Genomic DNA, 72,089 nt, shown 5'->3' with positions numbered 1-72,089 from the left:
GGTTAAATTAAGATTAGATTCCAGAGTTTAAGAAGATACTTTTGAGAGATCATGGTGAATGGTTGAGGAGAGTTGCAGTCTTCTTGGAATGCTAAGATTTATGCAAAATGCAGTAAGTAAGTGAAGGACAAAGACAGAGTGAAGTGTGAACTCATGTCAGAGAATAGAGTATGCCCTGCTAGATGCGTGGGTGAGAGAGTAGATTGGGCAAAATTGCGACCAGAAGTCAGCATGCCAAGATCTTCAGAACAAAATTGATGCTGGATCATCAAAATGTATATTAAAGTCACCTAGTATAATCAAACTGAGATTGTGAAGGCAATGATTAATGAGGGTATTGTGTAAAAGATGGAAAAAGAAAGTTGAAGGGGGCGAAGGATGATAAAGTAAAAGAAAATTAAGTGCTGGAGAGCCCATAAGACAGAAGGAAAGTGATTCTAAGGAAGGATGGGTAATAGATGTTAGTATTTTAAGCCTAAAATGAGTAGAGTAGGTAACAGCTAATCTCCCACCCTTATCATCTTTACCATTATGAATGAAGTAATGACAGGTTAAATAAAAGGTATCAGCTGCAGTGAGCCAAGTTTCAACCAGAAAAAAGAATATCTAATTTATTCTTAGTAAAGAAATCTTTAATTAATGGATGTTTTGATCTTAGAGAGTAGGCACTGAGAAGGCCTAGCTTTAATTTGTCTGTGAACTGAAGAACTTGAGGGATGTAAAGTCCCCCACAGTAGGGATAGGGCAGAGACAATGGGGTGGTGAGAGAAGTGAGATAGGGTGAAAGCCTGAAAAGAAAAGCCTTGAAAGCAAGCAAAAGAATCTTAAAAGGACCCTAGAAGTGACTGGTACTCAATGATGTTCCTTAAGAAGGGGGGAGGCATGGTCGTACTTACTAGCATGACAAAGGACTCTTATGGCAATGTTCAGGAGGGATTGTTGTTTTTTAGTAACTGTCAGTGCGGCACCAGTATAAAGGATATTGCAGTAGTCAAATTTTGATATGACAAGTGGCAAAATAAAGATATGAAAAGAGTCAGTGAAATATTTGCAAACAGAACGGAGGTGCTTGACAGTAAAGAAGCAGGGGTGGGTAACAGTGGTTTTTTTTTCAGTATTATTAATTTAAATTTATTAAATACTACCTGCTACACAGAAAGCCATAAAAGTGGTAGATATTCAGGTACAATGTTACATGTATTTTTATTATCCATGGAGACCTGACAATCTGGGTTTGTACCTGAGGCAATGGAAGGTTAAGGGGCCCTTTTACAAAGGGCTTGCCATGGGCCATGGGGCTTACCACGTGCCAGTTCAGAACTATTACCGGGCTACTGCAGTACTGTGATAAGTGTAGGTCCATTTCCTTTTAAAAAAACCAGCCTTTTACCCACTGTAGTAAAAGGAGGCCTCGGCGCGTGTCAAAAACACACACCGACACTACTGCAGGACCCCTTTCACTGCAGTTTGGTAAAAGGGGTCTTCAGTGACTTGCTCACTGCCTCCTCATCCCGGCACAGAATTTCATGAAGGAAGTGAGAATTTTGCACAAATTCTGCAATGTGCATGGTACAGAGAATTCCTACTGCAGTAAATAATCGTATGTGATTTGAATTTTTAAACCTGATCATTTTAACGTGCCCACATACATTTAGTTAAGAAAGAAAAAAGACAAATAATTTGCCTAATTTTTTGCATTCTGCCAGTTTCTTGTGACCTGGATTAACCACTGTTAGAAACAGGATACTGGGCTAGATGGACCTTTGGTCTGACACACTATGGGAATTCAAATATTCCTGAACTGATAGGCAAGAATCTATAATATATTTGGTGTAAACCTTTAATTCTAAAGAACATAATTTCCCTGTGGTCAGAGAAAAGAAAGCAGAAGTTTCAGTGAACAGGATAAGTATGAGAAGAAGCAGTACCCAAAGAGTTAAATTGTGGGGCCTTAGTGGGTGACTGGATTCAGAAATTAACCTTTATAAAAAAAGTTAACTGGTATTATCGCTATCATTGTTTTGCCATAGGGGCTGTTTATAACAGCTTGTGAAGAGTCTATATCCTATTTCAATTCTGCAAAAAGAAATGTTTCTAGTTTGCCCTTCTTTATGACTTTTACCACTGTTAATTTTCTTTTATTGCTTTTTAATTATTTCATTAATTTTAGCTATCAACATGAAGGATGATTCTAGTTCAAAGCAAAACACTCCTCTCCAGGAACTACATTTTTTGATTAAACCTTCTTCCATATATTAAGTCAAAAGATTAGGCAATTCTGGCCTTTTCTTTAATGAACTTTCTAATTAATGTAAAATTGAATTAAAGGTTTTTTAATATAAGATCTGTATACATAAATATGGATTTAACGTCAACTAACAGTGACAGAAGTAAGTGCAGGGAGGGGATAAAAATGACAGAAATCCAAAATATGGCAGGGTAGTTTTTATATGGTATTAATCTTTTGTCTTGAACAGACAGAAATTCGATGAACTATGTAAGGTATATGTAGAATGACAATATGCAATCCCACTTTCAAATATTCATAGTTCATAAGGAACTGATGATCTGGATTCTTCTATTTTTAAATTGTTGACAGACATATTCTCAATCAGAAAAGGGTCATAGACTTAATATACTGCCTTTCTGTGGTACAACCAAAGCGGTTTACATATACTATGCAGGTATTTTACTTGGGCTCACAGTCTGTTTTTGTACCTAGGGCAATGGAGGATTAAGTGCCTTTATATGTGTGCCATGTTATGAATATTTTTTTATATATTTGTTATATACAATGTGTGTTTACTAGTAAACATTTGTTTATTATGCCTAAATTTTTTTTTTTTGGCATGCTCAAAAGTCAGCACTCAAGGCTATGCTATAATTCCCAGCACTCAATTTGGGCACACATCCCCTGTATTCTATAACACTGCAAACACATTCTAGGAATGACCCTGACCTGCCCATACATCTCTCATGGTCATGCATCCCTTTGGTTTGCACACTAAGGGGTCCTTTTACTAAGCTGCTGCAAAAGGGGGCCTGCATGCTGAGGCCCACTTTTACCGCAGTGGGTAAAAGGCTGTTTTTTGGGGTTTTTTTTTTAAAGAAATGGCCATACAGCAAGTGAAGCACTTGCCATGTGACCATTTTAAGGGGGAGCACTGACCGCTACCCATTGAGGTGGCGGAAAGGGCTCCCAAGCTAACCCGGCGGTAATCAAGCAGCGTGAGGCACTGCCTGATTACCGCCGGGTAAACACCGGCAGTACAAAAATAAAAATATGTTTGTAGTGCCGGAAATGGCATGCACTGGGGGTTGGAACTACCTCCAGGTTGCTGCAGTAGCCCAACGATACTTCTGGTTTAGCGAGTGGTAAGCCCACATTGGGCTTACCACTGCTTAGTAAAGATCCTTTATGAGATTTTGAGCACACATTGTTATAAAATAGCGTCTAGCAAAATGTGCACCCAATTCCAAATTGGTGCCAATTAGTACCCAATTATCAACACTAATTGGCTCAACTGGATAACTTCTGGCCTGATATTTCTGTGCTTCTTTCTTTCTTTATCTATTTATATTCTGCACTATCTTGGAATTCTTGGTGGAGAGCAACAAAATATACAAAATAAAAGAAGGCAGCATTCATCATACACATAAAACAAGCAGACAAAATGCTCCATCATGCATAAAACTATGCTAATACCATTTACCCTCTGCTCTCTCATTAATAAATACATGAAGCCTGATTATACATATCAGTTCCATTATCATGTTTAAACTATTTCTTTTCAGTTCACTCCACAAGCTTGTTGGAATTACTAGGGAGTCCTTTTACTAAGGCATGCTGAAAAATGGCTTGTGGTAGTATAGGCACAGGTTTTGGGTGTGCGCCGATCTATTTTTCAGCACGCCTCGTAATGAGAAAGATCAACCTAGGCTGACAGACAGCCCGGATGGTATAGAACTACCCTACCCACAAGGCCTTAGGAGAAAAGGGAAGGACAGTCCACTTAAAACACAGACATGGAGTTTACCTAAGAGAAGGGAGGGAAGGGTTTGGGTAGGGAAGAAGCAATACCCAAGAATGGCCAGTAGAGGGAGTGACAATGTTAAAACTTCATTTCCATGGCTACAGAATCAGTATAGGATTCCACCCACCTGTGGGGAGGGGGAGGATAAGGGTAACCCAGCTGTGAGGAGTGAGGAATTTAGGGAGCAGGGTGGAGAGGGAGTTGATTGGATGGAAGTCCTAGAAGAAGGGCTTGGTAACCCAGGGGGAGGAGGAGGAGGTGGAGAGAGAGCAAGTACCCATGGACTGTGAGGAGCCAAGAGACCAGAGTCTGCAAGTTTAAGAGGGCAGCGCGGGCGGACACAGGAGTGAAGTATCTGTGAAGACGGAGGTGAGCTGCCCAGCCTGCATTTTTTCTGATTAGAGTGAGGATCAAGAGTGGGCTACCTTTTTGTTTTTCTGACGTTTTTGTGAATCAGTTTTGTTTCTTTCCTTTATGTACTGTGGATTGCTGAAACTGAAAACTGACAGCCTTGTTAGATAAGGATTATAAAGTGGACTGTGCATTTTGGTTCTGAATTCAAAGAGACCAGTTGATTAGGTCTTTGGATTAAAAACTGTGATTCATAAGAGGAGTTTATTTTTGACTTTGCTGCCGGTTGTACTGAAAGACCAGGGCTACTATTGGAGAGCAATAGCCAGGGATTCGTCTCCACATACCCCAGAACAACAGGGAAGATTACAGCCTGTAAAAAAGGCCTTTTTAAAAATTTTTGATGAAAATGGATGTGCAGCAAAATCAAAATTGCTGTGGGTCCTTTTTGAGTCTGTGACCTTAGCACCAGCCATTGACCTAGCAGTAAAGTCTCACACAGTAACTGGGCGGTAATGACCTAAGCGCGTCAAATGCCACGGCGTGCATACAATACGTGCGTATGAAAATAAAAATTATTTTTTGGCTATGCGCATCAGACCTGCACCAAAAATGAAATTACCGCAAAAGCCACATGGTAGCTAGGTGGTAACTCCATTTTGGCATGCGTTGGGTACGCAAAGATGCTTATGCAGCTTAATAAAAGAGCCCCAAAGTTTTTAGTTTTTTTTTAACTGCCCTCAGTTCTGCAATGATCTTAACTGATATAGAAAAGAGTTCCATAATTTAGGACTGACAATTTAAAAGATTGAAGAACGATACTCTTCCTTCCAATCTCCCTATATGTACCAACATGAAAAGTTGGTACATCAAGCAACATTTTATTAGTAGATCCAAGCGCTCTTAAAGGTTGATGTAATTGAAGATTTGTTGAAACTACCACAGAGACAAGATTATATATCACTTTAAAAACCAATAACAGAATTTTTAATGTAACACACAGTTCAATAGGTAACCAGTGTAATTTAACTAAAATAGGCATAATATGCTCAAACCAATGATTTGGTCATCCAAATGTATTAGTATTTGCCCCTCTTGGGAAGATACATTGGATTTAAACAAAAAAAATATTTTGGAGATGATTAAGAATCGTACTAATTCCTGGCATCCTCTTCATCTTTCATGGTGGGGCCGCCTAGACACAATCAAAACGATGCTGATACCCAAAATTAACTTCACTTTCAGTATGTTACCGGTTCTTTTTCCCAAGACTTTTTATTCAGAAATTGATAATATTTTATCAAAATTTTTATGGAATAATAAACCTCCAAAGATTGCTCTGAAAACTCTTAAGAACACTAAAGAAAAGGCTGGTGTCCTGTTTCCTGATTTCTATATTTATCATAAAGCATTTATTCTACAACAGGCAGTGTATTGGTTAATCAAGCCTTTATATTATTCTCCAACTTGGTTAGCAATAGAGCAATTTTTGTGGGGTTTTTCCTTGAGTCCTAATCTTTTACCAATGTTTCTACTGAAACAACTTAGAACTAACAATATAATTTCTTCTTCGTTTTCTTGTCTACATGAACTAGATAGTTATATGGAAATTCCAAGCAATATTTCATTACATTCCACATTATAGGACAAACCATTGATTAAAATGAATAAGCTATCCATATTTTGGGAGGTATGGCCAAAGTGTGGAATAGACACAATTGCTCATGTTTTCTCTGATAACAATGTCATTTCCTTTGAAGATCTATGTTCTAATTTGTCTTTACCTTCCAGCCAATATTTTAAAATTACTGCTTTTCTCTTTAATAAATCCCATAAGGGCCATGTGGTATCACAAATATACAAATTCTTTTTACAAAACAAATTCCTCAGCAAGCTTAGCTTATGTTCAGTTTGGGAAAACGACCTCCAAATTCAAGTTACCCCTCAACAGTGGATTTATCTTTGGTCTAAATCAAACAAGCCTATAGTGTCAGCCAGTTATATGCAATCCTTATATTTCTTTCGTCATAGGGCAATCTGGACTCCGCATAAGATGGCTATAGCTGGGCTTGTTACTAATAACAAATATTGGTCTTGCCACTTGTATCCTGGTACACTAATACATATGATTTTTGAATGTAGATTAAGGAATTTTGGGAGCAAATATGGACTTTTATAACTAATATTCTCTCTATACAGGGTCCAATCACGTTTCCCATTATCTTTCTTGGTTCAGGACCAATTGGATAGCTCTCAACAAATATTACTGAACATTTTGCTTACTGCTGCACTTAAAATGGTTCTTTTGCATTGGAAAGATAATTCTAATCTCAACTCTATTTTTTGGTGGCACCTAATTTTACAAATCCATAAATTTGAAATATTCTTAGCAGGAAAATTGGGCAAGACATGTTGGACTGCTAAAATTTGGTCTCCTGTTGATAAATATTTAGAGTCTTGTTATTCTTTGCAGTTACCGTCAGGTTACAGCACTCTGTTATACTAATCTTCTTTTCATAATAAGTTGTATGAACGAGGCATTTAATCTTAGTGTTATTATTTTATTGTAACTTATGCTACATTTGTTGTTGTTATTTTTGACAATTGGTTTGTCTTCTTTCAAAATTGCAAAATTTCAATAAAAATTCATGGACTCTCTCTCAAACCAATAAATACTTGTCACCACTCTTGCTGTGGCATTCTGAGCCACTTGCAAAGCTTTTCAAAACAAGAAGTGATGGAGTGGTTTACCAGATTTCCAGCCCACCACTATCCACATATAGGCTGAAAATCTATGAATGGTGGATATATACAGATATCGGCCATTGGTATCTTTATAAATCCTTTGGAAAACTGACACCATAGATTACAGTAAATAGATTAACAGGCAAATTAAACACCTTAATATTGGCTTCCTTTAGCATCATTCACTCTTCCCACATACTATTTTATACTTCAGAGTCTTCCATTTAGTTGCTTTTATCATTAGTTGCCGATGAGAAAAAAAATCGCTGTGGGCTAAAGTAGTGATTACACAGTTAGAAAGTAATACAGTGTTTGATTCCACAGGCAGAATTAAATGTCCTTTTGGTTACCTCATGAGTAGATGTCTACATATATGAACAAGATCATTCGAAAATTCTGTTTATTGCCACTGTTAAATCCAATTATTGTGTCTCTCCTCCCCAGGGTTTTTTTCCCCTACCCATATAAAAATGATTTTTAGAGACTATGGTATTTTACAATTAATAACACAAGCAGGGCGTGATTATCTCACTGATTCACTTCTATAATGATATTGTTTCCTGAAGCGTTTTAGGGCTGTTCTAGTATGTACTGGTCAAAGCACCTTTGTCAATATTTAATCTGTATTGATCCATGGCTTGATTTCAGTTCACTATGCTTATTACATCTATCTTTCCACACAGCCTGGTTGCTCTTTGTGACAAACCTCTATTGATACATTTCATTTGTCCTGACAGTGCAAAACTGGAAAGTGCTGAGATTTCGGCTTTTCTTTGAACTCTTTGTACTTAAGAGACTTGAAGCTCAGACAGTGTCATATAGCTTAGCATGTACTTTATTCATAGTTTTCAAGGGATAATGTTTACAGACAGCTATATTTTTTTAATAAAATATTGTTCAAGGCTTTATGTATGCTGAAAATATGGAAGACAAACAGGAGATGCTCTAATAAATATCACTCATCAGCTAGGTATGTCCTCCTTAATCTGTCATTACACAATTTCTTCTCTTTGTAAGCAATAGTTCAGTTTTATAGTGGGGTAATTCTATAAGGAGCTGTCTACTTATAGGCAACAGGAACTTTATAAATGATGGTATTCTAGTCATGTAGGTGTATAAATGACCTTTTATAGAATATCAGTTTGCAGAAAAGTATGCACCTTGTTTTGATGGTGCACAATCTGATCGTAGACCTGCGGATGGGTAGAGTGTGCAAATATTATTCATGGGTCCTTTTACCAAGTTGTGGGAAAAAAGGTGCTACGGTAGCAGTGAGGGCCATTTTTCCCACACACCAGGGCCCTTTTTACCGCAGCAGGTAAAAAGCCCCAAAAACTTAATGGCCATGTGGTAAGAAAACTCTTACTATCTGACCATGCCCTTTCCGCCACCCACTGAGGTGGTGATAAGGGCTCCCACAGTAACCCGGCAGTAACCAGACAGCGCTCGGCATGCACGATTACTGCCGGGTTACCACTGGGCTGACCATTTCAGCACTTTCCTACCTATACTAATTGACTACGCTCAGATGTCAACATGGCCAAATCTGTCTCCTCCTAAAACCTGATTGAGATTCATGTAAGATATCTTGAAGACACAGGTAGCTTACCAATTGTTGTGCTACCAGTCCCTCCATTACCTTCACCAAAAGTGGTGAAGAAGCCACTGGCATATATGCTGGCAAATTACACTCAGAACATCAACAAGGAAATCCAAGTGAGCCTTTTATGCTTATAATCGAAAGTAATCGCCGGCTATTTCCCGACACAAATCGGGATATGGCCGGCGATTTCGCAAAAGCGGCGAAAAGCGTATAATCGAAAACTACATTTGTGATAGCTTTGCCGCTTTCCCTTCGCCTCGCCGGCGAAAGTTCAAAGGGGCGTGTTGGCGGCGAAGCGAAGGCGGGACATGGGCAGGCTTGGGCGTGGCTACCAGATGGCCAGCTTTCGCGGATAATGGAAAAATAAAACCCGGCGATAAGCAGTATTTCGCCGGGTTTACTTGGTCTTTTTATTTTCACGACCAAACCTCAAAAAGGTGCCCCAACTGACCAGATGACCACCGGAGGGAATGGGGGATGACCTCCCCTTACTCCCCCAGTGGTTGCCAACCCCCTCCCACACTAAAATTATTAAAATACAAACCTTTTTTGCCAGCCTGTATGCCAGCCTCAAATGTCATACCCAGCACCCAGACAGCAGTATGCAGGTTCCTGGAACAGTTGTTGTTGGTTGCAGTGGACTGCAGAAAGGCAGAGCCAGGCCCATCCCCCCCCCTACCTGTTCCACTTGTGGTGGGTAATGTTGAGCCCTCCCAAACCCCCCAAAACCCACTGTACCCACATGTAGGTGCCCCCCTTCAGCCCCTTACGGCTAGGGTAATGGTGCACACTTGTGGGCAGTGGGTTTTGGGGGGGATTTGGGGAACTCAGCACACAAGGGAAGGGTGCTATGCACCTGGAAGCTAATTTGGCTGTTTATAAAAGATGTTTGAAGTGCCCCCTAGGGTGCCTGGTTGGTGTCCTGGCATGTGAGGGGGACCATTGCACTACAAATGCTGGCTCCCCCCAAGGCCAAATGCCTTAGATTTTGCCGGGTTTGAGATCGCCGGCAGTTTTTTCCATTATCGTGGAAAAACAAAACTGGTGATCTCAAACCCGGCAAAATCCAAGGCATTTCACTGGCCCACACCGTATTATCGACAAAAAAGATGGCCGGCCATCTTTTTTGAAAATACGGTTCCGGCCAGCTGTTGCGCCGCCACCAAAATAGATCGCTGGCGACCTATTTCGCCGGCGACGTTTGATTATTCCCCTCTTTGAGGACAGACTTTTGCCAAAGAGACAAATACTAGTAATGAAACATTTTCAAATTTATATATAAAAAAAGAATCCTATGAGGGATTCAGTTGGGAATTAGACATTCAGGGGTGTGCTGAAAAATGGCCTGCGCTGCTGTAGCCACATGTATTCAGCACACCTGCAAACAAGGCCTTTTGGGGGGACGAAAATGGACATGCAGCAAAATTAAAATTGTTGCGCGTCCATTTTGGGCCTGAGATCTTACTGCCACCCATTGACTTAGCAGTAAGGTCTCATGCATTAACCGGGTGGTAACTGTCAGCACACATACACTGCCTATTACCGCCTGGTTAGCACCACACGGAAGAAAAAAAATATATGTTCTGCCACGTGTATCAGAGCCTATGTAGCAAGCTTAACAGCACCAAGTCTGAACATACAAATATCAGTAACTGTAACTTTAAAAAGGTAGCAGTGAATATACAGAGCCACAATATACTTCCTATTGGAAAAGCCAGACAAGTCAGACTTCTATGGAGCCACGTATAAATTAAATGCCAGCAGAATCTCTCACCTTGGTCACTCACAGAATACAGACAATTCCTCACCAATTACAGAATAAAGGACCAAAATCAGAAAAGGAAACACTGAGAAATCACATTCTCTGTAAGCAATATAGCACAGGAAAAATAAAAAGGGATTATCTACTGTAGGGAGCAAAATACAAGATCACTTTCTACCCCAAAATAAAACCCACAAATACATTATCTGGATAGTCAAGTTAAAAACTTGTGGGACAACAGCGAGCTGTATTTTCAAAGCATTTAGACTAACAAAGTTACATATATGGAGGGGCATAATTGAACGAAAACGTCTATCTCCATGGGCATTTATCTCCGAGAACGGGTCCGTGAAGGGGCGGACCAAACCGAATTTTTTGAAAAAAATAGACGTCCATGTTTTATTCGACAATTTGTGAGCTGGGCGTTTTTGTTTTTCAGCGATAATGGAAAATGAAAGCGCCCAGCTCAAAAACGAATAAATCCAAGGCATTTGTTTGTGGGAGGGGCCAGGATTCGTAGTGCACTGGCCCCCCTCACATGCCAGGACACCAACCGGGCACCCTAGGGGGCACTTTTACAAAAACGAAAAAACAGGTAAAAGAGCTCCCAGGTGCATAGCACCCTTCCCTTGTGTGTTGAGCCCCCCAAATCCCCCTCAAAACCCACTGCCCACAAGTCTACACCATTACTATAGCCCTAAGGGGTGAAGGGGGGGCACCTACATGTGGGTACAGTGGGTTTGGGGGGGGTTGGACGACTAAGCATTAAGCTGCACAATTGTAACAGGTGGGGGGGGATGGGCCTGGGTCCACCTGCCTGAAGTCCACTGCACCCCCTAACAACTGCTCCAGGGACCTGCATACTGCTGGGTATGACATTTGAGGGTGAAAATAAAAAGTTGTGAAACATCATTTTTTGTGGTGGGAGGGGGTTAGTGACCACTGGGGGAGTCAGGGGAGGTCATCCCCGATTCCCTCTGGTGGTAATCTGGTCATTTAGGGCACTTTTTGGAGCCTTATTCGTGAAAAAACAGGGTCCAGGAAAAGTGCCCTAAATTCTAGCTACAAATGCATACTTTTTTTCCATTATCAGCGAAAGGCGCCCATCTCTCCTCGGCCGATAACCCCAGTTCCACCTTCGCCACGCCTCCGACACGCCCCCGTCAACTTTGAACGCTTCTGCGATGGAGTGCAGTTGAAAACGTCCAAAATGGGCTTTCCATTATACCGATTTATTCGTTTTTGTGAGATAAACGTCTATCTCCCGATTTGGGTCGAAATCTAGGCGTTTTTCTCTTTCAATTATAAGGTGGATGGTAACCTACAGAACTTTAACTGCCCTGTTTACTAAGCCATGCTGTAGGCACGCTAACGTTTTAGTGCACGCTAAAAATTAGCATACGCTAGCAATAGAGACACCTATTATATTCCTATGGGTGTCTCTAGCATTACCGCGCACTAATTTTTAGCATGCACTAAAAGGTTTGCACACCTATAGCGTCACTTAGTAAACAGGGCACTAAGTGCTTTGAAAATGAGCCCCCGTGACTCCAACCAACTTATTAGTGGAACATAACAACAGAGACATGGTATGGTCGCATTTTCAATATGGTAATACTAGAGCCCAGCTAAGGAACAGGTTACTTTAAGTTAGTCTTCACTGGACCAAACTTTCTTTCCTTGTGCCATCACCATTCAGCTGGATAGGCAGTGTTTCAAAAGGTGGAGGATAAAGGATTTTTTATTTTATTTTTTTACATTTATGTCCCACATTATCCCAAGCAAACTTGGGTTCAATATGACTTACATTTGAAAATACAACAAGACAGAATAATAGAATTCAGTTATATCATGGGAGCAAATAGATGGATATGTCTGAAACATTTAACAAAGTTGAGCTTAGCATATATACCCAATTGGGCATTTAAAAGTCTGTCCTATGATGATGCTGCATGTTGAAGAATCATAGCCATATGTATAAATATGCACATACCAGAACAGGCATCTATACACACATTGCAAAAGTAAACAACAACTTCTACAGAGTACATCCAAAGCTTAATTTCTATTTTCTCATTTCCATCTTCCAAAATTCTAGACTGCAGATATACAGATCAGCAGGACCCAAAGCAGTCCAAAACAAGTAGTCAGAAACAACACAGTTTATACCTAATTGTTCAACCACACTTATGATTCACCTTTGGGTTTAAAAAGCAAAACCACATGCATGTAAGGACTGGATAAACAAATCAAAATAAATGTTAAAGCAAATGCCCTTAATATGTAATATTTGGTAGCAATAATGAAACAGTGATAGAATATTCACATAGCAAGCAGCCTGAGCCAACAGATTTATTTTCCACTGAACATAATTAACTTTGTTTGAACTTGGTGGTTAACAGTATAATGAATTGGGCGATGTTGCCACATTCAGACTGACTCTGGACTGAACTTCTGCATGAAGGAAGTCCTTCCCTCATTATTCAATATGTCTCTATGAAACAGTAGTAATAAAAAAGGCAAGTGCATTTTTATAATATATCACTGTAATACACAAAACAAAAGGAGAAAGTTCCCACATACCATCTTTTTCTTTTGATGTAGGCACAAGAAAAAAAGATGTTAAATGCTCCCAGGTCTCAACCTAATTATTTTTGGGGATTTTTAAATTATTTATTTATTCATTTGGCTTTTTACTCACATTGTACTTATAAATAGTAAATCTGATTGTTAAGCACCTGATTCTCATAACATGATGTCTGTTTTGGTGGCTCTTTACTAGGTAAAAACATCTCTGCATGAATACAAGCCGTCCCTATAGCCAGCTCTTCCAAATGACACAATGGTTTACAATTTAGAATTAATTACTTCCCCTGTGTACATCTGGATGCTGCAAAGCTGACACGTTTGAAAATATAAGCAAGATCAAATAAAAATGTTACCAACAATAAAGGATGACAACATGGATAGAGCAGCTCATAGATTTGCTTGCTTTGTTTTGAGTGAACGAGGATGACCAACAGCTGTGTAGAGGAGATGTCTCCTGTTCCGCTTTCCTGCACCTCAGCCCTTCTTCAATTTTTTAGGCTGCCGGCAGCATCAGTGATGTAAACACACTGTCCTCTGCGGCCCTGGAAGCTCTCTCTCTTTTGCAGCATCCTGCCCAATCTCCTTGGTCCTGCCGAGGCAGGACAGGAATTTGTAGCAGAATGAAATTTCCAGGCCACCAAAGGCAGTGTGTTTGCCTCACTGGTGCTGCCAGCAGTCCATAAAATTGAAGGACAGTGGTGCAGGGAGCGGGAGAGCAGCCAGTAGTGCCTAAAGCACAGGCATATGACTGGACATCAGGGTTGGGGGGCCTGAGGCTGGAATGGGGGGACCTGTGCCCCCAAGGTCTCCGTAGCTATGCCGCTGGTATGTGTAGTGATTTATGAGAGGAAACTGATAATTTATAAAGTCAGAAGGTTGGTGATTTCTGGAGTAAAGATAGTAAAACTTTAGTGAATATGTGAAGAGTTGAGTGACTTTAGACTGAGAGAGACTTTCAAGGACTGTGAGGGTGAGAGAAAAAATGTTAAGGACAGAGAATTTCTCAGAGTTGGGTTAACAGATGTCTTGCTGTTCAGCTGAGAGTTGTGAGTGTGGTACAGAATTCAATAAGATTGTATTTTTAAAATATAAATAAATATATACATATATATGTATATATGTCACTTTTGCAAGAGCGCCAGAGAGTCTCAACACCGTGCGGGCCTATCTGGAGGCCACTGGATGTCAGTTCTATGACAGTTTTTACCGCCTGGCAGGCGTATTTTCAAAGCACTTAGACTTACAAAGTTACATAGGAACTTATGGAGCTTTGTAAGTCTAAGTGCTTTGAAAATGAGCATGCTAGTCTATGGAACTCACAAACACAAGAGTATACAGAGGACTATGACTGATTACTTCAAGTAAGCCTAACGTCCCTAAAGTGCCCCCCCTCAGGCCTATCTTACAATCCCTGGTGGTCTAGAGGTATAGTCAGGGCAAGAGTGAGCTGACTGGGGATCAATCCTACACTTACTAGACTACAAGGGATTGTAAGGTAGTCTGAGGGGAGGAAGAAAATACTCTTTGCATTCTTTTTTTTTTTTTTTTTTTTTTGTAATATGATTGCAAGTAATGACGTTATGATCTGGCATAGTAGTTTATATAGTAAATGCTTTTGATATAGAAGTTAGCAGGAATGTAAATTTGGGATGATAAGCTCTTTAAGAATTAGCCTGTCTGTGGAGATATGACATTAGCAGTCACTCCAAATGTGGTACAAAGACAGTCATTGTAAAAGCACTATGGCTTTTGGTTTCAGTTTTCATTAGCTGAAGTCCATGTGTGCAAAGGCTATTTTGCCTGAAGGGAAAATATGGTCTTTCATTATTTAAATTATTATATATATTCTGGCTTGGATACTATTTGGGTGATTCTAAAGAATTTCCAGACACTGTTAGGTATGATGAGGATGCAACATTTTAATCAAACTTGTGATGTGCACAAGCCAGATTATATGAGAATGGAACCTATGGTGATTGTTTTCACTCTCTATCCAGTGCGGATCTCCTGATATTGGTCGCCCATTTGACACACACCTGGTTTGCCACTGAACCATTTCCATAACTGCTTGGACTAGCGTCCCTTGTGTCTACTCATTATCTTTAGTGCATTTTGCACATGAACCCCCTCAAGTTCTTGGCTGGCCATCTGTAAGGCACATGCTCTTCATGATTTCTGATTCTTCCTCCAATTGCCTCTCTGTCTTCCATTTGGAGAGACATCTCTCTGGTGTGAGTCGAGGCTTTAGCCCTTTGTATCCACTGCTTTTCTTTTGCTCTTCTAACTTTTTTCAGTTGGTTATCCAATCCAGCTTTCTTGAGTTGGGTAGACATATACTGCAACTCCTTCAAGGTCTCCTCCCTGGAGACTTTCATTTGGGTCAGCTAGGCTTGTCTCTAGGCCAGCTGGCCTTGCACTGTCTGGATTCTACTCGCCAACATTGCCATCTTTTCTCTGTGCTCCCATGCACTGACATGCTCCATGCACATCTTCTCTTGTATTTCTATCAGCTGCCAGGTCAACAACCCATTCACTTCTGCCAGTGGTTTACAGCGTACTCATATACAAGGAGGAAAGGAAATCCAAATGACGTATAGAAAAGATGCATAGGCATTCTGAACAGTCATTCTAGAGAAATAATAGACAACCTAATTTAAATAAGGCATCATCAAACTATGTGAACTCTAAACCAGATTCTCCAAGCACCTGCTGGAATAAATGCATCTTCAAAAAAGATATAGTGGAACTAGAAAAGGTGCAGATTAGGGCGACAAAAATGATAAAGGGGATGGGATGACTTCCCTATGAGGAAAGGCTAAAGCGGATGGGACTCTTCCGCTTGGAGAAAAGACAGCTGAGGGGAGATATGATAGAGGTCTATAAAATAATGAGTGGAATGGAATTGGTAGACGTGAAGCGTCTGTTTACGTTTTCCAAAAATACTAAGAGTAGGGAGCATGCAATGAAGCTACAAAGTAGTAAATTTAAAATGAATCCGAGAAAATATTTCTTCACTCAGCGTGTAATTCAACTCTGGAATTTGTTGCCGGTAAAGGTGGTTAGCTTTGTAGAGTTTAAAAAAGGTTTGTACTGCTTCCTAAAGGAAAAGTCTATAGACCATTATTAAATTGGACTTGGGGAAAATCCACTCTTTCTGGGATAAGAAGCATAAAATGTTTTGTACTTTTTTGGGGATCTTGCCAGGTATTTGTGACCTGGATTGGACACTGTTGGAAAAAGGATTCCCAGTATGGCAATACTTATGTACTTAAAGAAGCCCCCTGTCCATAAAAAAAGAGGGAGCAAATTCCAAAAGGCTGGTGCTAAGCAGAAAAATGCACAATGCTTGGTCGATTCAAGATAGGCCCATGAGGCTTTAGGAAAAAACAAATGAATATTAAGAGGCCCTTTTACTAAAAGCTATTAAGTCCTTAACAGCAGTTTGCACACAAAAAACAGGATACCACCACAAAAACACGTTAAAGTTGTTTAAGGTATTTTTATACATTATTTAAGAATTTTTCTCTATTAACTAGCTACCATGGCAGGGAAAATGCCCTTAGTGCATGCCCCGGGTAAACTACTTGCGTTTTAAACTGGCTGGAACCAGGTGTGTTTTCAAATTACTTAGATTTACAAAGTTCCATAAGAACCTATAGGACTTTGTAAGTCTAAGTGCTTTGAAAATGAGCCACAGTGTGCAGTAAAGTCCCACGTTATAATGGGTTAAGCCCAGATTTTACTGCTCTTTAGTATAAGGGCCTCTAAATGAGCAGAGAGATTGTGTGGAGGGGCATAATTGAACGGTGCCAGCCATCTCTAAGGGCGGCCATCTCCGGAGCCGGCGCCGCAAGTGGGCGGAGCCAACCATATTTTCGAAAAAGATGGCCGGCCATCTTTTTCTTCGCTAAAACGGTTGGGCCCGGCCAAACGTCAGAGATGGCCGGCATCGGTTTTCGGCCATAATGGAAAATAATGCCGGCGATCTCAAACCCGGACAAATCCAAGGCATTTGGTCGTGGGAGGAGCCAGCATTTGTAGTGGGCTCGTTAGGTTTTGTACATCTGGCCCAGGTACATAGCTCCCTTACCTTGGGTGCTGAGCCCCCCAAATCCCACTCCCCACCATTACCATAGCCCTTATAGGTGAAGGGGGGCACCTACATGTGGGTACAGTGGGTTTTGGAGGGCTCCCATTTACCACCACAAGTGTAACAGGTAGGGGGGATGGGCCTGGGTCCACCTGTCTGAAGTGCACTGCACCCACTAAAAACTGTTCCAGGGACCTGCATTCTGCTGTCATTGAGCTGTGTATGACATTTCAGGCTGGCATAGAGGCTGGCAAAAAATTGTTTTTTAATTTTTTTTTTTTTGGGTGGGAGGAGGTTGGTGACCACTGGGGGAGGAGTAAGGGGAGGTCATCCCCGATTCCCTCCGGTGGTCATTTGGTGAGTTGAGGCTTCTTTTTGAAGCTTGGTCATGAAACAAAAGGGACCAAGTACAGCTGGCAAAATGCTCTACAAGCCTGGCTTTTTTTTTTTCATTATTGGGCAAAGCTGGCCATCTCATGAACACACCCCAGTCCCGCCCCCATCCCGCCTTCACTACCCTACTGACACACCCCCTTGATGTTTCGCCAGCTCCGCGACAGAAAGCAATTGAACCCAGCCAAAATCAGCTTTCGATTATACCGATTTGGCCGGGTTCAGGAGATCTCCGGCCATCTCCCGATTTGTGTCAGAAGATGGCTGGTGATCACTTTCGAAAATGAGCTGAATAGGCATGTAAGGCAAGATACAATGGACTGTCATTGCAAAGAGCTCTAAAAATGAGAATCATGATCTTAAACTGGGAGCCAATGTTTTCATTTGAGAAGCGGTGCCACATGGTCAAAATTTTTAGAGTGACAGAGGTAATCAATAGAAATAAAATAAAGCATAGAAAAGCAAATAAGATGATACCTTTTTTATTGGACTAACAATATATTTTTGATTAGCTTTCGAAGGTAACCCTTCTTCATTGGATCAGAAATAAGCAAATGTTGATAAATAACAGTAAATATAAATGAAACATCAAAGTATTCCACTGGAAGAGGGTGTTGTAGATTAGGAGACAGACAGGGAGATATGCTTGGTGATCAAATGATGACAGAGCAGTGGAATTTTATGGTTTATAATGGGCTAGAAAACCCAGATCTTTATTAAGTCCTGTCTGGTGGGTGTCAAAATATTTGATCATTCTGACTTCAAAGGTCTTGCGTTCCTGGATTATCTTAAAGTTTCCTTTTAGTATTCTCACCATAAAATCATTGATACAGTGTTCTGGTTTTGTAAAGTGCTACCTCACAGAGGTGATATCCTGGTTGGCACTGGCATTTTTCATATGATGTCTATATAAATTAAATCTCTTCTTTAGCATCTGGCTCGTTTCTCCAATATAGCACCCTTCATCACACTTTTTTACATTGAATGATATATACCAGATTGGAAGATGAGCATGTGAAGGATTCCTTTATGTTGAATATTTTTCCTTTATGAATGACTGTGGGATCCTGTGAAATGTTTTGGCATAGTATGCAGCTGGATATATTTATTTATTTATTACATTTATACCCCACACTTTCCCACAAAAGTAGGTACAATGCGGCTTCCATTTGCACCAATGAAAACATGGTGCAAATGTCTGCGCCTAAGTTTACATGTGGAGCTCCCATATTCTATAATTTTGAGTGAAACTCAATACCACACCCCCAATTTACCCCCAAGCAACCATGACCCTCCCATTTCTACACCCTCTTATTTGGGCCGTGTGTAAATTTAATTTATGCATGTAAGTCCCAATTAAATTTAATTGGTGTCAGTAATTGCTTGTTAAACAGCCACTATTTTGGCTCATTATTCTATTAAATTGCATGCAGAAATCAGGGAATCAGGGACACACCTAAATTTCCATACGCAATTTTTGGCGACTTTTATAGAATCAGGGGACTGATGTTTTAGCACAGACCGAGGTGAGTAATAATGAGATGCAAAACATGCATATGCATGCAAAGCAGCTCTTTTTTAAGTAAAACGAATAACTCAGCTTTCATTTGACTTTGTATGCTACATTATTCATCAAAATAGTATACTATACTAGCGTTATGCTGGAGTTATCTTTCCTCCATGGATGCTCCTGTGAACCTTCTTAAAAGAGCTATTGCAGGTTCAAAGTGCCAGAATTTCCACCCTGAAAATCTTTTTAGCATGCCCTCAACTGCCTCCTCCTCCCCCACCCCACAAACAAAGCCCCTGCTAAAATCTTCCTGTCTCCTGATTCCTTTAGCATGTACTAGTGGTCTCCCTGGTGGCTAGTAGGAACATCAACAGAAGCAATCCCCATTTGCTCACACTCCGTTGGCACCCAAGTTCAAAACCCCGAGCAGCACACTCAGGGTACTAAATCTAGTGGTCAATTTGTGTTGCTGCAGCGAGGAATGTGAGATTTTCCTGGCTATAGTAATGTGAAATTAAATTTACCATGCCACTCATTAATATTCAGTACTGAGGTGTCTCAGGTTAGTGGTATTTTTGCTGTGGTAAAATAACACATGTGTTAGCAGCTCAGTAACTGCCTCTCCAGATGTAGTGTTGTTTGAATGGGCTTCTTCGTCATTTCTGTGGAGGATCGCTAGCTCGGTTTGGTAAAAGTGTAACATGGGGTTAGGGAAAGAAGAAAAAACAAAGTTGAAAAATGGGGATTTACTTGTGCTGGCGAACATTCCACCGGTCAGCAATGTAGCTTGGAATTTTGAGAAGGGTTTGGAATGGGAAGCTAAGGAGGGGTTTCCTGGGAGATGGGGCTGGTTGGCAGTTGCAGGGAGGATCTGACAGCTGAAGAGAGTGGGTGTGCTGTTCGGTGTGGGAGAGGCAGTGTGGGACTGAATGAAATTAAAAGTTTTTGAAGTGAGATTGGCTGGCAGTGAAAGCATTGAGGTGAGAGTGGTAGTAAAGGTGAGATTGGGAAGGGAGTAGATTAAGGTTTCACAATTTTTGGGGAATTTTGTGTAAATGTGGAGTGAATTGTGAAGGGAGAAAATGCTTAAGAGACAAGATAACTGTGGCAGGGGAATATTTAAAGTAACAGAAAACGGGAAGCTGTGAAAGCAGGTTGATTGGTTAGGAAAACGTTTGGAAAGTAATGGAAAAGAAGGTGATAAGTTAAAATAGGGAGCTGTGCATGGAATGTTGAGAGTGTTGTGCATATGACTGAAGGGTTGTCAGTCACTCTCAGCTTAGGGAACTAAAAAATATCAGTACAGGCCTGGAAAGAAAAGGGAATTTTGCTTACTTTTATTTTAATAGATTAATTTGGCCACAGTTTTTGTAATATTTCCCAGTAGCAGGGAAAGGTGTAAATCCTACCTATAGGAAAGATAGGGTTTTGCATTCTTTAAGTTCTTTAAGCGTGAAGTTTAGGAAGAAGCTTTGACTGGATAAGACTGCCAGACTTACAGAAAGCAACAAGGGCCCCTCCGCAAGAAAGTCTACGCTGCCAACGAGTGGAGACCGGTATCAGCTAAGTGACTTTGGAGAACGCAGGGAAAACTTAAGTAAAGAAAAACATTTAGGAAAAAGGAAAAAACATACTTACCTTGTTCCTTAGGAATAGTGAACAGAGTACCTGTGAAAACAATGAAAAGGGAAACACAAAGAATCAATTCTTAAAGGTTATTAAAAAAATAAATATATTTTATATCTAATTTGAGGAATTGATTATTGCTAAAGGGAGATACTTATCTGAAAAGTGCTCTGTAAAGACGAAGGTGGTTTCTGTGAAAAGAATACAAGTAAAATAAGGTTATTATTGGGAGACCAGGTTGAAAGGATACAAAGTTAATATTTAAGGGGGAAGGGGAAATTCTGGTGTGCCGTGTAATTGATTTGTTGCTCTTTCCATAAGTAAAAGAATGTTTTAATAAAATTGTTATATTGTTTCTGAAGATCTAATCCCTCCTTATTGCCACCCAAGAAGTTAAAGGAAATCCTGAATTTAGTTTATTTTCCTCCTTGGTTTGTAGGGAGCGAAGGACGTGGTTAGTTTTTGCTACTCCCTCCTCCTTCCTGAGAACTGAATTCCGGAAAGGTTGCCACGACTACCTAAATCCAACCAACCAGAACCCGGGTCATCATACTCAGGCAGGAGGGGCAGAGTCACCAAAGAGGCCTGTGAGACCCTGAGTAGGTGTTGGATGTGGCCGGAGGAAATACTACAGATGGACAAAAAGGTAAAATGCAAAAATAAATATTTATTCACAAGAACCAAAATTTCCAGGTCTTCTTCTTCACAGAGCCGAGTAGTAGTAAAGAGGGTAAACTCCTGTGATTCAAGAACACAGTTAGTAGTATTTATTGTCATGTAATCTCAGGCCTGTTTCTTCACAGAGCCTGAGGCATAGAATGGGGAAAACCCCAGCGATTCAGCAAACAGCAGTAAGCCAGCCTCTAGCAGCAGGCTCAAACACAGTCCGTGGCTATGGGGTTGCCACGCCCCAAACTCAGCCTTGCAGTTCTGCACTATGTATCAGGTCTAGCTCCAGTCAGACCTTCAGCAAGCTTGCAAAAGTTCTACTCAGCCCGATCACAGCACTGGGATGTCTCCAGTCAAGGCATAAGCTGGGGCTTCTCCTCATTCTCCCATGGGTCTCTCTCTGTTCTGCTCTGTCTCAGGCTTTTAGCTTCCAGTCTACTGTGAAGCCACTCCTTCCTGTCATAATGCATTAATCCTGCCATAGCAACTCTGCAGTTCAGCCTCTGACCAGCAGGATTAACACCACCTGCTGACAACGTGGCTGAACTGCAACTTCCCACAGGGAATATCTCTAGGGATGTTCATACTATCGGACTCATTTTCGAAAGAGAAGGACGGCCATCTTTCGACACAAATCAGAAGATGGACGTCCTTCTCACAGGGTCATCCAAATAGGTATAATCGAAAGCTGATTTTGGACGTCCCCAACTGCTTTCCATCGCAGGGACAGCCAAATTCAAGGGAGCGTATCGGAGGCGTAGCGAAGGCGGGACTTGGGCGTGCCTAACACATGGACGTCCTCGACCCATAATGGAAAAAAAAGGGTGTCGCTGACGAGCACTTGGACAACTTTACCTGGTCGTGTTTTTCTTACGACCAAGGCACAAAAAGGTGCCAAAAATGACCAGATGACCACCGTAGAGAATCGGGGATGACCTCCCCTTACTCCCCCAGTGGTCACCAACCCCCTCCCACCCTCAAACATCTTTCAAAATATTTTTGCCAGCCTCAGATGTCATACTCAGGTCCATGACAGCAGTATGCAGGTCCCTGGAGCAGTTTTAGTGGGTGCAGTGCACTTCAGACAGGTGGACCCAGGCCCACCCCCCTACCTGTTACGTTTGTGGAGGAAACAGCGAGCCCTCCAACACCCACCAGAAACCCACTGTACCCACATCTAGGTGCCTCCCTTCACCCATAAGGGCTATGGTAGTGGTGTACAGTTGTGGGTAGTGGGTTTTGGGGGGCACACAAGGAGCTCACAAGGTAAGGCAGCTATGTACCTTGGAGCAATTTCTGAAGTCCACTGCAGGGCCCCCTAGGGTGCCCTGTTGGTGTCCTGGCATGTCAGAGGGACCAGTGCACTACAAATGCTGGCTTCTCCCACGACCAAAGGGCTTGCATTTGGTTGTTTCTGAGATGGACATCCTTGGTTTCCATTCTCGCCGAAAATCAGAAACAACCAAGTCTAGGGACGACCATCTCTAGGGATGACCTAAATTTCAAGATTTGGACATCCCTGACTGTATTATCGAAACGAAAGACGGACGTCCATCTTGTTTCAATAATATGGGTTTCCTCACCCCTCCATCAGAACGTCTTGCAAGGACGTCCTCAACAAAACTTGGACGTCCCTTTTGATTATGCCCCTCCAAGTCCCTCACTGCCTCACAAGGGACTTAGATTCATAGCTTTGTTGGTAACAGAAATCTTGGGAAAGTTTTCAGATCTCTTTCCCGTATTCCTGCTGAGATCTTAATTCTGAAGTTACAGGTGTTTTAGATCTTTGTCAGTGTAATCCTAATTATTGAAGTATGATTTTTGTCTATTTTCCATTTGACAAAAGTTGCATATTTGCATATTAGTTTAGTTTGTAGTTTCTTCATTTAATTCTCTTTGTGAACTTAACCATGAAAGATTTGATGTATAACTTCTTTGACTTTGTATGTAATGCCTTGGCCAAAGGAAGTTAGCTGTCATGATTTTTGCCCTAATTAAAACTTTGAAAGAGAAGAGAGAGCCCAAAAAAGAGAGGTGTCTATAAATTATTTGCCTGGCTACATAGAAAATTTTGTTTTCCATAATGCTGCTTACATTTTCACAAATGAAATTTAAAGTTGAAAGTCAGAGATTTTGTAAAAATTGTAGCTATTATTCAAATTACTTATTAATAAGCTGCATAACAATTTGAGCAAGAGGAGATAAACCTGATGTATGATGGTTTGACAATAATAGTTCAAATAATGACTCCAGTAGACCTATCACACATCCATTAATTAAGTTGAAAACGGAAGAGATCCCTGTGGTACAAGGACAGAAAACAGCATGCAGAGTGTTACTTGACCCTCAGATCTATTCAGAGATTCGTTAGTGGTTAGCCTTTTTATGCCATATTCATTCAATTATAAAATGTTTGACATACAGAGGGAATAAATTATTACAATTAGAACTGTGCATTCAGTTGTCAGAATTGCTACAGCGGTTTTTTTACACAACATTTGTGGCATTAATGCTTATCTAGGAGAATGAACTTTATGAAGACATGTGGAGTGAAAGTCTATAATGGTACCTATAATTAGGTCCCCAGAAGGTGCCCAATAGGATCCTATTCTATAAAGGAATCTAGGCACCTACTTTTGTTTATAGAATATTATCATAATTTCATAAATATGACCTTAAAAGTTAGGCATCGCACTTACAGCAAACATAGAGTTGGTGTGTTAGTGCCTAAATGCTGTTGGTATGCATGTAACTTGCAGTATTCTATAAGTTAACCCCCCCCCCCCCCGATTCTGTAAAGGTCACCCAAATTTGCCCGCCAAAATTTGAGCGTGATCCTGAGATGTGCATGCAACTTACTTGGTTAACGAGTCAATTAATGCCAATAACTGGCTGGGTGCTAAAAATCATTGATGTTAATTGGGACCAATTAAGATTTGCACACACATCTGGGTGCGTTTGGGTTATGCTCCTAAATTTACACTGCTAAATTTATGCTTCTAAAATGTATGCCCCTAAATTAGAAATTAGATTATGCTCCTAATCTAGGAGCATAAATTTAGGAGCGTAACTTATGCTCATAAGTTAGGAGCATAAATTTTAGGAACGTAAATTTAGGCGCATAAATTTTAGGAGTGTAAATTTAGCACTATAACCTTTATAGAATGAGGCCCTGGGTGCCCAAATCCCATAGCAGGGGAGTGACTATGGAAGGGGCATAAGAAAAGTAATGAGATTTGAGTAGGGATTTAAATTTCTTAAATAAAAACTCAGACCGGATAAAAAAGGGGTAGATCATTCCAGAGTTTTAGGCCACAAAAATAAAAAGTGATATGCTATATAGATTCAAGGTCAGCCAATATGGGAGCAGGAAGGTGAGAGTCCAAGGAACGCAAGTGTCTAGGGGGAGTGTATGGGATAATCATGGAGGAGAAAAACAATGGAAGACCAGTGTGAGAGGTTTTGTGAACCAGAGAATCTTAAAAAAAAACAAAAAACCTATACGGAAAAGGCAACCAGTGAAGACTAGAAACAATGGGTTGAAATGAACAAAGCTCTTAGCTGCACAGAGAAAATGGGCAGCAGAGTTATGAAGCACCCTACGTCTTTTTAGCTGAGAGTTAGGAAGACCTGTGAAGATAGAGTTACAGTAATCTAGCTTGGAAATTATAAAAGTGTGCACCAAAGGAGGTAAGGAGGTGAAGTCAAAGTAGAAACCAGTGGCGTATCCACAGGTGGGCCTGGGTGGGCTAGGGTTCAGGCCCACCCAACAGTAGCATACGTTTAGTGGCAGCTGGTGGAGATCCCAAGCTCTATCTGCTGAAGACTTCCCTTTGACGGTAAGCCAAGGTGGAAAGAAGTGTTTTCTCGCCAGCTGAGATTATTTTGGTGGTGGTGAAGAACACTTGGAGCCCACCTACTTCTTGCCTAGGCCCACCCAGAATCTGTTGTCTGGCTACGCCCCTGGTAGAAACAGATAGAACTAAGCTTATGAAGAAGACAAAAACCTGATTGAACAACTGAAAAATATGTTGAACAAAGGATAGTTCCGAATCCAGGGTGATAAGCCAGATACTGAAAAGACTGAACAGGTTGAAGAACCTAATCAAAAGGGAAAAGATGGATTGTGGGAATCGGAAGGGGTCCGGTAACCCAACAAGCGATGGTCTTATCAGGGTTTTGAATAAGTCTGTAAGCAGTAAGCCAAGACTGAATTGAACGGAGGCAATATTAGACATAAGTAAGACCAATTTGGTAAGGAGAAAAAGGGAAAACCGGAAGGATGTCTTCTGTGTAGATGTAAAAGTTGACGCTGAGGCCTTGGATAAGGGAGGCAAGTGGATTAAGAAAGATGTTAAAAAGGAGAAGAGAACAGAACTCCATAGAAAAGGGGCAGAGGTGCAGAAGCCGTGTATCCCATAGATGATTGAAAAGGTATATCCTGAAAGAAAAGAAGAAACCCAAGCCAGAGCAGTGTCTGAGATATCAATATTAGAAAGACGCCTAAGGAGAAGAAAGTGATCTATAACATTATAAGCCGCTGAGAGATCTAAGGAAATAAGAAGAGAAATTATTTTTATCTAAGGTGGAGTGGAGACCACTCTCTAGAGAGGTCAGAAATAATTTGGTGTCATGATGGTGACGGAAACCTACTTGGTGGGGATGAAGAATTAGGGTATCTTCAGAAAAAGAATTAAGACGAGAATAGACACCCCTTTAAACAAGTTTGAAGAGAAAACATAGGTTTGAAATAAAACAATAGCAGGGTTACTGTGGTTAAGATTGGATTTTTTCAGGATAGGGTGTACTAGGTCATGCTTCCAACAAGATGGAACTGTTGTTCACCAGGGCAAGAACTGAAGGCAGAATATCATAATGAGGAATAGAGTACCGGCTAGGGGGAATGGGATCAAAGGAACAGAAAGTGGACCTGGTTTAAGAAAGATATATTTTAAGAGAGGACAGTGAGAGTGGTGGGAAAGAAGAAATGCAGGAAAGTAAGATAGAGCCAGACTGAATGCGGGCCCAAAAGAGAGATGAGATATGGGATAGGGGATTGAGGATGAGAAATGGAAATGGTGGGTACACACTGAGAAGGTAGGGCAACCAGGGAAGGCAAAGCAGCATTTCATGAAAAAAAAAGATGTTAAGAGTATAGAAATCGTATGTGGAATGCAGTTGCGAGAAATCAGCTGAGGGTGTCAAAGAGGAACCTAAGCTAGAGCTCTGGGAAGTAAGATCCAAGACAAGTCTAAAGAGAATTTTGGTTGGTTTGATTGGTGATTTGATGAGTTCCTGAAAGTAGCTGTGGTGTAGCCAGATTTAACATTTTGGGTAGGCCCAGAGCTAATATGGGTGGGCACTGTGTATATTTGGTGTGAATAATGTTTCTTGGGATACTACTAGATAATATGTTAGCGTGCACTTGGGGACCGCTTTACTAAGTGGCAGTAGCCGCAACACACAAACAACTATCCTGCATCAACATAAACTACATACTTCCACAAATGTGGGTAGCAGAAGCATAATAAGGTAATAATAAAGTAACCTTCATACTAAAGTGGGGCTCTGTGCAGACCAGTTTGCTGGGGCCCCACAGTCCTGCCCCCACCCAGCCCCTTGTTGACAAGATACGTTTTAAACATTTTCTTTTATTTCAAATAAAGACAAATCAAGCAAAACTTGTATACAAAAACTAATTCAAACAATGAAAAATGCTATACTAGGAAACCTTTGGGTTTTAAAAGTAAAACCATGTGCACGTAAGAACTAGATAAATGAATTAAAATGAATCGCCTTAATATGTAATACTTGGTAGCAATAATGAAACAGTGATTGAATATTCAGATAGCAAGCAGCCTGAACCAACAGATTTATTTTCCACTGAACATAATTAACTTTGTATGAACTTGGATGCTAATAGTGTGCTGAACTGGACAATGTTGGCACATTTAGCCACACCCTTTTACCAGCCATAGTGCATATAAACAGTAATCATTGAAAATATTACACCAGTACAGGAGAATAAAAATAACTTGTTATTTTTTTTTCCATTATAAATAATTTCTGTAAGCTGTTACAGCTCCAGTATACCCAAAATGACACAAACCAAATTAGCATACAGATTCTGCATGCAGCACAATACCAGAAAAACAGAACATTGCTATACATTGCAACAGCAGATGTAAATTCTCATATTGGACATATTCCAAACACTAAAATGAAAATAAAATGATTTTATCTACCTTTGTTGTCTTGTGACTTTGTTCTTCTGATCATGTTGGTCCCAGTCTCTGATTCTGCTGCTCTTTATCTGCTCCCTTAACTCCACTTCCAGGGCTTCCTTCCCATTTATTTCTTTACTTTCCGCCTTTCTTCTTCATTTCTTGCCCTACATCCACAGGTAAAAGCTGGGTCCTCCGCGGACTTGACTGGAGGAGGTATAGAGTGGATCCAGCTTTTACCTATTTTCTCTAGCCATGTGCAGTTTTTCTCCTCTTTTCCCTTTCCCTCATCTCCGTCAGTATGCATCTCCTTCCTCCTTTCTTCCCCTCCATCCATATGCATCTCCTTCCTCTATTTTCCCTTTCCTCCATCCATGTCCAGCATTTCTCCTCTCTCTCCTCCCCTCCATCCATGTTCATCTCACGTCCTCTCTCTTCCCTCCCCTCCATCCATATCCAGCATTTCAACTCTCCCCTCTCCTCCATCCATGTCCAGAAATTCTCCTCACCCCCTCCATCTATGTGCATTTCCTTCCTGTCTTCCCTCACATCCATCCATGTCCAGCAATTCTCCTTTGCCACCTGTCCTCCCTTCTCATCCAGATCCAGTGATTCTCCTCTGTTCCCTCCCATCCCATCCATGTCCATTGATTCTACTCTGCCCTCCCCTCCATGTCCAGTGACTCGCCCCAGCCCCACCTGTGCCCTCAGTTTTCCACAGCCCTCCTTTCCTTCCAGCCGCCCTGCGTTTAAAAAGTCGCAGCGGTGGCAGCATCAGTGAAAAAGCAGGCTCGCCTCTAGCCTTTAAGCCTTCCCCTTCTCTCTCAGCGTGCACTGTGCCGTCTTCACGGAAACCGGAAATTGCATCAGAGAAAGGCGGCATAGTGCAAGCTGAGAGAGAAGGGGAAAGCTTAAAGGCTAGAGGCGAGCCTGCTTTTTCTCTGATGCTGCCACCGCTGCAACTTTTAAACACAGGGTGGCTGGAAGGAAAGCAGCTGAGGATCAATGGCAGGGAGCGACTGGAAGCACCGTGGGGCCCCTGGAGACGCGAGGCCCTGTGCGACGGCTCCAGTTGCCCCTGCCTAAGACCGGCCCTGAAAGCTTTGCAGCCCCAACTCCACAATCTAGATCTGTTGGGAAACACACAAAAGACTATGTTCATGTAGGGAATACACACCAAACACTGCAGTCTGTGGCAGAACCAAAAAAGAGACCAAATATCATTTATTTTAGTTTTAAAACAGAATGCAGGAAAATATAACATTTTCATTTCAATAACAATTCATTTATACAAGTGAATAAATTTATATTTTTCACAAGTGTTAACACATCAAAAATCACATGAAGCAAAGCCCCAGAATTCTCACCGGTAAAAATAAGGAAAATCATACTGTCAACATCAAGGTTTTTTTTTCATCTATCATGGAATCTGTAGCAAATAGAACATAGCCCAGAATATTTCCTCTTACAGTTTTCCATAGGAAAAAAAATGTATTCTAATTCTGGTGGCACTTCAATAATAGCAACACAAAATCCCTTCCCTGCTAGATACTTTGTGAAGGAACACTAAACCTGCAGAGAAGCTTCTCAGAGCCAATGTTGCAAACCTTAACACCAATACTGTGAGTCTGGAGAGGAGGTCCAAGCTTGCAGCAGTGCCTGTTGAAGGCTGATGTTCGGTGCACGCCCTGCTGGGTCCTTCACTCCTGATCCCAACTTTGCCAAAGGCACAGGGAGCCCGGGTCCCAGGAGCTCTCAGTGCTGCTCAGTCTACTCTGCTGACTGCTCTGCTCAGTGCTTGCAGGGCACAGGCACACACTGTGGCTGTCTGGTGCACTGTGGGGGAGACCTGAGCAGACCAGTGTGTGCAGGCCACAGGGGAACTGGGGGCAGGCTAGAGCTACCAGCATGCAGCAGCACAGCAGCTGTTCCCGCACCCCACTGGCGATGATAGAGGTCTGCGGTGATCAACAAAAAAGACTGATCTTAATCCAACAGGCTAAGCAGGGCACAGTGGAGGAACCTCAAGTCTGTGACATTGACAGCAACCGGCAGAGTTTTCCTTCTCATGGCACCATCGTGCATACTGGGGAGGAGGGGAGCAAGGCAAAGCAGCAGAGCAGAGTCCAGACTCCAGAATGCAACCGGACGGGGAGTGAGCAACGGAGTACCGGCACCGGCGTGCAGCACTACAATAGCCTACGACTTCCGGATCAGGACCCAGCCTGGCTCTCACTAAAAAAAAAAAAAAAACATTTAGGCAGGGAGGAGTAGAACTGGAGAGCTGCCAACTGTCTGGGTGGGTCCCCGTAGCTACGTCCCTGGAAAGTAGGAGTTCTTGTTTACAGAGGAGAGGTGCCTCAGGAGTGCAGTGCTTGCACTACTGTGCAGCTTTAGCAGACAGTCGACAAGGTGTTAGAATGTCACAGGAGCCAAAGGCAGTGCGGTGAATTGGAACAGACCTTGAGGAGTTACAAAAGGCTGTCTTTCTTTGGCAGCTGGAGTGAGGGGCACCTACCAGTACCCCTTGGTCAGGTTCAGTGTCAGTATAAACCAGACTCCTCTCAGCCTTTTCGATGAGTTCAGCAACCCATGGCCTTGGATAGGCCTCTACTTTGGCGACGGCATTCACTTTCACGAAGTCAGTGCAGAACAAGTATGGACAAAATACTTTGAGGCCCCTCTACTAAGCTGCATGAAGCAGCTAAGACAGGGTATTCAGTGCGGTAGACAGTAGAAGAGGCCCACACTACTGTCTACTGAGTTAAAAAGGAAGCCTTTGTGTTAAAAATCTCATATTAGTTGCCTAAAGCGGGAGTGGGAGGGATATGGGTGGGACATGGGAAGGCAGAGGTGTGGTTGGCTGGGTCAGCTAGCAAAAGGGTTGGTAACGCATGCAAGTTGTCACAACTGTCAATAGTGCAGCTGAGTTTACCACCACGTGAAGGTGGTAAGTCCAGCTGCAATATCAGCAGTCCGATAGCACAGAGAGTGCTGTCGCAGGTTGCATGGCAGCACTACCCTAACCTTCCCGTGGTCCTTTCCAACACTTCCATACACAAGTCTGACATCTGATTGGCCTTCCCGACATCTCAATCCAAAATCCTTGACCCTTCGAAGAAGCTCCACCCCCAACTAAACCTTGCCCCATCCAGAGTTCTACCTTCCCCCACTTACCTTGGGGTTGGCATTGGTACTTCAGTGGTCCTAGGTAGAAGCAATCCCCTTTGCTGCTCCCCAGATCAGTGCCAGGAATCAAAGTGATACCAATGACCCCCTAGAACTATTCTCATGGTACACCTCTTGCATTTACCGTACTGGCTTTGCACCTACCTACCGCAACTTACTTTTTGTGATAAACGTGCAGGAAGTATAAAGTAGAAGAGCCCCTTTGTTAGGTACTTTGTATGAAAAAGGATAAGCTATAATTTAAGTTTCTTTCATTTGTGTTTAAGATCACGCATGGCTTAGTACTTAAATATATAGGCAATTTATGTTGTCAGGTACTTTCCGGCATACTCTCTGTGATCAGAGGATCAATTCAAAGTACAGCTGCCCTCTGTGAATACTTTCAGATTAATAACTTGGAAAAGAAGGTCTTTAGAAGGCAATGGATCAAAACTCTGGAACGCTTGACCACTAATAATTTGCAAACAATGTAAAGGCTTAGCTATAAAATGATTGAATTGTATCAATTTCAAAAATGTGTCAATATATTATTGCATATGTCTGAATTCTAATGGCATTTCTATTTACATACATTTTGTGAAAATGTTTACAGTGACTAACTTTGCTATCCACCTTGAGCTAATGTTTCCTTGTTTAAGCAGAATATAAATGTATGATTAAATTAAATTTGTTTGCATAACAGCTTTTTAGCTGCCAACTTTAATTAGAGTTTTCTGAGCAGATAAATCGTATTTCCTAACTGATAAACATTTAACTGTTCATTATGCACATTATAAGAATAACCACCCACATTTGCTGTTTACCTGCCTCAGCATTCTTTCTTTCTTTGACCTTCTAAAATGTCTGCTAGACAAGGAGGGAGCCGAAGGAAAGCAACCATTAGGGCTGTTCTGACCGGTTTGGTCGAGGAAGAAATTCGGGCTACTCTGTTTGGTGGATCTTATGTCTCTTCTTGTATCAGGCAGTAGTTCTGGCAGGTCATTAGCAGGATGGTCAGTTCTATGCACTGTTAAGAAGGTGTAGGACCTAAAAAAAAAGTGGTAGGTGCTAAAAAAAAATCAGTCTGCCAACCACAGATCCCTGAATCCCAGAGAAAAGCCAGGAGAATTGAATACTCCCAAACATGGATAATTTTGTCATCATGGATGTCTATGAGAGGACCACTACTGTTCCATCATGTCTAATTAGTTCTGATGCCCTATGGGTAAATTTATGTTGGCCTCTGCAGACAACTCAGGAGTGTATATTGCTCTACCAACTTCTGCCCTATGAGGCGGGTGGAATTCCATCTGGCACTCACATTTTAAATATGGTGATTCATAGGTTCCCCTACTGCTTCTTACTTCTCCTGTAGACACTCCTCGTAGGTCATGCTCTGGTTTAAATAACCCCACAATTTTCCTGTACCTCCATATCAGATCCTATAAGATAAAGTTGCCACTCTTTTTGGCCCCAGGACCATGTTCAATTTTTAGTGCCAGGTGCAAAAAGTACACAAAACATCAGATCTCCTTGTATCTCCAATCAACTATTGCCCTAATCATGTTGCTGCCATAGTCCCTAATACAAAATCCAGGATGATCATTTCCCTCTGGTCTAGTCAGCCCTCTATTATCTACACATTACCTCAAAGATATGGATTGAGTTATAACTATGGTCCATTACTTAGGTGTATAGCATAGCTCACTTATACCACATTGCACCTGATAGAAGTGTTGCTTTCTTCTTCGTTTCCAGCTTTCACCAATGTGCTGTCCGTGATAGATGTATTCCAACCCATCCAGATGTCACTTGTGAAATGGAAAATATATACCTCAGCCTTGGCTATCTGTACCTGGCTCTGGGCACTGAATGTGCATGGTGAGGAAAATGGATCTATTGTAAGCCATTCTGGAGAACAATCTGAAATTTTGAGCTAATAAATGGTGCAACTACTTAAATCCCACATTTTTAACCTTCTGTAGGGGATGGTCATTATTTCCCTCATGTACTACTTCACCATCTTTGATGCTGCCTACCTGCCTCTTCCCCTTGGACAGTGATGCAGAACACTAACCCATCTGCTCCAAGGTGGCATGCCTCTCATGTAGGGGTGAGGGATCCTGACCTGTGATCTTAATGGGAGAAAAAAAAAGGAGCTGGCATGAGAGAGAGATTTCCCTTTTCCTGTGGATTTCCTGCATTGTTGTTCTGACCATCCACAGAGCTCCACTAGCTCTAGTAGACTCATAAAAATTTAGGCATTGTTCTTGACTTTAAACTGGTGTTCAATGGACAGGTATCCTCAGTGGTCAAGTCTTCCTTCTTAGCCCTCTGCTATATCCGGTCTATTTGGAATTACCTAGATGGTGTTGCTTGTGTCACTTTATTCTATGCTCTTGTTGCATCCTGCATGGTCTGAGAAGACTCCAAACAGTTCAGAATACCACTGTCCGACATCCGGCCCAAGAAAAAATGTTTTGTCCGTGTCTCTCCACTTCTGTTCAGATACCATTGATTCACAGTCTCCTACTACAGCCAGACTACAATTCTGACATTGTCTCATAAAATCCTTCACACTGGGTCCTCTTCATATTTGTGTTCATGTATTATACACTATAGCCCTTCACAAGCTCTGTATTCTGCCCACAAACATCACCTTGTGGTCCCATCCATTTATCACTCTCAACTTGAATCTACTAGACACAGTTGGGCCAATATGCAAAGCAATTTAAGCTTAAGCTTAAATAGCTTCTGTACCACCAGAGCACAATTTGAGCGTACACTCACTTATGAGGTTTGACCTTTTCACACCACATCTGCGATGGGTGAAGCTTACCCAATGATTCTCACACAACCAGTTGTCAACTCAGCTTCTCTTTATTTTTCTTTACTTCAAATGACAGACAAAATCATAGCAGAAGCAGTGTGCAAACAGCTTACTAAAATATAGAAAAAGAAAAGGTTAAAATTGGGAAAAGCTGATAGACACCCGACTCCTCAACTATCCAGCTCCTCCCACTGGAGTTAAGATGCTTCCTCAGTTATAATTCTTTTACCCATTCATCTATCCCTCCTTCTCATCTGTCTATCTATTCTTTTTACCTATCATCTCACCAAGTTTCCACCCCTCCCATGTTCCAGAACAATCTTTCCCACCTTCTATCCTGTTTCTGTGTTCTCTCCCAATCCCTTTCCTTTAATTGTTTGTCCAGGCTATTGGCTTCCTCAGGCCTATCTCTCTGCCAGTAACACTTTCTGCTGCCTTACTGGGGATATTTAGTGGCACTTGACTGGAGAGTGCCACTGAATATTCCCTCAGACCACCCAAACAGAAAGTAGACAGGTCAGGGGCGGCACTGGGGAGAAGACCTAGGTTATGCAGATGCTTACAATATTCAGTGCTCTCCTACATAAGGTCGCTTAGCTATGCAGGTGCTAGCTCTGAATATCAGGCCGGCTGGCCTACATAACTTTTTTTGCTTTTTTTTTAAAGTTCCCAAGAAGCTCAAGCTCCCTCTGCCCCCCCCCCCCCCCCCCAGCCATGCAGGAAGACCTTCCCCATTTTAGACCAGTGCCAAAAGAGGCAGGACCAAGGGGATGCTCTCCTACCCCCAATGACCCCACTGGACCAACATGGATACAGGTAGGTCTGGGGGGGGGGGGTGTCTCAACGCAGGCTTGGAGGGGGAGGGAAAGAGGAGACCTTGGCAAAGGGCCTTAAGGGGGCTCAGGGGCTAAAAAATAAATAATAAAAAAAGATATGTGGATCTGGCTAGCCCCATATTCAGCCGGGGCCGCATAACTTTTATGTGAGCCTGGCTAAATATCGGCTGGGACCACATGTGTCAGGCACCCAGCCAATTATCCCCTAATATTCAGAGCTGGTGCCCAGACATGGCTCGTCACTGAATATCAGAGAATACTTTAGCCAGCGAAGATCAGCATTGAAAATAATGCTGACAGTCACCGGCTGAATATCGGGAGGAGTGTTTTTTTTTTACTGTGTTGCCTCCTCATTCTGGAATACCCTCCCTGTTTCTTTTTGCATTGAACCCTCCTATATAAGATTTAGAGCAGGCTCATCTTTTATCCGAAGCCTCCTCTGGGTCGGCAGCATGATAAGAGCATAAGCATTGCCGTAATGGGAAGGCCAAAGGTCCATTGTGACAGAACAGTATGTTTGAAGCCTGTAAAATGTTTTGGGTATTTCCTGAAGTGTATTTCTCTAGTTTGGCCAGCAAGTGGTGCATGTTTATGCTTTGAAGCTGCTGTAGAACCAAGGCTGTTTTCTTTGTTTAAGCCTTTGGAAAGGCAGTCTGCAGTATACTTTCTATGCTCTGATTGGCCCAGGAGCTCATTTTCAATTGGATTTTACTGACTTTTCCACAGTCTTAGCCCAGGAGCAGAGAGAGAGAGAGAATGAGAGAGAGAGATCTCTTTGCTGAGGCCCTGTTTTCAGTTATATTTGATAGTCTGTGAGCAGCATATTTCCTGATCTCCCCAGGTACTTTTTAGAAAGTAAACAAATGTTTAGTATTATAAATGATCCATATTTCCTGATCTCCCAGGTACTTTTTAGAATGTAAACAAATGTTTAGTATTACAAATGATCCATATTTCAGTTACCTGTTATTGCTTGCTGATTGCACTTTTTCCTGTTCATTGTTCTAATTTTTTTAATTTATAAATTTAAATCATTATTTCAAGGATTTACACTTGTTCAGAAAAGTGTTATAAGAATCAAAATATTGAATAATACATACAACATAATACTCAAGTCCACATTATTGGATTCCAGGATTAATGAAAAAAGGAATATAAGGCAAAATTTGTAAGGCAAACTTTGCACCTAAGACGGAACTGGTATTAAATAATTCTACATACTCTCCTGAAGATCTTTTTGAGGCAACAAAAGATGTTAAATGAGAAGGTTCCATGAATACATATTTGACTGTATTATATCTTACTATACATTTATAGGGAAATCTCAAATAGAATGTACCCCCTATTTGCAAAACGGCAGATTTCAAAATCAGAAATTGTTTCCGTCTTTGCTGGGTTTCCCTCGAAACGTCAGGAAACAAAAGAATTTTTAAACCCAAAATAATTTCTCTTTTTTCATAAATAAACATTCGGAAGAGCCACTGCTTATCAGGTAACAAAGCCACGGTGGCTACCAATGTTGCTGCCATTGCTAATTCAGTTTCCGAGGTATCCAACAAAGCAGAAACATCAATAGCATTTTGTTGTTTTATTTATTTTTATTTTATTTATTTAGATTTTGCTCACACCTTTTTCAGTAGTAGCTCAAGGTGAGTTACATTCAGGTACACTGGATATTTCTCTGTCACAGGAGGGCTCACATTCTACGTTTGTACCTGAGGCAATGGAGGGTTAAGTGACTTGCCCAAGATCACAAGGAGCAGCAGTGGGATACCCTGATTCTTTCTTCGGTATATAATATACTTGAGTAAATGGAGGTAAATTTTCTTCAGGTATTCCCAATATTTCTTGCAGATAGCGTTTTAACATTTCCGTTGGTTTCACCATTGCCACCCTTGGAAAGTTAATAAACCTGAGATTGTGATTTCTCATATAATTTTCAAACATTTACGATTTATACCTTAGATTTGAAATATCTTTTACCATTGATGTTTGTATATTTTCCATATTTATTAAATTCTTTTCAACACTTTCAATTCATTCAGTAAAAGATTTAATGTCAGTATCATTTTTATCTATCTGTTCAACCAAAGCAATTTTCTGTAAAACGTTTTGTTTGTACTAGGAAAGTTTGTCCTAATTGGGAAACAAAGTCCCACAGTGAATCTAATGTTACCTCTGTCGGTTTTGCAAGTAGTTCAGGGAGCACAGTCACCAAAGATTCAGGAGCCTTCTCTCGTTCTGTGCCTCATTGACCTGCTTCCAATAATACAGGGTCGCTCTCTCTAGGGTGTTCCAACAGCACCTTTACCTTCCTCTCATTTTGATATTGTAGAGCTTCTCTTGATCCTGGGCCCAAACCGCTCCCTGGCGGTGGCCCCATCGATCTCGAGAGGGGAGAGCTAGTCCTCTGTGGTTGCGGGGGCAGAGCTCTGCTATCGGGGCTCAGCATGGTTTCAAGCCCAGGGGACACCAAAAGTTCCTCCAGCAAACCGGCATCCCCTATGGGACCGCTCCCGATCTCCAAACCCAGTCCTGGAGTCCTCAAAAAACTGTCCATCGGACCGGCAGGTAATGGGGCTGGCAGTGGGGAAGCTTGGGCTACTGCCCTGCCTCGTCTTTTTGGCATTGTATGTAGTGGAGAGGAGGACTGCACAACCCCTATTTGTGTACGGCCATCTTGGAATCTCCTCTAATTTTTAAGACACCAAACAATTTTCAGTTTGTTGACTCTGCCTGTCTGGAATGATAGAGAATCCTAGTGGTTTGTGTGTTGGATCTGTAAGTACTTTCTGTGAACTGTGACACCACTGGGAATGTGGCCTCCAGTAAACTAGAAATCACTGGGGATAATTTGAGAGCGGGAGACTCGCCCAGAGGTGGTTGTGATCCAGTCGGTGGGAGGGGGGTTCTAGTGTAGAGCACAAGCGTCAGGTGCAGGCAGACTTGAGCTGTGCTGGGGATAGACTCTCTAAGTGGCTGTGGGGTAACCCCAGGTGGTGGCTAGGCATTTTGTGTCATCCATCAAGTCCATCAACAGTGGCCAATCCAGGTTACAAGTACCTGGCAAGATGTATTTATTTATTTGTGATATTTATATCCCACGTTATCCCACACAAGTTTGAGTTCAATGTGGCATACAATAAACAGTATAGGATACATAGCAAAGAATAATGCATAAGAAAGTAATCTGTTGTAATAATCCAATTTTACAATACAATGTTATAAACATACTGGGAAAGCTAAGAATGTTTAACATTTAGAAAATCTATTATGAATAACAAATTGTACATGAAACAAAGAGAAAGTTAATAGTAAAAAGTGTGATAACCAATTCAGGTAATAATTAATTGTCTGAGATATGGTTGTTCTTTGTGAGGGTTTGTTTGAATAGGAACGATTTGAGAATTTTGCGGAATCTAGTATATTTCTTATTTTGGGTGGAAAGGAGTTCCACCATTTGGTTCCTAGGTAAGTGAAGTCTGCAGAGTGGACAGTTTTGTGGATCACTTTTTTGCAATTTGGGAGGTGTAGTCTGAGATAATTTAGTGTTTCTTTGAGGTAAGTTTATTAATGGTACCATATAGTATGGAGCTTTGCCATTTAGTATACAAAAGATAAAAGTACATAATTTGAAGGTAATTCTTGCTTTGATGGGAAACCAGTGTAATTTGATTAATAAAGGGGAGGCACTTTCAAAATGAGAGATTTTATATATTACTACTACTACTACTACTATTTAGCATTTCTATAGCACTACAAGGCATACGCAGCGCTGCACAAACATAGAAGAAAGACAGTCCCTGCTCAAAGAGCTTACAATCTAATATGAACCTGGCTACAGTGTTTTGAGCTGTTTGGAGTTTTTTCAACAGGTACTACTTACAGCCAGCATATAAGGCATTACAATAAATGAATTGGGATAATGTAAATGATTGTACCAATAGTCTGAATGTTTCTGATGAGAAATAGGGTCTGATCCTTTTTAGTTTCCACAGAGACCTAAAAGATTTTGTGATTACTAAGGAAACTTGAGTATCAAATGTTAAATGTTTGTCTATAATTATACCTAGAATTTTCAGATTATTGTCAATGTGGAATGAAGTGTTGCCAATTGTGAAACTGTTGTAGTCGTTTTGGTCAAATAGGCTGGTAATGACCATGAATTTAGTTTTTTCTTTATTTAGCTTTAGTTTGGAATCTGAGGCCCAGGTTTCCTACAGATTTAAGTCAAGTTTTGCCTTTTGTAAGATGTCTTTAATGTTCTTTTTGAAAGTTATGTATATGGTAACATCGTCAGCATATATGAATGTTTTGAATCCTGCTGTTTCTAGTCTGTTGCCAAGTGGTGACATCATTACATAAACAGAATGTGCAATACATTTTATGCTGCTTAGCCTAGAAATAAGCAGTGGACTTTTCCCAAGTCCATTTTAATAATAGCTTTTGGACTTTTTTAGGAAGCTGGCCTAGTCAGTTTGTCTAGTTGGTGATCTAGCTTTTGGGGCCCTTTCACTAAGTTGCATTAGGTGCTAATGCAGGCAAAATGGCTAATGTGGGACATGTAAAGCATTCCATATTAGTTTTGCCATCTGCATGCACTAAGTAGACGGGGTGGAGAATGGGTGTGGATGCACTAATCAGCTATCATACTGACATTATCACCATGCTAACTGCTTAGTCCATCCATAATGCAGGAGCTCTTAGCGCCTCCTTTTTGCCTCAGGTAAGTGCTCCTGAGATAACTTTTTATAATGACTGTATGCTAATGTTCAAAGCACAGAGCAAAAAAAAGGAAAGGCAATCCCACATATAAAATCCAAACATGAAAAAATAGGAATACACAAATAGCCCTCCAAACCGTGAAACACAGGTCCATGTTGAGTCTGCCTATACATTCCTGATATTCTCCAATAAAACACTTTCAAAATTACCTGTGTCTCTGTGATTAGACCGGAGGGCTATGCGTGCATCCCTATTTTTTTCCTGTTCATATGCTAACGCTAACATTAGAATAGGGTCATATGTTTTGGAAAGAGAAGAGGGCCAAATTTACAGTCTCGCTAGAAATGGGCTTAGCATGCTGGAAAGTCCTACATAAGGATGCCCTAAGCCCATTTCTTAGAACAGATTAGTAAAAGGGACCTTTTACTACTCTACCCCATTTTTTTTTCTTTCTTTCTTGCCTGGTTTCCCTTTTCCTATTTGTAGTTCCTTTCCATTTCTGTTTTGATAAGTTAATTGCTTATTGTTAACCACTTTGATTGAGAAAGGTGGCATATCAAGAACCCAAAAAACATAAACTTAGAAATACTGCTGCTAGTGGTTTGAGTGGATAGTGTGATCTCTCATAAATACCAGCATCCCCTGAAACCAGCACTGAAGTATGTTGCTTTTATACAGAATATCAAAACATGGCCCATTATCGTTTCTGTACAGACTAGCCATTGAGCCCGTCAAAATCGGGCTGATATTGGGGTTTTCGGAGGTCAACGCTGGCTTCCCCCCCCCCCGCGAGGTCGCCGCTACCGTTCCCCCCCCCCCCCCCCAGAGTCGCTGACGCCAGCCCTCCACCCGACCCAGGCCCTCTCTCCGCTACTGAACTTACATCCATTCGCCGGAACGCAGCAGGGCAGATCAGGTGAGCTGCCGTCGGCCTTCCTTCTCTGCCTGTGTCCTGCCCTCGTGTGACGTAACGTCAGCGAGGGCAGGGCACAGGCAAGGAAGGAAGGCGGAGGGCAGCTCAGCTGATGTGCATGCTGCGTTCCGGCGAATGGATGTAAGTTCAGTAGCGGAGAGAGGGCCTGGGCCGGGTGGAGGGCTGGCGGCGGCGACACCGGGTGGGGGGAGTAGTAGCGGCGACCTCGGGTGGGGGTGGTGGTAGCGACCTCGGCGGCTTTGCGCAGTTTCCCTCTCTGTCCCGCCCCCGTCATCATGTATTGACGCGGGGGTTGGACAGAGAGGGAAGTCTCTACTGTGCATTTGCGAGTGAGTTGGTCACTCACCGTTTATATGTTTGATGACTTTCCAGCAGTGAAGGCATTCAACAAAATACTGATCTTCCAAACACTAAAGCACTTCTTTCATGTCTATATATTTCTTGCAGGATCCCTTCTCTGTATCCTTGCGTACTACTGCTGCAGCTGAGATTGAGGGCTGTTAAAGTGGTTAAAAACCAAGTGCATCTCTCATGCTCTCAACTACCTGCTGTTGCTGGTGGATGCTCTTTGATCTGGCAGCATCAGTTATCATAGGAGCCAGCTTTGTGGGTTCTGTGGGTGCTTGAACACCCCCAGTATTGAGAAAATTCCTTGTATGTATCCAGAGGGGGGTTATTTCCATTGGGCTTAGCACCCCTAATAATTTTGAAAAGTTGGCTCCTATGTCAGTTATTACTTTTGTGGTTATGCTATCTGCTTATTGCTGTTCACCACATATCAGATGACTAAACAGATTCTCCAACCTCTTTACAGTTACCAGATTTTAATACCACCTTCCCTTAAATCGTCAAATCCATGACATAATTCCTCTGATTCAGTATACTCTTTAAAGGTCTCCTGGAGATGCTGTCATACTTAGTCATTCTCCTTTTACCCCTTGCTCTACACCATACCAATAGTGGAAGCTGAAGCAACTCATTGTTGTTTCTGTTTAACATTCTGAGACAACCCTGCCTTAATGGCTCTTGAAGATTCTTCTTCTTTAAAAAAAAAAAAAAAATCAGCTTTGATGTTGGCCAAGGGATTACTCATAGGACTATCATGATCATCATTTCAGCTATTGACCTTACACAGTAGGCTTCTATGCTCTCCTATATTCATGGCCATATCTGTCTCTTAATTCCATTGATAGGATAGGCTTTAAAAAAATCACTAATCATTACAGGAGTTTCACAGTGTTAAAATGTATGTACTCTACAGATACAATAGTATAATGCTTCACAACCCAGTCCTGGGGGCACACCCAGCCAGGTAGATTTGCAGGATAAACACAATGAATATGCATAAGATGGATTTCTGCAACAAGTAGGTGGTTTATGCAAATGATTATTCATGATTGTCCTGAAAACCTGACTAGCTGGGTGAGGACTGGGCTGAGAAGTACTGCAATAATGCATTGCTGAGTATGTAACTCTTGTCTATTGTGCTGTGTAACACACTGTTTTTACCTTTATAATAAAACACACACACGCAACAAGCTGTTACAGTGCTTACTGCGCAGCACACAGAACACAGATTTATGGTCCAAAATGCAGATGATACATATTTGAAATTAAATTAAAATTAGGGCCGCTGAGAGACTGAGGCGGGCCCAGGGCCACCACTGCTGCCGGGCTTGGGGCAAGACCACCGCCCCACCCATGATAGTTACCGCTGCCGCCTCGCAAGATCACCACTGCTGCCGCTCCCCCTGGATCACCGCCGCTGCCGCCACCGCCACCGCAATGCAAATACCTTGGCTGGCGGGGATCCCGAGGCCCCACCAGCAGGTCTTTCTACAGTGCTGCTCTTCACTCTGCCCATTGCAGACCCCTGCAGCTGCTTTTTCTCTCAACGCATGCTTGGTTTCAAAACTGAGCATGCGCAGCCTGAGGGGAAAATAATCTGATATGTAGTGAAGACCTTTAGTGTCTGCTCCTCTGGGTCCTCCCCAGGCTCCAAGAAGACCCCGGTGCTGGAGTTTTCTCTCTCCTGCTCCTGTTGGGACATGATCACCTGGGTTCCGTCAAGAGCAGGGGAGAGAAAGAGAGACCCTGGGGCCGAGCCCTCCTTGGAGGCCCAGGTCTAGGAAATTTTGCTCCCCTGCCCCCCCCCCCCCCCTTCTCAGCTGCCTAGATTGAAATCACAGCCAACAGATTCTCTTTCTCAGTGTAACCCCCTGTTAAATTGGGATTACTAAATAGAGTGAATCCCTGTGAAGAGTCACTGAGGGGAGTGACTTGGAGGTCCCTGGGTGGGACGTAAACCCAGCCTTAGTGGATGGTTGTAAAACAAAATGCAGAAGGAAAGTGCAGGGAGAAAAGGAGGGGCATTTTTGAAAGGGACGCCCATGTTTCAATTTGTACGTCCTTGCAAAACATCCCAATCCAGGGGTGGGAAAACCTGTATTTTTGAAACAAGATGGACGTCCATCTTTCATTTCAAAAATACCATCAGGGATGTCCAAATCCTTAAATTTGGTCATCCTTAGAGATGGACATCTCTAGACATGGTCGTTTCTGATTTTTAGCGATTTTTGAAAGGACGTCCATCTCAGAAACGACCAACTGCAAGCCATTTGGTTGTAGGAAGAGTCAGCATTTATAGTGCACTGGTCCCCCTGACATGCAAGGACACCAACCGGGCACCCTAGGGGGCACTGCAGTGGACTTCATAAATTGATCCCAGGTACATACTGTAGCTCCCTTACCTTGTGCACTGAGCCCCCCAAACCCCCCCCAAAATACAGTACCCCCAACTGTACACCACTACCATAGCCCTTACGGGTGAAGAGGGCACCTAGATGTGGGAACAGTGGGTTTGTGGTGTGTTTTGGAGGGCTCGCTGTTTCCTCCAGAAACATAACAGGTAGGGGGGGATGGTGCTGGGTCCGCCTGTCTGAAGTGCACTGACCCACTAAAACTGCTCCAGGGACCTGCATACTGCTCTTATGGACCTGAGTATGACATCTGAGGCTGGCATAGAGGCTAGCATGAAATATTTTGAAAGATGTTTTTTGAGGGTGGGAAAAGTTAGTGACCACTGGGGGAGTAACGGGAGGTTATCCCCGATTCTCTTCGGTGGTCATCTGGTCATTTCGGGCCTTACTGTAAGAAAAACAGGTCCGAGTAAAAACATCCAAGTGTTTGTCAGGGACGTCCTTCTTTTTTTCGATTATGGGTCAAGGACGTCCAAGTGTTAGTCATGGCCAAGTCCCGCCTTCACTATGCCCCCTTGAACTTTGGCTGTCCCTGCAACGGAGTGCAGTCGGGGATGTCCAAAATCGGCTTTCGATTATACCAATTTGGATGACCCTGGGAGAAGGACATCCATCTTTCGATTTATGTCGAAAGATGGGCATCCTTCTCTTTCGAAAATGAGCCCAAAGGGGTCCCTGGACTGAGTGACAGATTTGGGAGGAGTTAGGAGCTAATGAAAGCAGTTGCATATGAAAGTACCTGGTCCTTGGTTTTGCCTCTACTCAGAGTACTGAGTGAACTCTGATGATTCAATAGCCTCTGCTAAGGGACCTGGGAGGAGAAAGGGGGCTCTGGAAAGCCTGTTATGACTGGGCAGAAAGTTAAGAAGCAGTTATTGCCACCTGCATAATACAGAGCTGCCAAGGGGTCCTGATTTTTGAGAGAGAGATTTTTAGTACACACCCTAGCCATGCCCGCTGCCTTGGCCCCACCTACTCTGGCTTGACTCCGCCCACTCTACATTATGTCATATTGAATTTCTTTTGATGTGGGCATAGGAAAAGATTTTAAATGCTCCCAGGTTTCAACCCAATTCATGTTTAATACAGGGCAGAAATTATATAAATAAGTAAATAAATAAATAGAAACTCTGAATGTTGAACGCCTGATTCTCATAACATGATGTTTGTTTTAGAGGCCATTTACCTTGAGCAAAAAAAAAAAATCTCTGCACAAATATAACAGTGCTAGGGTGTTCCTATAACCAGCTCCTCCAGATGATACACTGATTACACTTTCTAACAAATTACTACTCTGCCTATTCAAAGTTCTTCCCTTATTGTACTTCCTCTGTACACCTGTATACTGCACAAGCCAGCAATGTTTGAAAATATAAGTGAGATAAATAAAAAACAATGCTACCAACAATATAAGGATGACAACGTGGATGCAGCAGCTCAGAGGTTACCATTTGCTTACTTTGTTGAAGGAGAAATGGAGACCAACCATTGGCTTCAACTTTTCATCCCAACGGTATCCCTCCACAATGCAGCCTCTGCTCTGTACAGCAACCACGACAAAAAAAAAAAGCAAATGCAGGGCCCCAGCAGACTTCAGGCATGCACTGTCGGCTCTGCTGGCCCTCTGCCCTCATTGACATCAAATTCGAGTTCCGGGGGCAGAGGACCGGCTGAACTGACAGTGTATGCCTGAAGGCAGTGCTGCGGCTCCACGTTTGCTTTTTTTTTTTTTTCCCGCTGCTGCTGCATTGAGAGAAGCGGCGGTGATTACATCTCACAGGATACTTTAAAATGTCCTGCTTTGGCGGGAGGGTGGGAGATAGCCCGCCAAAATGGGAGTCTCCTGCTGAATGCAGGAGTCTTGGCAGGTCTGATAATAATTGCCCAAGAAGTGAGATCTCTGGTGGGATTGGGGAGTCCTGACCAGGAGCAGGGACTAGAGCAGAACAAAGGTTTGCTCAATACCAGGGTGTGATCCAGTCCACAGAAGGAGGACAGCCCAAGAAGGGGTCTGTGGCAGTTGGAAAGGGAGTGAGAGGCTGCAGAGAAAATGCAACCCTTGAAAACCACTTTGGGGTACCAGGATAGGCACTGGACAGGTGAATTTGTATATATGTAAATAGCCCAGTGTTAAATGACTCCTTGTACATAAATATACCCCGAAGTAAGAATGGGCCCTGATTAGGGAGATCTCGCAAACACCAGTAATAATGCCACAAAACCTCTGGAACTGTTGGATATGTTTGCATTGCATTGAATAAAGCCCAATGTTAGTGACTGCCTGTTGCAATGAAGTTTAATAAAGGTTCAGTTGTTTATAAAACCTCTGACATGCCAAATGGTTCCTAAACTGAGAAGTGTAGCAGAATCCTGCAAGGTGAAGTGTCTCTCCCCAAACCCCCGGATCACTATTCCGGACCATTTACCCCCTCCCCCCAAGCTCAACTGGAAATTGACTGCAGAAGGGGTTAGAGTGGCCCGAATGTGCAGTGACTGTGGTTTATGTACCTGGGACCAGAACTAGATCAAGATGTCACCCGGGTTACACCAGCACTTGTGTCTGTTATCTGTGAATATATTTAAAAATCTTTTACGTGTTTTTGTTATCAACTCTGGGGACAATATTTAGCCCTATGATTATCCGGAATATGTAGGATAAACAATCAGCAAAAATCTCACAATCCTACCTACTGTGCAACATGTTTGAGGGACACACTGGTAGATAATACAAGAAAAAGTGGAGAAAAAAGACCTCAGGTCATTCAGCTACTCCTCGTTCTTAAAGGACAAGCCTTTTGTATAATGAGGAGGCCTTATCAGTCACAGGTCTTAAAAAAACTCCACACTACTACATTTCTCATTGACATTACCATGAATCCCAACAAGCAGATGCAAAGGAGACACAATTTTCATATATATTAAAGCTTGGCAAGAGTACTTATCTCTATTAATGAATTCTTCAAAAGTCCAGCCTTATATCTAATGTGCTCTTGGCGTTCAAAAAATCCCGACAGGGAAACCCTGTTTCGCTAAACAATATAGCTGCTTCAGGGGAATCTTTCAAAATAACAGCAAATCCAAGCCTTTAACATTTCTCTGTCTCCAAATCTCACTGGAACAGAAAATGAAGGACAATATTTAGCCCACAGCAGTCGGCGTTTTTTAAGCCGCTGACCATGTGTACTGAACTGAGTCCAGATTTTCAATGCCGGGCCATGTCCAGGCAGTGGGATTGAATTTCCAGATCATAGCAGCCACCCAGAAGCTAACTGTGAACCAGACAATATTGAGAGCGGTGAAGTTAGTTTGGTGGATAAAGTTAAGACAGTCTTTTTGCTGTCCTAACTTTATCCACTTATTTAACCGGTTAGTGGACTGAATGTTATCACTAACCAGGTAAACACCAGCTCAACCTATGCTCCACCCATGGACTGCCCCGGCAGTACCTGGACAGTGCAGCAGCGGTCAGAGCAGATAGGCAGTGAAACTGGCTGATTAAGGGGCTCTTTTACTAAGCAGTGGTAAAACGTGGCCTGCAATAGTGTAGGCACATGTATTGGGTGTGTGCTGGGCTAGTTTTTACCGCATCTACAAAAAAGGCCTTTTTTAAAAAAAAAAAGGGACAGGAAAAGGGCCTGTGGTGAAAATGAAACCAGCGCATGGCCAAAACCGGCCTGGGCACTTAACGCTACCCATTGATCTAGTGGTAAAGGCTCACACGCTACACACGCGGTGACAGGCGGACGCGCCAAGTGCCAATTACTGCCGGAACTGGCACGTGTAGGAGTAAATAAATAAATAATTCATCCATGTGTTATGGGCTCGTGCAAACTCTGAAATTACCGCCAGGAGGGCACGGTAGTCTCGTTTGGGCACGTGCTGCATACACGTACAGCTTATCGTGGCTTAGTAAAAGGGCCCCTAAATGATGGTAAATATAGGTGGGCCAGGGTCCTGAGTGCCATTTAACATGGCATGAGCCACTTCTGCCTCGTGAAATGGCTTTGAATATCAGGTCCTTTGAGACAAGAAGCAAGGAACTTCACAGCCTGTATGCCAAATCTCGCAACTCACAAACAGAAGTAAATCAAAACTGGTTCTGCTTCAGTACTCTTTGTGTTTCAGGTTAAAAGAAATCAGTCAACTTGTGATAGGTTGCTGGAAAACTGCTTTTCCCATTCTCTCACAGTCACCAATCTAATTTCAAAAAGGAAACATGTATTGCTTATGCATCCCCTGGCATTCTGTGTCTCATTGACTATAATGGCAAACAAAATGAAATAAACAAAATAGAAGCAATAAAATTGTTTGCATGCTTTTTTTTTATTTTTTATTTACAATTGAGACAAAATGGAATCACATTTTTCAGTGTATTTTTTTTCTTTCATTTTGCAATGAATATATTTCCCTATCATGCAGATGATATGTTAAGCAAATCTGAGCAGTGGTAATTCCAATAGCCCATTGACAAATAATATGGCAATTTCTATTTGACAAATGAGGCAGAAAGATTTTGGCCATATATATATATTTATGAAAGAGAATTTTATATTGTTCATAGAGGGCAATTTTAGAAAGGCATCTTTCGTACCCTAGTACAATCATTAGTAATAAGCCATCTGGACTACTGTAATATTCTATATGTAGGCTGTAAAGAATGGACCATTAAAAAACTCCAAACAACCTAAAACACTGCAGCTAGACTCATCTGTGGCAAAACTAAATTTGAAAGAGCAAAACCGCTAAGAGAGAAGCTACACTGGCTACCACTCAAAGAATGCATTGAGTTCAAAATCTGCACAATCGTCCACAAAATCATCCACGCAGACGCCCCTCTTTATATGCTAAACCTAGTGGACTTACCACCTAGAAACGCCAGAAGATCGGCCCGCAAATACCTCAACCTGAACTTCCCCAGCTGCAAAGGAATCAAATACAAACAGTCATACGCTACCACTTTTGAGTACAAAAGTACACAGATCTGGAACACACTACCAATGGCCCTGAAAAAAATGGACAACCTAACCAGCTTTCGCAAATCTCTGAAGACACACCTCTTCAACAAAGCCTATTAAGGACATCCTCACTAACTAACTATTCCTAAACTACCCAGGTGCATTCAAAATACTTCTCACAATACTTACCTAGCTCTTACTTCTAAATTTACCTACCTTAACTTATTATCAACTCTATCTAAGATCATGTAATGACTGCATCATAACAACACTCTGTAAGCCACATTGAGCCTGCAAAAAGGTGGGATAATGTGGGGTACAAATGCAATAATAATAATAATAATAATAATAATGTGAAAAATTCACCACCTTATACATGTATAAGAATATAAACAGGCAGTGATTCTACATATTCATTGATACATGCATAAAGCATGGTTGATCACCTATAACTGGTGTTTTCTTTACACATCAGGACTGATAAGGCATTTAAGTGGGTGATGGCGTCTGATAAAGCTGGGACAGAACTCTACTAGAACTCAGAAATCAGTGTAAAGTTCTGAGCATGTGAAGCCCTTTCCATGCACCACAGCGTTCTTCACTCCAGCTTTAGTTCTCAAAGTTCAAACATTCAGACAACACTCGGGGAAGCTACAGTAGAGAGACAAGTGTCTTATAAGTCCTGCTGTCTATGGAAAATATCTTTTGCAAGTACGAAACATTGCTTTTTCCACTGACAAACAGGATTGAGTCAGGCACAAAAGCGAGTGACTCCAAAGCTTAGGTTTGCCCTGTCTTTAAATTGTCTTAGGGGCCCTTTTACTAAGCTGTGGTAGGCTCTACACGCGTGCAGCGTGTGCCAAAGTGAGACTACCGCCAGGCTAGCGCACCTTCCTGGGGGTAATTTCAGATTTGGCGTGCCCCTATAACAACCGGATAAATTATTTATTTCCTCCTACGCTCGCCGGTTCCAGCAGTAATTGGCACTTGGGGCACGCCCATCGGTCACCACGCTTGTAGCGTGTGAGCCTTTACCACTAGATCAATGGGGGGCGTTAAGGGGCTCAGGCTGATTTTGGGCGGTGGTTGGTTTCATTTTTACCGCAGGCCCTTTTCCAATCCCATTTTTTAAAAAACAACATTTTTTGTAGATGCGGTAAAAACTGGCCCGGCCCATGCCCAATACGCGCACCTACACTACCACAGGCCACTTTTTACTGCGGCTTAGTAAAAGGACCCCTTAGTTTCTTGATCAGCCCACACTTTTAAGTGCAAGAGTTGTTAGTTCATAGAGATGAATGGACCAGCACTGCTTCTCCAAAAACACTGTCCTGTGCTTTAGCTTGGTCTAAACAATAACGTGACAGTTTGAAGAAAGGCTCATGAAGTTTGCTTTACAGATTGAATCCAAGGAGACAGACTTCAGTAGAACCACTTTAGCTGCAGTAGCCTTACTTTGATGATACTTGACCTGGAGATGAGAAGAATATATGCATGCTCAAAACAGAATTGTATACAAGAGATCACCCTATTAATTTGTGCATGCATCTTCCCAGTGCACTCAAATTTTGGAAACTTGTAGAAAATCCAGGGGATAGCTTGCAAAACACAAAAGTATATGTGCGTAAAACCTGCAGATATATACATATGTACTGTATGTACACGTACTTTGGAGCAGGCGTAAGTAGATACCTATGCTTGTTGCCACTGTTCCCTCTAAGCTGAGCAGGATTCCTCCACCTACAGTCCTGCCAGTGGGGTGTGCTGTCACTATCACATTTTCAACAGTGAGAGCCAGGCAAGCTCTGCAGGACTCCATGGAACCTGTCTGTCTCCAGCAATTGAAAACACAATATTGAAGCATCACCCCCTACTGGCAGCAATGAAGTTGGAGGACTCCTTAGAGGGAACAGTGCTTGTTGCCTCTGGTTACACACATGGAGAGTAATTTTATAAACCTCGTTTCTATGTAAAACACTAATTTATGCATGTAAAAGGCTTCTTATAAAATGAGGTCATGTCTAAAAGTTTGTGCAAGTCAGTGAGTACTTGTACTCACTGTATGCTTGCTCGGGGAAAGAGCTTGGGTGGACCATGGGCAGAGATACAATTTATGCACACAATTTAAACAAATATATATGATCATTGTGTATGTATGAACTTTTGCACCTACTCCTAAGTGGGTGTAAATATCCACAACTTAATGTTTGCAGCAATTTTAAGTGTTTTTGAGGGGCAATCCTATGAAGACACTTAAGTGACATGGATCCCAGTTTACATAGAACGTAGAAGCTGGAATTGAGACATCCAGGTGGAGAGGTGTTCAATCCTGGTTGAAATTTTAGAAAAGCTTTGCTGAAAGAGTCTTTTCTAAAATACCTGCAGGTTTACAAATGTATGTGCTGACAAATGCTGCAGGAGAAACCATTTTACAAATATAGCTGTTGAAAAAATAAATGGTACGAACCCTGCAGCTTCCACGTAGCGGTGTCAGTACTTATATGTGTAAAAACCACCAATTAAGTCATGAGACTTCAATTTTAAATTAGTTTCATCTTGGAGGTGGAGATAAACTACATGGAATTCAGGGAAATGGCTCCCGTAATCCCTTGCGTAAAGCCCTGGCTGAAACAAGCAGTTTTTATTTATGTATGTATTTATTTTATATTTCACTACAGCAGTTCATAGAGTGATAGGAAAGGATGAAACAAATATAGCAACAAATTATATCATCATTCCTTTATAACATACCTAAAGCCTGTCTAGTAAAGTAGGCACCTCACGAAAAAGTAAAAATAAAATGGAAGGAAAAAGCCTCAAGATCACAAGTATTATAAACCCTAAGGATCTGGAGTTGTCATCATCAGCATTTAAAAAAAAAACCCTTCCTTATTTTACTATTTTCATATTTTATTCAATAGTCCAAAACTTTAAATACTTCAAAAGAATCCTTAAACAGAGATCCATTAAGAGTATTGTGAGAGTCTTTAAGAGGAGCGTGTTTGCGTCATGTAAAGTATGCCGCCTGTTTATTTATGGTGTGTAAATTGAACACTATTGAGAGTACAAGAATGATTTGTTTTATTTGCAGTCCCAGATGACTGTATCCTGAATCATCCTTGCAAAATGCTGTCCATCGTTGACTGTCACTGTGGGACTTGAAGACACATAGAAATTGATTGATTAAGCTGACTTTTTGCAGGACATCTTGAAGCAGACAGAGAATCTGTTTAGATAAGTACTCCTGTTTAAGGATTTTTTTTTTTTAATTATCACAGTATTTTGAAGTATTTTGGACTATTGAATCCAATATGATAATGGTAAAATAAGGACGTTTTTTATGATGATGATGACAACTCAAGCTCCTTAGGGTTTGTAATACTTGGAGCGGTCTTCAGGTTTTTTCCTTCCATTTTCTACTTTTTCATGAGGTGCCTGCTTTACTAGACAGGCTTTAGGTATGTTACAAAAGAAAGTGGATATAATTTTTTGCTATATTTATTTTATATTTAGCAATTTCCTACATAAATTCACAAGAACTCCACTTGATACAGTAATATAGACTACACATATACTAAAAGAGCTAAAATACATCAAAAATCAAGAGAAGAAACCCCATTGAACAACAATATAAGAAAGGGTGGAGACCAGAAATACATAGGGAGACATGCAAAAACAAAATGAGAAATCAGACAAAATAGGCCATAATTATGATGTCAGTATGCACCCATTTTAACCAGTATCATTGTTATTCACTGGAGTTGGATTAGATGTGGAGGGGTATTTTTGATACGATGTCTAAGTCCAACTTTGGATGTTTTACTCAAAATGTACAAAATTTAAGTTGGGAATATATCCATTTTCAAAACAGCAAAAACATATTTTTTAAAATGGCTATTTGCTAGATGATTTTGTGCTCTGTGCTTTTATCTTTTTGGTCCATTAAAAAAAATGTCCAAATGAAAAATGCACAAAATCAAGCCATTGAGATATAGGAGGAGCCAACATTCTTAGTAGACTGGTCCCTTGACATCCCAGAAGAGCAATGGGGCACCCAAAGAGGCATTGTAGTGGACTTCAAATAAATGCTCCCAGGTACATATCTCACCATTGCTCCTTTACCTTGTCTGCTGAGCCCCCCCCCCCCCCTCAAACCCCACTATCTTCAACTATGCACCACTAGAATGGCCCTTATGGGTGAACGGGGTACCTATATATGGGTACAGTAGGGTTTGGGTGAGTTTTGGAGGGTTCACAGTTTCTACCACAAGTGTAACTGGTAGGGGGGGATATTGGCCTTGGTCCACCTGTCTACATTGCACTGCACTCAGCACTAGACCCAGGTACTTTTTATGCTGCTGTAATGGACCTAAGTATAACATCTGAGGATGGCATAAAGGCTGAAGTAATGTTTTAATTAAATTTTGAGGGTGTAGGAGTATGGGAGGGGGTCAGTGGCCACTTGGAGAGTAAGGGGAGGTCATCCCTGTTTCTGTCCAGTGGTCATCTGGTCATTTAGGGCATCTTTTTATGCCTTATTCGTTATAAAAACAGGTCTAGCTCAAAACATCTTAGTTTTAGTCCTGGATGGTTTTGTTTTGTTCCTTTATGGCTGAAAAATGTCCTAGTGCTAGGAACACCCAGATCCTGCCCTTAACACATCCCAGACATGTCCCCCCTTGTGATTTGAATGCGCTTCTGATGGATTTCATAGAAGAAGTCTAAATATTGGTTTCTAAAATACCAAATTAGGCATACAGTTCAAACTCCTCTTATTGACTTATAAGTGCATTCACTCTGCAGCTCCTCAGTACCTCTCCACTCTCATCTCTCCTTACATTCCTCCCCGGGAACTCCGTTCACTGGGTAAATCTCTCTTATCTGCACCCTTCTCCTCCACTAACTCCAGACTCCGTTCCTTTTATCTTGCTGCACCATATGCCTGGAATAGACTTCCTGAGCCGTTACGTCAAGCTCCATCTCTGGCCGTCTTCAAATCTAAGCTAAAAGCCCACCTTTTGATGCTGCTTTTAACTCCTAACCCTTATTCACTTTGTTCAGAACCCTTATTTTATCATCCTCACTTTAATATTCCCTTATCTCTTGTTTGTTCTGTCTGTCTGTCCTAATTAGATTGTAAGCTCTGTCGAGCAGGGACTGTCTCTTCATGTTCAAGTGTACAGCACTGCGTATGTCTAGTAGCGCTATAGAAATGATAAGTAGTAATAGTAGTTTTGTGAGAAAAACATCCAAATGCAGATTTATGTCACTTTTTGGTTGTTTTTCTCTTTTGAAAATGAGCCCCATAGTCAGTTTTTATTTTAGCATCCAAAAAGAAACACAGTTGTTCTGGGACACAGAAGATATTAGGAATGGGCAGCCAGAAAATATTTGTTTTGTCTCATTTCACTTGTTGTTTGTGGGAATTTTCATTTTATTATTATTATTTAATTTTTTTAATTTTTTTTGTTTATCCATTTTGCTATCATGGGACAAGAGTCATTGAGTAGGCACTCTTTTGAAAGAATGTGTTCTATTGGCAAAGATGGTGCACTCTTTCAAAAAGACTGCACTCACCTTTCCTAATAGTGCGTGCATGGCCACCCTATCACCGGGATTCTATATATCACACCGAAATTCCCATGTGCAAATTGAAGCATATTCCATTAGAATGTGCATAAGCTAATTGGTTAACAAGCTAATCTGCGTTGATAATTGGATGTTAACTACCAATGATCAGCACTAATTCGCATTCATTAGAATTTCCGCTCAGTAAGTGTATTCTGTTATGTGGTGCATGTAAATTCTAAATCACGTAGTTGAAAAGTGTGTTTGGTCATTGGCATAGAATGGGCGGGTCACAGGCATTTCCAAAATCTATGCATGATGTTATAGAATACACCCGGTCTGCTCATAATTTAGATGTCAGAACTTACACCAATTTTTACTTGGCATAATTGCCCGCAATTAAATTTAGGCTTGCGGAGCAGTGCTTGGTGTATTCTATATGCCATGTGGAAATTTAGGCTTAATCTATAAAGTACACCTAAATTAAGGTGTACTGTATAGAATATGCTTAGGCAAATTTCATTTTGATGTCGATTTTTTATGTGTGATATATAGAATCTAGCAGGGGTGTAGCCAGACCGTACGGTGGGAAGGGGCCAGAGCCCGAGGTTGGGGGCACATTTTGAGTGCCGCCCCCTCATCACCACCTCACCTCCTCACCTCGCCTCCTGGCCCTCCCACCGCCTTGCCTCATTGCCACTTCCCCTCACCTCCTTGCTGCTTCCCCTCACCACCTTGTCACTCCCCCCCCACACACACAAAAACAAATATCTTTGCTGGCGGGGGTCCCCAACCCCTGCTAGCTGAAGCTTTCTTCAGCTCCAGTCTCCGGTGCAGCCGCGTTCACTGCCCTGCTCCTCTTTCTTCTTGCTCCTCCTGTGCATGCTGACGCTCCTTCTCAGTTTCACGTAAAGGAGCGTCAGCGTGCACAGGAGGAGTAAGAAGAAAGAAGAGCAGGGCAGCGAATGCGGCTGCCCCGGAGACCAGCGCTGAAGGAAGCTTTGGCTGGCAGGGGTTTGGGACCCCTGCCAGCCAAACCAGGGGCCCAGATGAAATTTACAGGGGCCCAGGCCCCCATGGCCCCCTGTAGCTACACCTCTGGAATCTAGTCCTATACTTATATGCACAGTGGTTCACTCATGCACAATGGTTTGAATGGGGGCACTATCAGGAAAAGAGTGTGCACTATTATTCTAAACAAAACAAAAAAATAAAATGTGTTTTTTGCTGTTTTTGAGCCCATTTTACCAAGCTGTGGTAAGAGGGGCCCTGTGGTAGCATTGGCATGTGGATTTTCCACACACCGAGACCCCTTTTACTGTAGCAGGTAAAAAGCCAAAAGAAGGAAATGGCTGTGTGGTAAGTAAACATTTGCTGTGAGGCCATTTTCCAGAGGGGGGGGGGGGGGCCTTAACGCCACTTATTTAGGAAGTAGTAGGGTAACCCCTAGCGGTAAAAAATAAATATTTTCCAGACATGACAGAAATGGCACGTGCTGGGGGGCAGCAATACCATTAGTGCTGAATTGGCGTGCGACAAAGCAGTGGTGGCTCTACCACCCTTTTGTAAAAGGGCACCTTCATTTGTTAATGACATGCAAGGACATTTCTCATGTCCTTACAAATGACAGCCCATTCCCTAGAAAATACAGTTCAGTCCTAAAAATTTCAACAAACATTTTTACAGGGAAGTCTTTGAAGAAAACTAGCAGTTTAAAATAAATAAACATGCCTTTAAGCTAGTGACCGTTTTTCTCCATACCCGTGCATTCCCTTTGTAACAAGGGGAATAGACATGTAGATTTTATTCCCATCCTCTATGCCTTCTTGAAATCTGTGCATTGTGGCGATTTCCATATATAAATCTACTGCAAGGACTTCATAAGCATTAAAGCAATATTTCCATTGGCGGGGGTTATATTAGAGCATATATCACTTTAACAAATACCCAACGCCAGTCATTACATAGTATCTTCCATGCTGTCTGAATTAGTCATGTCACGTTATTAAATTAAAATACAGTCAATTTTACCATTGTGTTTATCTGACCTCAGTAGCACAATGAGTGCATCAGCAGCGATTCATCTGTCAAGAGGCACGATTGCTCTCAACTCTTGACACGCCATTGGTTCGTCACCGGTCCAACCATTATCCACCTGAATAGTGTATAATCGTTCTTAACTGCAAAATTTACTGCTTTAAGCAGTGGCTTTCTGATTGATATTTTCATGTGTACAAGATATACACATGGAAAAATGGCACAATTTATAAGTGATCATGTTTCTAAAATAATGTGTCTTTATAAAACTAATAAACAATAGGTGCTTTCTTGGCCTATTAACCTTAGGTAAAATGTAATAAAATGTAGTTGGGAGGGACTCATTCCAAGTAAAGCATGTGCTAAGAGGCTAAGGGCCCTGTTTACTAAGTAGTGTTATAGGCGCGTTAACATTTTTAACGCGCATTAACTATGTATGTGCTACAATATCCCTATAGGTGCGTACACGCTAAAATCCCTAACGCACTTTAGCAAACAGGGCCCTAAGAGTATATGCTATTATCTGTGTATAGCCCAGGATCTTTTTATAAATGCCTTCCTTCACATACCATGCTGTATTACCCACAGACATGTCTTAAAACATTACCCCGTATGTTCTAAATATTATTGAACGCACATACAATATGTACATATACAGCTTGTCCCCTTTTTCTTATACAGATTGCACTTTTAAAGTACAAAGTTCTTAATTATGAGCTATCCGATGTATTGTCACCAAATGTCCTTCAGCAGACCTGGTGGTCCTTGAGACTTTGATTTCAGGTCCATCCTTTGAGGGCTTGAAGACAAGGCAACTTCTTAAATAATGCAACTGGTGCAATCTTCTAGATAAATGGCAAATTAATCAGACTCAGAATCCTTGTTTTTTGACGACTTGGGCACTTTTAAAGAAGACGGAATAATTGTTTAGTGACTTGGTGCAATTGATTTTCATTATGGATGGGGCTGGCTGGGTCTGTGTCAGGTCATTAGGGAGAGATAGCCTTTGCATAGCTAAATGAAATGGGAAAAGACGCAGTTCTTGTTTCATATTCAAGAAAGAAATACTTCAGTCCTTGAAAAGAATTATCGTGACCTTCCTTTATAACCAACTCCTCACTATAATTATTTGTTGGAGCAAGTGGGGATTGATTGGCTAATCTGTCTCCTATTGAGGGGAAATCATCTAAAATACTGAAATACCATAAAACAGACTTCTCAGCAGTGTTAGACAGTAGCACGCAACAAATTCCTTTGGTCTGATAACACTGAAAGAGAGGCAGGTAAGCCAAACACTATGGAGACAAATTTTATTCAAGTTCTAATATTAAGTGCAAGCCGAATACTGCATCTCACATAATATACATTATATATTTGATTTACACATTAAAATAATAAGCTGCCTTTGTTTTATTTGAACAGGCAGACGAATGCCTGATTTTACCCCATTGCATGCATGAGTATTTGAAAGAGAGGTTACAAGAAACTCAGGGGTCCTTTTAATGAAGCATTCTACCAGATTTTGCATGTGCTAATGATTAGGGCACACTAAATGTTAAGGGATATAATGGAATATATTGGACATCTTATCATTTGCCACACGCTAATCGTTAGCATGTGCTAAATCTGTTAGCACACCTTAGTAGATGGACTTCTTAGTATCAACTCCACACTGTAGGCTATGCATACCACCAATAAAGGTGATGAGAAAAAGTTGCTGAACTAGAAGGGCATTTTCTAAGGAGCTCCACTTTTATGGAGTCATCTTTTTTTAGAATGTAAATTGAATCTAATGTGCAATTCAGAATGAAATTCAAAGCACACTTTTCTCGTTATGTTAAAGCTATGGAACGGAACAGCGTAGGCTGTATTGTGGTGCTAGATTGCAGGCAATAATCTGATGAGGGTTTTATTCAATCTGTGTAAAATGAGTAAGTGGTTCTATGTTGCTGTTTTCTGTTTGTAAGACATAAAAAAAAATCTCATTTTGCATTGGATGTTTAGGAAGAAATTGGAGTATCCAGGTCTGGTTATTCACAATTCTCTTAACTTGGCCATTCACACTTTCCCCTGTTTTACTGATGACCTCATATAGAAACACAGAAACAGAGAAAATGAAGACATATAATACCCAGTCTGCCCACCATAAGAAAATGAATGAAAATGTAAATAAGATGAAATGAATAAGTGAAGAAATAAAAGTAAACAAAAGTATCTTGAGTTAGACCAGCAATTCCGAAAACCTGGTCCTGGAGGTGCCCCAGCCAGTCAGGTTTTCAGGATATCCACAATGAATATTCATGAGAAAGATTTGCATGCGCTGCCTCCACTGCAAGCAAATCACTTTTATGAATATTCATTGTGGATACTGTGACAATCTAACTGGCTGGGGTACCTCCAGGACCAGGTTTGTTGAGTTAGACAATAACGACTGAAAATTATTTTGTAAAATGAAATCATTTTATTGAAATATTTAAACTTTTAAAAATTGAATTTGGAGCCCCTTTACTGAACAGCATTAAGAAATGGGCTTCCTGCATTTCAACACAGGACTTTCATGCACACAAAGCCCCAGTTCTTATGCGGACCAAAAATAGGGCTTTTTTTCTCTATTTTTGCTGGTCCTATGCTAATTTTTTAATAACATGTAAGACCTGCAAAAAGTTATTTATTTAATGGGATTTATTAACTACCTTTATGAAGAGATTCACCCAAGGAAGTGTACCGCAGGTACAGTTTCACATAAAGTTTACAATTTTGTTAACAATTACAATTAAAGTTTATTCAATTTACTATACTGCTAGACCTTTTATAACAAAAAGATCACAGCGGTGTACAATATTAAAATAATACAAAACATAAACCCACACACAAAGAACTACAATATGCAGATAGGAAAGGTACAAACAATCCCTTCACACAAAAAACTAATTAAAACAATCACTCCACAACAGTAACCCAAGCATATTCCTCATCACCTCTCAGGAAGAGATATACCAAAATCAAAGATAAAATAATGTACTTTCAACAATTCTTTAAAACATCTCAATGATTGTTCCCTATGGACCGTCAAGTAAAAATGACCAAATATAAACATAAATACAATAAGGGACACTTTTACAAAGCAGCAGTGTCTGTACCGCTTCTTCGCCCTGTGCCAATCCAGCTCTTCCACAAAAGCCCAGTGGTAGTGCCTGCCCCCAATGCCCATTAAAAAGTACTTTTTTTTTGTTAGTGCTGGGGGCTTTCCTGGCAGTAATCGGGCAGCTCCATTTGCTGCCCGGTTACTGCCGGGTTAGCGTGGGGGCCCTTACCACCTCCAAAATAGGTGATGGTAATGGCTGCTCCAAGAAATGGCCACAAGGGCATAGGCGGTCGGTGGCCCAACTGTTTGGGGAGGCTAAAAGGGGTGGGGTTATGGGGCGGGGTTAGGGGTGGGGCCAGGGTGGAGCTTAAATCCATAATTGTCTGATAACACACAGAAAAAAAATAAATAAAAGTCACAATTAATACCTTTTATTAAATTTAGATATTAGATATGTATCATATGTCAAAGAATAAAGTGGTTGCTCAAAGCATATACTAACCACAATCGCTCAACTGCAAAACACTATGCACAACTTTCTGCAAAAACACACTCAGAACCTTACTGTACCATAAATATTACACTGGGCAGAACCTAATACACCAATATACCACCCATATGGAAAATGCAGACCGTCAACAATATGAAACAAGGGATCATAATATCACAATTCTCATGTAGAGCCACAAAACATCCTAATTCATGTTTAATGTGGGATAAAATGCCATAAATAAGTAAATAAATATAAACTTTTAATGTTGAGCACCTGATTGATTCTCAAAGTGGACATATTCCAAACACTATAATGAAAATAAAATGATCTTTTCTACCTTTGTTGTCTGGTGACTTTGTTTTTCTAGCCATCCATGTCCAGCAACCCTCCTCTCTCCCCTGCCCTCCCCTCCATCCACCCATGTCCAGCAACTCTACTCTCCCCTCCATCCACCTATGTCCAGCAAATCTCCTCTCCCCTGACCTCCCCTCCATCCATGTCCAGCAACCCTCCTCTCTCCCCTGCCCTCTATCCACCCATGTTCAGCAACCCTCCTCTCTCCCCTGCCATCCCCTCTATCCACTCATGTACAGCAAACCTCCTCTCCCCTGCCCTCCATTCTGTCCCCTTTCCCCCTCCATCCATACCCAGCGTGATTCTCCTCTCCCCTGCCTCCATCCATCTGGGTGACCGACGCCGTGGCTCTCCCCTTCCCTCCCCTTACTTCCTATCTGCCCCACGCCATCCTTTAAATCTTTAATTTACCTCGTCCCAGCAACGGCCGCATCATTTCAGCCCGCTCTGCCCGTCTCTAGTCTTCTCTCCCTTCGTGACGTGGTTCGTTCCGCAGAGTCCCGCCTTCTGACATCATTTCCTCGAGGGCGGGACTCTGAGAGAACGAACTCACTCCCTTCGTGAGTTCGTTCCCTCAGAGTCCTGCCCTCAAGGAAATGATGTCAGAAGGCGGGACTCTGCGGAACGAACCACGTAACCACGTCACGAAGGGAGAGAAGACGGGCAGGGCAGGCTGAAATGACGCGGCCGCTGCTGGGACGAGGTAAATTAAAGATTTAAAGGGCGGCGCAGGGCAGATAGGAAGGAAGCGGAAGGGGAGGGAAGGGGAGACTCATGGCGCCGCTCGCCCATCCAGAAATTCGGACGAACGGGCGGGCGGTCGGCCAAAACCCCTCGGGGGCTGGCTGGGGAGGCTTAGCCTCCCCAAGCCTCTTATACCGGGCGCCTATGCACAAGGGGAAGTGGTTCATTTACTGCATGGCCATTTCCTTTTTGAAGAAAAAAAAAGCTATTTACCTGCTGCAGAAAAAGGAGGCCTCGGCGTGCGGCAAATCCTTGCTACGATGCTACCGCAGGGCCCTTTTTACCACTGCTTTGTAAAAGGGGCCCTAAGGGGGTCTTTTACATAGGTGTGTTGGCGTTTTTAGTGAGCATTAAAAATAGGCACGCGCTAAACGCTAAAAATGCCAATATATTCCTATGAGCGTCTATAACATTTAACACGTGCCTACGTAAAAGACCCCCTAAATGTGGTAAAGTTGAGAGCTGCAAATTAAAACCTAATAATAGGACTACTGTGAAACAGAATCAAAAATCTACATATTTAACAGCACTGAAATTCAAATAACAGAGATGTCAGCACAATACTAATGAAACGCCTAATAAGCACGCATTAGAACATTCTAATGATTTCCTACAATACAGCTTACCATGTAACTGAGGGACCAAGTGCAGATATATAGATGGGGACAAGATGGGTGGTACAGAGTCAGTTGGGATAAATAGATGGAATGGCTAAAATAAAGGTAAGTTCTTTGTACAGTTAAACAAAATATAAGGAACTAGTCTAAGTTACAGTGTGTGTAGCAGGGGCATAGCTAGGTGGGGCCATTGGGGCATGGGTCCCCACAGATTAAGCCCTGGCCCCCTCTACTCTGGACCCCTTCCCTGACCCTCCCTGGCCACTGCCGCCGACCCTCCCCTGTCGCCTCCGCCAGGTACCTTGGCTGGCGGGGGTCTCCAACCCCCACCAGCCGAAGTCTTCTGGCGCCTTCGCTGATGATCTGTTCCTGACTTCTGACTCCTGTGTGCACGTCCTGCATGGGGCTACATACAGGACGTGCACGCAGGAGTCAGGACGTTAGAAACAGATCATCAGCGAAGGCGCCGGAGTTGACCGGTGCCAAAGAAGACTTCAGCTGGTGGGGGTTGGGGACCCCTGCCAGCAAAGGTACCTGGCGGAGACGGCAACGGGGGAGGGTTGGCAGAGGGGGTCACTGGTGGTGGGCGGGCTGTGGGTCGGCGGGCTAAACTGTGCCCCCCGCCTCAGGCTCTGGACCCCCCTCCCGCTGAAGTCTGGCTAATCCCCTGGTGTGTAGCAAGCTAGTCCAGGTGCAGAGTGATGTATAGTCAGTCGCAGTGGGGTCCTTTTACTAAGGTGCGCTGAAAATGGCCTGCGGTAGTGTACACGTGTGTTTTGGGAGTTTGCAGAATCATTTTTTAGCGCACCAGTAAAAAATGCCTTTTTAAAATTTTTGCCGAAAAGGGACGTGCAGCAAAATGAAAATTGCCGTGCGTCCATTTGGGGTCTGAGACCTTACCACCAGCCATTGACCTACCAGTAAATCTCATGCGGTAACTGGGCGGTAATGACCTGCACGCATCAAATGCCACTGGACGCACGTAGCTGACGTGCGCCAGAAAATAAAAAATATATTTTTTGGCCACGCGCGTAGCAGACGTGCGCCAAAAATGAAATTACTGCAAAGGCCACGCGGTAGCCAGGTGGTAACTCAGAATTGGCGCATGTTGGTCCCGCGTAGGTGCTTATGTATTAAAGGCTTGGGAGAACAGCCAGACTTTTACCTGCTTCCTGAAGTAGAGTAGAGAATATTACTCCATGTCTACTTACTCCCTCCCCACCTTTACAAAGCCATGCTAGAGGCTGTCGGTGCGGTAGTGCTGACACAGCCCATTCACTTTGAATGGGCCGTGTCAGCATTGCTGTGCGGCTTTGTAAAACGGGGCCTTCATGAGGCAAGTCTGCGTTATCCAGTTAGTGCACGGTACTGCAAATGCTGGATAACTCTTCCACTTCCGTTGCCCAACCGTGACACACCTCTTCCTGAAAAAATAATAAAAAAAATAGATATTTTAGTGCACACTGATAGGCAAATTACTGCAAAATACTTTAATGCATTTTGCAGCTAGCCTTTTTGCCTGTGTTAAGTGCATGTTAACTCTTAATATGGTTTAGTAAAAGGGACCTTCTTTTTGAAAGTTGTGCCCCAGAAATGTCTTGCCTCTGTGATAGCACAGGAAACTAGATGCCTTGTATACTGTGACAACAATAACTCTAAGTTTGACCAATAATGGAATCTTATCTATACAAAAAAAAATCATTTGTGTCTTCCATTTTGTTAACTGGTTTGCTGTATATATTTAACTTTTCTTGTATTTTGGTTTTTATTTAACCAGCCTCTGCATCATAGTTTGGTTTCTCATAGCCCTTGAAATTCAAGCTTCCAAAATGAAAGTGTTTTGAGAGAAATTTGGCTGGTTAAAAAGAAAGTCTATAATTTTAGTGTTTTACAAACGCAGTTAGATGTTAACAAGAAAGTCACCAGAGATGATGACAACTTGCACATTTTTTTTTTGTCTGTAGACAAGGTATTTTGGCAAGTAGAGATTTTTTGGATAACTACAGTAGTGCATTTAATCTAATTATTGCTGCTTTAAATTGTGTGAGTGAAGTGACTTGTTCCACAAGGTTGTGCAGAAAGCAAAACCAGCTCCTGCAATCGGGCATTTTTTTTTTTTTCATCTCTTTGTTAATTTGCTTCTAAATATAATCATGGAACTTTTATTATCTTCCATTTTTGTTAATTCTTCAATGTGCTTCACTAAACATATCCATTAAAGCCTCGCAAATGCAATTTCTGAAGATTAAGGATCAGTGAAAGGAGTGTTAACGCATTTGTAAAACAGTGGCAGGTCATTTAAGATTTGTACCTCGCTTTTTGATTCATTGACCAAACATCTCTCGCACAGAGGTTAATCAAGATCTGTTTAGTTGGCTCTTTCACATCCTTCATACTTTTTATGCTTTCAGCATTGCACTAATAATAGCTTGAGCATGTATAATAACATTCTATTTCTATCCGTCAAATAAAAGACAGGCTAATGGGTGGTGCTATTAAGGTGAAGAAGAAAACACTGGAACATTAAGCTTGAGTAGACTTTCAAGCAGCAGTGCTACCTGCTTTGCCTAAAATATCAACCTGCCTGACTTCTCTGCCTGCTCTCTTTCTCTTTTTATTATGTTATTATCAATATGAGATTTCATAATTTTATTCTCTGCTATCTCGTATTTCTTACTTTTTTTTTTTTAGAAATCCAAGTGAGCAATTTTGTGAAGGCTGCACTTCCTAGTTTTCAAAATCCTTTTCTCCTGAGTTCATGTTTTAGCTATGCTTTAATTAACATATAGTAGTGCCGTGTCCGCTTGGGTTCTGGTAAAGCATCAGCAAGGTTCAAGGTGACTATTTGATAGACAGCTTGAGGAAATCCATTAAGGGATAGATTATATATATTGCACATTGATTTCCGCATGAAAATCAAAGCGTATTTTATAAAGTATGCTTTCGTTTAGGAGTATGCTATAGAATACACCGAGTGCTGCTCCGTGTGACTATATTTACCTGGTGTAAATCCTGATGCGTAACTTAGGTGTGGAGCAAGTGTATTGTATAACAACATGAATACAGTTTAGAAATGCCCATGATCTGTCCATTCCACTCCCATAACCACACCCACTTTTTAACTATTGGGCTCATTTTCGAAAGAGAAGGACGTCCATCTTTTGACATAAATAGGAAGATGGACATCCTTCTCCCAGGGACATAAAAATTGGTATAAACAAAACCCGATTTAGGACGTCCCCAACTGCACTCTGTCGCAAGGAAGGCCAAAGTTCAAGGGGGTGTCTCAGAGGCGTAGCGAAGGCGGGACTTTGGCGTGCTTAACACTTGGACGTCCTTCACCCATAATCGAAAAATAACAAGGATGTCCCTGACAAACGCTTGGACGTTTTCACCCAGACCTGTTTTTCTTATGACTAAGGCACAAAAAGGTGCCCGAAATGACCAGATGACCACCGGAAAGAATCTTGGATGACCTCCCCTTACTCCCCCAGTGGCCACCAACCCCCTCCCACCCTCAAAAAACATCTTTAAAAATATTTTGTGCCAGCCTCAGATGCCATACTCAGGTCCATGACAGCAATATGCAGGTCCCTGGAACAGTTTTAGTGGGTGCAGTGCACTTCAGACAGGTGGACCCACTGAGCCCTTCAAAACTCACCAGAAACCCACTGTACCCACATCTAGGTGCCCCTTCACCCGTAAGGGCTATGGTAGTGGTGTACAGTTGGGGGTAGTGGGTTTTGGGGGGTTCTGGGGGGCTCAGCACACAAGGTAAGGGAGCTATGTTCCTGGGAGCAATTTATGAAGTCCACTGCAGTGCCCCCTAGGGTGCCCGGTTGGTGTCCTGGCATGTCAGGGGAACCAGTGCACTACAAATGCTGGCTCCTCCCACAACCAAATGGTTTGCATTTGGTCGTTTTTGACATGGACCTCTTTGGTTTCGAAAATCACCGAAAATCAGAAACATCTATGTCTAGGGACGTCCAAATCTAGGGACGGCAAAATTTAAGGATTTGGATATCCCTGACGGTATTTTTGAAACGAAAGATGGACGTCCATCTTGTTTCAAAAATACGGGTTTCCCCAACCCTGGACTTGGATGTTTTGCAAGGACGTTCAAATCGCAACTAGGACGTCCCTTTCAAAAATGCCCCTCCACTCGACTTAGAATTTACGCGCACCATGTTACAGAATACGCTTGGCAAGTTGTGCATGTAAATCTTAATTAATGCCAATTAGTGCTGATAATTAACCAATTAAGGGGTCCTTTTACTAAGGTGCACTAGCGTATTTAGCATACACTAAAAATTAGCACATGCTAAATGCTTAAATAGCCAAGGAATGACCCCTTTTAAAGAGTTATTTCTGTCCTAGAAGGAAATTAAACTTACACTAAAGTAAAAACATGATTGAAGCTCGCTGACTAGGATGTAACATTTAAAGACCCATCTTAGATATATCATGGGGAGAAGAATTGAGATGCACAGGTTGGGATGTGCTCAATTCCACCTGTAGTTGTTGCAACCAGGAACATTGCAAGTTCCTAGCTACAGCAACAAGATAACAGGCCTCAAGTGTCAAGTAGTTTTATTTGACAGTTCCACTTATGTATATGTTATCATTTTCAGACCCCTGATGCAGGCGCTGGGACCAAAGAAATACATGCAGTTAACTGGAGCGTGCACTTAACCGTTGTGACCCAAAGAAGCTTGACATCTGATAAACATATGTACAGTACTGTTTATTATACGTACAGTGTACAGTCTCCGTTAACTGACGTTATACAGTCTCCGTTAACTGACGTTAGGATTACTTGACGTAATCAGTCATAGTCCTCTGTACACTCTTGTGTCTATGAGTTCCATAGACTACGTCTGCCAGACGGTAAAAACTGTCATAGCACTGACATCCAGTGGCCTCCAGATAGGCCCGCACGGTGTTGAGACTCTCCAGCACTCTTGCAAAAGTGACAGGAGGTTGTTGAATTTCGTCAGCATGTGCCTCCCTGCTCATTTCGTCATCTGTTTCACCATCAGCTGTTGCCTGCGTGTAGGTGCATATCTGGACATCAGTGCTGTCGTCAGCTGTTTGTAGATCGTAATCAACAGCTATGTAGTGATGAAACTCCTCTTCAGTAACACTGGCTGGGATGTCAATAGCCTGTTCATCTGACGCGTTTGCAACAGATGCATCTGTTTCATACCTCTCCACATCCCTAACAAAGCTTGCCCTCTTGTAGCAGTTCACAATGGTTGCCTGTGTAACATGATTCCAGGCTTCTTTCTGCATATGTAGGGAATCCAACAGTGATAGATTACGAGCCAGTTCAACAGTACTTTTATCCTTGCCAGTCTTGTCATCCATAACGCTCATCAGACGACGTAGCACAAGAGACCGATAATGTTGTTTGAAATTGGCTATTATGCCCTGATCCATAGGTTGGATCACAAAGGTAGTGTTTGGTGGCAGGAAAACCACCTTGACATTAGACATACGTACATAAATATTACCATACTGGGAAAGACCAAAGGTCCATCAAGCCCAGCATCCTGTATCCAACAGTGGCCAATCCAGGTCACAGATACCCGGCAAGATCCCAAAAATGTACAAAACATTTTATACTGCTTATCCCAGAAATAGTGGATTTTCCCTATGTCCATTTAATAATGGTCTATGGACTTTTCCTTTAGGAAGCCATCCAAACCTTTTTTAAATCTGACATCATCACTGTGTGCAGCACAATTATCACAAAACAACAAAATCTGACACTTTTGTGCCCGCATTCTAGTGTCTAACTTCTTTAGCCACTGCTTCCAAATTTTCCCAGTCATCCATGAATTTGCGTTAGCCTCGTATGACACAGAAAGTCGCTTAACATTCTTGAAGCAACAGGGTTGTTTGCTCTTTCCAATGACGAGTGGTTCCAACTTCTCACTTCCATCCATATTGCAGCAAAGGAGGATCGTCAGTCGGTCCTTCGACGTTTTACTTCCTGTAGTTTCAGCTTGTTTGAACTAAAGTGTTCCATCAGGAATCGCTCGCCAGTAGAGACCGTTTTCATCAGCATTGAAAATGTCACGAGGTGCAAACTCGATCAATATGGTAGGAAGAACTGAAACAACCCAATTTTCAGCACCAGTCATCAGCATCTTGTTTTTCACCATGCTGTTTCTTGAATTTTATGTTGTTCCTCTCCTTCCATCTTTCCAACCATCCAACAGTGGCTTTGAATTCAGTTAGTCCAAGACTTTCAGCTAGCTGATTAGCTTTCTCCATAAGCAGTGGACCACTGACAGGAAACTGTCTGCTCCTGACTTGAGAAAAACACTGAAGAAGAGCATTTTCTACCTCCTCAGCTTTTCCGCCCGTTTTCGTTTCCGGTGTGGATTGTATTGTTTTGCCAGTCTTCCAGAAGCTGGTCTTTCTGCTTCAAGATACATGAAATTTGACTGGGATTGACACCATATTCTTTAGCAATAGATGCTTGACTTTGTTTGTGTTCTAATTTTTTAAGAACTTCTATTCGTTCAGCCAGTGTTAAAGTCATACAGTTGTGCGACGACGACTCCTCCAGTGTACACTCTAACAACATTCTTTTGCTTATTCTGCCTGTGGCAGTTAACCAATGAGATTTATCACCCCTTTGTCATGTGCTAATCAGCTTCCATATTCCGTGCGTGCGCATATGTGGAGTCTTTCATACAGAGGAGCAGTCTTAAACCATGCATATAAGCGAATCTTGCACTTATCAGTGGTGCGCTAAACCGAAGTTTGTCCCCATAGAAATTGATGGCGCCAAAAACGGGACCAAAGTATGGCATGCAGTTAAACAGAGCATGCGCTTATCCAACGTGCTCTTAATGGAGTGCACTGTATATATGTGTTTCTGATTGCATCTGTGCAGACTCTTGAAGAAGGCACCTTTAGTGCCGAAACATGGTACTGTGTTGAGACATCCCTCAATAAATATTTGATATGATTGATGAAAATGTTTTGCAAGATATGAAATTCAAATTTGCACATAAACAGTTGTACTTTTATGAAAATAAGGGCTGAAACTATGATTAAAATCTTATTGAACTGTGATAATGTGAACCAGGGTAGACTTTGCAGTCAGGTTAGATATGAGCCATACACTTAAGGTGTGGTAAGTGCAAAACTTTACCTCGCTTTAAACAAGCCCTTTTATTAGTAACATGGGACCCACAGTAAAGAGCACATGTTCATGTGTGTTAGCACTAGGTAATACAATAGTACCTTTTAGTAAACTGAATTATGTTCTGGAATTAATAATTTGTGTTTTTGTTTGTTTACCCCATAGAAAATCATATAATCTTGTCAATTATTTAAATGTTTGGTGCTAGAGGAATCTTTATATGAATAAACAATTTCAGATTTCACTTAGATCTCATTACCTTAAAGCAGGGTGATCACATAGGTTAAATCACTGTGCTTTCCTTAAGAAAAGAAACAATTTCATAAAGGATTATATTCTTCCTGAGTTATAGTAAGTGCTTTTTAGCCTTGTAAAACAAGAGCTTTAATATTAATGTGCAATAATTAGAAAAAAAAAAAAAGGTGTTGTCTAAAAACTCTCAAAATAGCTTAAAAAGAGCTTGTTTGACTTCCAACTAATTCAGGAGTGTGATCACTGAAAGATTAGTGTATTTGTAGTCGTCTGACAACAAACATGGCTGACTACACAGTAAGTTGACACAGGGTCCCTGTGGTACCACAAATGAGAGTTGAGGGTAGGACCGAAAAATTATACAATCAGCCAAAGGTATAGAAAAGAAACACGTGCTTTATTAACAGAAAAAAACCTGAAGCCTATTATGTCACAGGACCAGCAACAAAAGGTGAAAAGTCTCTCTGGTTTAACGAATAGTCTTAACCAGGGCTTGTGAATGACAGGGCCCAAGCACATTCTGAAGCTTTTGGCTGCCATGCCCAAACACAGCCTGTAAACTCTTCTCTTTCTCTCTCTGAGTTCCAGGTCTAGCTCTAGCCAGACCTCAGGGCAAGGCTTACAAGTCTCAATTCAAAAGTGACTTAACTCAGCCAAGTCACAGTCACTAGACATTTGCTGATAATTGTGCTTATTCTTTGTAAATACTGTTTGCAAAGAGGGTACACTCTTAATGACATTGCTCCTTTAACAACAAATTAGCCAAGAAAAGCAAAATAAAAATGAGTATTTTGGGAAACAACACAAGAACAAAACGGATGAAAGTGAGGAGAGTTCCAAATAACCGAGGCAAACAAGGAGCAAGAGTATTCAAGAATTTATTAGTCAAAGTCAGCTGACCCAAGGAGACCCTACACAGGCTATGTTTCGGAAGCACCTTCCTCAGGGGTCACAGCAGACTAGTGAAATCAGTTTAGGAAAGTTTGTAAATAGAAATAACTATTGGAGTACTGCATGGCGTAACACACAGTCAACTCTCCGAGAGGAATAAAATGGGCCTTGCTGCAGATAAATCGAGCTAATCTTTAGTAAAAGACCCTCTCAGTGCCTAAGTCATTGATCTCCCCATCCTAGAATTCCACTTTCTCTGGGTCTCCATGCTCCTCTCAGTCCATGAGTCCTCATTTTGCCTCTGCTTACCACCCCAATACCTATGACCATGCTATCCCCTCAATCCCCTTACTCTGTTTTAACTCTGTTCTCCCTGCCCCATTCCAGAGTCCTGCTTCTTCCTGTGCTTTCCCCACTGCAGCTTGTAGATTTTCCAGTAACTTTTCTATTTTGATGACCCTTTCTTTTACTTATCTTTAGCCTTACCTCTTCGCTTTTGTGAAAGGTGAAATGGCCTTTTGAAAATCAACCTTTTTCTCTGAGTGTAAAGTAATTGCTTTCTTTTATGTCAACCTTTTAGCTAAAGAAGGGGGGGGGGGTGAATATATATACACGGCACTGTGAAATTAGGCAATTGAGCCTACATACTTCACACATGGAAAAAATTAATATTGTTAGGAGAATGTCTCTGAAGATAAAATCCCTGGCTTTTAGAATACTTTTAGTGTGAAATGATTTTCTTATCAGCAAGGTTAATGAAGATGTCAGTGAACAGGATGAGTTTGTGCCACGTGGATTATTTGCACTTTCAATCCAGCTTGAAATGGTATTAATCAGAACATTAATCTTACCAGTGGAGAAGGTAGGTTTAAAGCTAGTCATTTCTGCTTTGCATTAAGAACTTCTCCAAAGATAATTATTCTCCAGAGCTACATCACCAATACTTTTCTGTTGTATTATGTGACTTCAAATTCTAGGTAGAATAAAGACATGACTAGAATGCACCATCAACAAACCAAAGAGAAAAAAAATCTGTTTAAGCACACGCTGACTAATATTGGCAGGTACATTCAATTATAGAAGCTTGAAAATGTACTTAATTAATCTCATATGCACATAGAGAAATTGGCAATTATTATTAAAATATCAAGGGACTTATGGGAAAAATGCTAAAATCGAGATCTACTGCTAAGGTAATACATCTTTCTGTGATCAGGCAAAGTAAAACAAGTTAAAAATCTACATGAACAATTATTAGAGTCCGTTGCATAGCATATGAATTTAACCTGTTGATAAACAAATATCAGCCAGGGAAGAGTATTTATTAAGCTTAGTAACCCTTGTCTTCAGGTCACTGTAATCAGTAAAGGTAGCCAAATTATACTGCATAACACAGCGTTAGATGAAAGAGTACTGTAGTGTTGGTTTATTTACGCTATTTACAAGATGGGTTAGTAGACAGCAAAGCAGTCCAACCTTTTTAAATTACTTATGCTTCAAAACCAAGCACAACCCATAAATAGTCTCTAACAATAAGTTAGCAGTATATTTTTTAGCTATGCAATAAACACTGAGCCTGATATTCAAAGCAATTTAAGGGGGCAGGAGGTTCTTAAAGTACATTCAAAAGCCCAAAGAAACACCAGCTGTACCTCACTGCCTATCTCCACCATGGCAGTCTCTATCCCCATGTCCACCTCAGCATGTATATGTATATCACCTGTGCTTGTGTAATGCATCCCCCCACCAATCAATGTGAGCAGCATTGCACAACTATGGCAGATGACGTTTAATGAGAGCAAGTGCAAAGTGATGCATGTGGGAAAGAGGAACCCGAATTATAGCTACATCATGCAAGGTTCCACGTTAAGAGTCACGGACCAAGAAAGGAATCTAGGTGTCGTCGTTGATGATACGTTGAAATATTCTGCTCAGTGTGCTACTGCGGCTAAGAAAGCAAATAGAATGTTAGGTATTATTAGGAAAGGAGTGGAAAACAAAAATGAGGATGTTATAATGTCTTTGTATCGCTCCATGGTGCGACCGCACCTCGAATATTGTGTTCAATTCTGGTTGCCGCATCTCAAAAAAGATATAGTGGAATTAGAAAAGGTGCAGAGAAGGGTGACGAAAATGATAAAGGGGGTGGGACAACTTCCCTATGAAGAAAGGCTAAAGCGGCTAGGGCTCTTCAGCGTGGAGAAAAGGCGGCTGAGGGGAGATATAATACAGGTCTTTAAAATAATGAGTGGAGTTGAACGGGTAGATGTGAAGCATCTGTTTACACTTTCCAAAAATACTAGGACTAGGGGGCATGTGATGAAGCTACAATGTAGTAAATTTAAAATGAATCGGAGAAAATTTTTCTTCACTCAACATGTGATTAAACTCTGGAATTCGTTGCCAGAGAATGTGATAAAGGTGGTTAGCTTAGCAGAGTTTTAAGAAGGTTTGGGCGGCTTCCTAAAGGAAAAGTCCATAGACTGTTATTAAATGGACGGGGAAAATCCACTATTTCTGGGATAAGCAGTATAAAACGTTTTCTATATTTTTGGGATCTTGCCAGGTATTTGCGACCTGGATTGGCCATTGCTGGAAACAGGATGCTGGGCTCGATGGACCTTTGGTCTTTCCCAGTATGGCAATATATATGTACTTATATATGTAACTAGGATTTCAAAACAATGATGTATGTGAAGGCAGAAGGCTAATCAGAAGGGAGATGAGTCCTTGAGGTGCTGGTACTGGTATGTCTGGAGGGACAACCAGGTACTGATCCAGCATGTGCGGTGGCACCTCCAGGGCCCATGTATCAAAAACAGACCACCCCAATAATATCTCTGTCCCAGATCAAGGGCTGAGGATGGATCTACCCTCCTTAGAGTGTGGCTGCAACCATCATATGATTTGCCCCAACACCCAACTTATGAGATGATATAGAAAGGAACAGGGGAGGGGGAACCTGTTGCTCATCCTCCACCAGCCACAAAAACCACAAGGCTCTGTGTTGTGTGTTGTACACACATCTACATAGCACATTGCAACCTCTATAGCAGGGCACATAAAACAGTTACCATTTAAGCAGA

Source organism: Microcaecilia unicolor, chromosome 2 (genome assembly GCF_901765095.1).
Source record: "Microcaecilia unicolor chromosome 2, aMicUni1.1, whole genome shotgun sequence".
Taxonomy (NCBI): domain Eukaryota; kingdom Metazoa; phylum Chordata; class Amphibia; order Gymnophiona; family Siphonopidae; genus Microcaecilia; species Microcaecilia unicolor.
This window is presented reverse-complemented; position numbering follows the sequence as displayed.